We start from the raw sequence: 72,089 nt of genomic DNA on the forward strand, positions 1-72,089 counted from the left end.
GAAGCTAAAATCAGATGTATCAGTATTACAGTAGAGTAAGGGGAATTAGACATGAGAGAGGAGCTGCTCAAAGTTGATTTAAGGAGAGACTAGCAGGGATGAGGGCAGTAAAGTAGCGGTTGGAGTTTCTGGGAGCAGTTTGGAAGGTGCTCCTGGTGTGACCTAACGTAGATTAGGAGACTGTTTCGCCGAGCACCTATGATCTACCCGTCGGAAGAAGCAGAATCTCCCAGTGGTCACCCATATTAATTCCACTTCCCATTCCCACTCTGATAGTCAGTCTGATGGTCTTCTCTACTGTTGCGATGAGGCCACACTCAGGTTGGAGGAGCAACACCTTATATTCCATCTGGAAAGCTCTCAACCTGATGGCATGAACCAGTGCCCATCCCCTTTTCCCTCTCTCACCTCATCTCCTTGCCTGCCCATTGCCTCCGTCTGGTGCTCCTCCCCACTTTTCTTTCTTTCATGGCCTTCTGTCCCTACCTGGCAGACTCCCCCTTCAGCCTATATCTCTTTCTCTATTCAACTTCCCAGCTCTTTACTTCATCTCTCCCCCTGCTGGTTCCACCTATCACCCAGTATTTCTCTCTCCTCTCCCCCACCTTTGAAGTCTACTCCTCAGCATTTTTTCTCCAGTCCTGCCGAAGGGTTTTGGCCCAAAGTGTTGACTGTATTTTTTTCCATTGATGCTGCCTGGCCTGCTAAGTTCTTCCAGCATTTTGTATGTGTTGCTCGGATTTCCCACATCTGTAGATTTTCTCTTGTTTACAAAAGATGAAGAAGTATTCTAAAGGGAGGATGAGGCAACCGTGCTGACAGAGCAAGTCAAAGACAGCATTAAATGCTAAGGGAGGGCCATATGTCATGTAGCTTCTTCATCATTATGGTAGCACTTTCAGGGAAATATGGACATGAATTTCTCTTTGTTCATTAACATTCCTGTGCCCTTTCATTTAATGTCAACATTCTTCTGCTATTTGACTTCCTGCAGGTCAACCTTGGGCAAGATGCAGCACGTGCATAGTACCCCAGTCAGGGTCACGAGAAGCCGTGGGAGCAGCCGGTGCAGATCACAGGTCCTGGTTATGCCACCACGGACACCAGGCAGACAATCTCTGAAGAGTATTGATAATGACTAGGATCTCTTCACCTTGTAAAGATACTGCATGGAAAGAAGGAAATGGCAAACCACTTCTGTAGAAAAGAATTGCCAAGAACATGGTCATGGATAGAGAAAAGAATAAACAGATTAAGTACAGATGGAAGAACATACAACATGGCACATGATGATGATGAAGAGTTATCATTTTTCACTTGTTAACGATAAAATTCCATCTGCCAATGTTCCATCCAACTTTCCTCCTGGTCTATACCCTGCCATAGCCTTAGATAACCTTTCTCTCTACGTACTATGCCACCAACTTCTGTGTCATCTGCAAGCTTACTAATATCATCGGTGTTCATATCCAAGTAAACCACAAACACCAAGAGTCCCAGCATGTTTCATGTGGTACGCAACAGGGTACAGAGTCCAATCGATAAAGCCCTTCTCCATCATCACCCTCTTCCTCCAATCTTACATCATTGCTAACAGCAGTGCAAACATCTCCATCAGGCTCCCGCTATTTCCTCATTTCCCTTAGCAATTTGGGATAACCCTCACATGACCTGGGAATGAACTTAACACTTTCTCCTTCTTGACCTGATCCAGATTATCCTTGTGCTCCACCCTGGACTCATTACTTTCCATACCTTTCTCCTTGGTGAATATAGTTGAGAAATATCCATTTAACACCTTGCCCACATCAGCTAGCTCTACATGTTGATTATTCCCTTGATCCCTAAAAGGATGCACGCTTTCCCTGGCTACCCATTTGCTTCAGATACTGAATTGCCAAGAATGCTTCATGGCTCCTTTTTGCCCTTCAAATTTCTTTAAGTTTTCTTCTACATATGTCATATTCCTCAAGAGGCTCCAAAGATCCTGGCTGCCCCTAGTTTTCCCATCAAACACTCAATATTCTTTGTTGCTAATCTCACCATCTTTGCTCTTGGTTCTTACAGGAGCACTTTCTGATTTACAATAAAAACTGTTCTTTAAAGAATCCTCACGTCAGCTGTCACTTTACCCACAAACATCTGCTCCCAACCTATTTTCGCCAGTCTTCTCTTAGGCTGCTAAAATCAGCCTTCTCCCAATTCATGATCTTGACTTGAAGATCAAACTTCTTCCTTTCCTTATTTTTTTTGGTTGAGACTGATGTAAAATATTAGGAATTTCTCCTGCCACATGAATTTTCCTTTACAGATCCTGACTCCCATCACTCCTCTTACAGTCTATTTATGGTTTAGATGTAGAATATGGAAGTTAGATATCAGTCTTTTCTCATACTCTTCTTTGTCTATTATGTTCACTTAGAATTTCTAGTAATCAATCTGCTTTTCAGTTAAGTACAGCACAGAAACAGGCTCTTTGGCCCAGAATGTCTGTGTCAATTATAATGCTAATTGAAATTAATCTCATCATCTATATCCTTCCATCCACTGTCTGTTCATGTGCCTGTCTAAATGTCTCCTAAAAGGGGATTATCAATTTATTATTTGTCAGTTGTCCTTTCTTTGTTCTTCTCCACTGCCTTTTGTGATGAAGGAAGCTCTAAGTATAATTTCTGTGATCCTCTCTCTCATAGGAATGTACCTTAACAATGTCATCATCTAGAGCTCTCTCATTGTTAAATTGTCCTGTCTGTTTGTGAATCCAATTTATCCCTGACAGATCTATTTTCAACTTAATGACTCTTAAATCATATTTTTTTTACTTTGAAGAGTATTGTTTTTATTTTGGCTGGTCCTCACTTCATGTTCCCCCATTCAAATTCAAATATGTCCTCTTCCTGTCAATTTCCACCTGTTCTCACTTTCTCTTGGTTGGTTGCTGACTCTTCCCTTCCCTTTCTGGGTCACACTGCCTCCATCTTATCCTTCCACTGCCACACCAGGGATAGGGTTCCTCTTGTCCTCTCCTACCAGCCCACGAGCTTCCATGTCTCTGTAACTTCCACTATCTCTGACAGGATCCCACCACTAAGCACATCTTCCCCCTGTCTCACTTCCCTCAGGACTCCCTTGTCCATTCATCCCTCCCCACTGATCTCCCTCCCGGCACTTATCCTTGCAAGCGGAACAAGTGTCACACCTGCCCCGACACCTCCTCCCTCACCACCATTCAGGGCCCCAAACAGTCCTTCCAGGTGAGGCAACACTTCACCTGTGAGTCTGTTGGAGTCATTTACTGCAGTGATCCCCAACCACCGGGCCGCAAAGCATGTGCTACTGGGCCGTGAGGAAACAATATGATTTGTCGATATGAAACCATATGAGTCAGCTTGAACTTGAACACACGCGAGGTCATCAGTCGCCTAAATGCAGTAACACCCTCGCGCCAGGGATCACTGGTTGGCCTCGGGTAACTGGCCGGTGAGAAGTGCCGTTGCTACTGGCTTGGAGCGTGGACAGACGGGCGCCGCCTCTAAACCTGTGTAGCACACCGAATGTTCATGGGAAACCCGGTGCTAAAATATTCACAGACAACCTAATTCGGGCTCAGGGTTTCGTAAGTAGCAGAGCAGCTACCTCGCTGCGATCTACTGAATGTCATCTCTCAAGCCAAACTTTGTTGGCTGATAGATCCTACCGACCTACAAGGGGGGCGGGCGGCCTGTTGCATTCCTCACTCGGTCGGTCACTCTCTCTGGACTGCGACTGCCGTGGCCCCAGCACGGGGAACTCCGGCCCTGACCTTGTTCTCTCACCCCACCCACGACCAGCCGCACCTGGCCAAGGTGGCGGGTGGGCGGGAGGCTGGAGTTCGGGCTTGGAGGCTGTCTAATGAGGCAATGAAGCCCTCAAAACTGCTTTGGTACCCTGAGTCCAAGCACCCTACACTTAAAGACAAACCCGTGGAGTACTTTGAGTGGAAAAAACGTGAGCAAGCAGGACAGAAGCAAGTGCTGAGAGCCACAAAAACTAAATTGTGGAATAGACTGGACATAAGGAAACCCTTCGAGTATCGCTGTATTCCTGTCATGATTAATACCCCACCCCCCTGGCAGCTGGTCCGCGGTGACCCCTGATCTACTGTACCTGGTGCTCCCGGTGTGGCCTCCTGTATATCGGTTGGACCCAACGTAAATTGCGAGACAGCTTTGCTCAGCACCTTCACTCTGTCTACCACGAAAAAAGACGGGAGGGATTTCCTGGCCACCCATTTCAATTCTACTTCCCATTCCCATTCCGCCATACCAGTCAATGGCCTCCTCTACTGCCGCAATGAGGCCACACTCAGGATGGAGGAGCAACACCTCACATTCTTTCTGGGTAGCCTCCAACTTGATGGCATGAAAATCAATTTAGAAACATAGAAACATAGAAAACCTACAGCATAATAGATGCCTTTTGGCCTACAATACAGTGCTGAACTTGTCCTTACTTTAGATATTACCTAGGGTTACCCATAGCCCTCCATTTTTCTAAGCTACGTGTACCTGTCCATAAGTCTGTTAAAAGACCCTATCGTATCCGCCTCCACCACCATCGCTGGCAGCCCATTCCACACACTCACTACTCTCTGCGTAAAAAGCTTACCCCTGATATTTCCCCTGTACCTTCTTCCGAGCATCTTAAAACTGTACTTTCTCGTGTTAGTGATTTCAGCCCTGGGAAAAAGCCTCTGACTATCCACATGATCAATGCCTCTCATCATCTTATACACCTCTTTCAAGTCACCTCTCATCCTCTGCCACTCCAAGAAGAAAAGGCCAAGTTCACTCAACCTATTCTCATAAGGCATGCTCCCCAATCCAGGCAACATCCTTGTAAATGTTCTTTGCACCCTTTCTATGGCTTCCACATCCTTCCTGTAGTGAGGCGACCAGAACTGAGCATAGTACTCCAAATGGGGTCTGACCAGGGTCCTATATAGCTGTAACATTATCTCTCAGCTCTTAAACGCAATCCCATGGTTGATGAAGGCCAATCCACCCCAAGATCCCTCTGATCCTCCACACTGCCAAGAGTCTTACCATTAATACTATATTCTGCCATCATATTTGACCTACCAAAATGAACCACCTCACAATTATCTGGGTTGAACGCCATCTGCCACTTCTCAGCCCATTTTTGCATCCTATCAATGTCCCACTGTAACCTCTGACAGCCCTCCACACTATCCACAACACACCCAACCTTTGTGTGTCATCAGCAAATTTACTAACCCATCCCTCTACTTCCTCATCTAGGTCATTTATAAAAATCATGAAGAGAAGGGGTCCCAGAACAGATCCCTGCGGAATACCAACCTCCATGCAGAATATGACCCATCTACAACCACTCTTTGCCTTCTGTGGGCAAGCCTGTTCTGGATCCACAAAGAAATGTCCCCTTGGATCCCATGCCTCCTTACTTTCTCAATAAGCCTTGCATGGTGTACCTTATCAAATGCCTTGCTAAAATCCATATACACTACACCTACGGCTCTACCTTCATCACTGTATTTAGTTGCATCCTCAATAAATTCAATCAGGCTCGTAAGGCACAAACTGCCTTTGACAAAGCCGTGCTGACTATTCCTAATCATATTCTGCCTCTCCAAATGTTCATAAATCCTGCCTCTTCTCCATCAACTTACCAACCACTGAGGTAAGACTCACTGGTCTATAATTTCCTGGGCTATCTCTACTCCCTTTCTTGAATAAGGGAACAACATTTGCAACCCTCCAATCCTCTGGAATTTCTCCCATCCCCATTGATGATGTAAAGATCATTGCCAGAGGCTCAGCAATCTCCTCCCTCATCTCCCACAGTAGCCTGGGGTACATCCCATCTGGTCCCGGTGACTTATCCAACTTGATGTTTACCAAAAGCTCCAGCATATCCTCTTTCTTAATGTCTATATACTCAAGCTTTTCAGTCTGCTGTAAGTCATCACTACAATCACCAAGATCCTCTTCCATAGTGAATACTGAAGCAAAGTATTCATTAAGTATCTCTACTATCTCCTCTTGTTCCATACATACTTTTCCACTGTCACACTTGATTGGTCCTATTCTCTCACGTCTTATCCTCTTGCCCTTCACGTACTTGTAGAATGCCTTGGGGTTTTCCTTAATCCTGCTCAATCTCTATTATTACCTAGTTTTTTGAACCTTTCGTAAGCTTTTCTTTTCCTCTTGACTAGATTTTTAATTGCCTTTGTACACCATGGTTCCTGTACCCTACCATCCTTTTCCTGCCTCATTGGAACGTACCTGTGCAGAGCACCATGCAAATATCCCCTGAACATTTGCCACATTTCTTCTGTACATTTCCCTGAGAACATCTGTTCCCAATATATGCTTCCAAGTTCCTGCCTGATGGCTTCATATTTCCCATTACTCCAATTAAACACGTTCCTAACTTGTCTGTTCCTATCCCTCTCCAATGCCGTGGTAAAGGAGATAGAATTGTGATCACTATCTCCAAAATGCTCTCCCACTGAGAGACCTGACACCTGACCAGGTTTATTTCCCAAAACCAGATCAAGTACAGCCTCCCCTCTTGTAGGCTTATCTACATATTGTGTCAAGGAACCTTCCTGGACATACCCAACAAACTCCGCCCCATCTAATCCCTCGCTCTAGGGAGATGTCAATCAATATTGGGGAAATTAAAATCCCCCATCAGGACAAACCTGTTATTACTGCACTGTTCCAGAATCTGTCTCCTTATCTGCTCCTCAATGTCCCTGTTACTATTGGGTGGTCTATAAAAAACACCCAGAAGAGTTATTGACCCCTTCCTGTTTCTAACCTCCATCCACAGAGACAATCCCTCTATGACTTCCACCTTTTCTGCAGCCATGACACTATCTCTGATCAACAGTGCCATGCCTCCACCTCTTTTACCTCCCTCCCTGTCCTTACTGAAACATCTAAAGCCTGGCACTCGAAGTAGCCATTCCTGCCCCTGAGCCATCCAAGTCTCTGAAATGGCCACAACATCATAGCTCCATGTACTGACCCACGCTCAAAGCTCATCCACTTTGTTCATGATACTGCTTGTATTAAAACAGACACTTCTCAAAGCCTTCAGTCTGAGCGCATCCCTTCTCTGTCACCTGCCTATCCTCCCTCTCACACTGTCTCCAAGCTTTCTCTATTTGTGAACCAACTTCTTCCCCAGTCTCTTCAGTTCAGTTCCCATCCCCCAGCAGTTCTAGTTTAAACTCTCCCCAGTAGCCTTCGCAAACCTCCCTGCCAGGATATTGATCCCCCTGGGATTCAAGTACAACCTGTCCTTTTACAGGCCACACCTGCCCCAAAAGAGGTCCCAATGATCCAGAAATCTGAATCCCTGCCCCCTGCTCCAATCCCTCAGCCACGCATTTATCCTCCACCTCATCCTATTCCTATTCTCACTGTCGCGTGGCACAGGCAGTAATCCCGAGATTACTACCTTTGAGATCCTGCTCCTGAACTCCCTTCCTAACTCCCTGTAGTCTGCTTTCAGGACCTCCTCCCTTTTCCTGCCTGTGTCATTGGTACCAATATGTATCACGACCTCTGGCTGTTCACCTTCCCACTTCAGGATATCTTGGACATGATCTGAAACATCCCGGACCCCGGCACCTGGGAGGCAAACTACCATCCGAGTTTCTTTCTTGCGTCCACAGAATTGCCTGTCTGCACCCCCTAACTATAGACTCCCCTATCACTGCTGCCATCCTCTTCCTTTCCCTACTCTTCTGAGCCACAGGGTCAGACTCTATGCCAGAGGCACGACCACTGTTGATTCCCCCCAGATAGATTGTCACCTCCAGCAGTACTCAAACAGGAATACTTATTGTTAAGGGTTACTCTCTAGCATCTGCCTCTTGCCCTTCCCTCTCTTGACTGTGACAGACTTCTCTGTCTCCCCAGGCCCCAGAGTGACTACCTGCCTATAGCTCCTCTCTATCACCTCCTCACTCTCCCTGACTAGATGAAGGTCATTGAGCTGCATCTCCAGTTCCCTAACGTGGTCCCTAAGGATCTGCAGCTCGGCACACCTGGTGCAGATGTCGTCATCCGGGAGGCTGGGTGTCTGCAGAAAAAGTGAAGTGCAGATGGACATAAATTGCAAGTTTTTAACAAGATAGACTGTGAGGTCAAGAGTCCATCTTATCGCACTAGAGGGCCTTTTGATAGTCTTTAGAAGCTGTTCCTGAGCCTGACAGAATGTGCTTTCAGGCTTTTGTATCTTCTGCCCAATGGGAGGAGGTGGAAGAGGGTATGTCTGGTGTGGGTGGCATCTTTGGCTATTTTACTGAGGGAGAGGGTCCACAGAGGGGAGGTGGTTTCCCACGATGTATTGAGCCGAGTCTTCTTTCATCACAGGCAGAATAGTTGCCATGCCAAGCCATGGTTCATCCGGATAAGATGCTTTTTAAGGCTCATTGCTAAAATGTGACGAGGGTTAAAAGAGACATGCCAGATTTCTTTAGCCTTCTGAGCAGTCTGGACCACAGCACTCACATGGTTGGACCAGGACAGGCTCCTGGTGATGTTCGCTCTCAGCATCTCAAAGGGCTCAGCCCTCCTGAGCGCGATGGAACCAGGAGAGTGTGCTCCTGAAGTTAATGACCAGCTCTGCTGTTGACATTGAGGGAAAAGACTGTTGTTCTGACATCACATTAGTAGGTTCTCCATCTCCTTCCTGTACTCTGACTCGTTGTTATTTGAGATTCTGTCCTCTGTCACATTGTAGTTAATATCTTTCCTCAGAGCAGCACTGTGTACCAGATCCTCCAGCTGCAACTTTGGTTTGTACATAGGGAGAAGGAACACAGCCTGTTTTACCAAAGTACTTGGGGGAGGCTCAACAGTAGTCTTTGATGTTTATGTAGCAGTTGTCCAGGGTGTTTGGGACAGGAGATGTGCTGGTAATTCCTTTGGCAACAATCTCGAATTTGGCAATGATATCCTGTCGACCACCGAGGTCAGGCTTCATGAATACTCAGTGGAACGTAAGCCGCTGTCAAGATAACTAGATTGAAGTCTGATGGCAAGAGCACGGGTGGCAGTTCATTGTTAGATACCCCAAGCAAGGTGAACAGTAACTTGCTAGGAGCACTCACGTCTCAGTAACACGAGGAGGTTGTACGTGTGAGTGTGTATGAATGTGCACACGTGTGGCCGTTTCCAGAGGCCTCAGGAAGAAGGGGGACTGCCAATGAATGCATCAGCCACTTTTAAGGTAAGAGGGAAAGGCTTAAAGAGGATTTGAGAGGCAAGCTTATTTTTTTTTACAGAGAAGGTACAGTATATGGAATGAGCTGCCAGAAAAAACAGCAGAGGCAGGCACAATTACAACATCTAAAAGACATTTAGACAGGCCTCTACAGTCCTGTGCACATATACGTAGCTAGGGTACCTAACACTTTTGCACAGTACTAAAGGAACTTATGTATTACACTATACTGCTATCGCAAAAATAAAACAAATTTCATGACACGTGAGTGACAATAAACCTGGTACTGATCTGGGTCTCTGTTGTGGACTGAGAGTGGGAAAGGGGCAGGGAGAGGGGAATCCTGGTTGGGAAAAGGGGAAGAGAAAAGCGAAGGAGAGTGAAGTACCAGAGAGACATTCTGTAATGATCAATAAACCATTTGTTTGGAATCAAATGACCTTGCCTGGTGTCTCAGAGCTGGGTGCGTCTGTATCCATGTCGGCCCCCTCCCCCACCCCGGCACTCCTGTCCCACTCCCCTTCTGCAGCGCTCCATCCTTGCCACTCCCAACATCCTTTGTTTCCACCAGATTTGCAAACTCCTCCTCTGCTCCACATTGAAAAATACAATACTGTGCAAAAGTCTTAAACACTCTAGCTATATTTGTGTGCTTAAGACTTATGCACAGTACCGTAGATGGAGAAGGTAGGGGATATGGGCCAAGATCACAAAGACACTTTGGTTAGCATGGATGAGTTGGGCTGAAGGGCCTGTCTGCCCTGTATAACTTCATAATATTGAAGTTACAAGAGCACAGCACAAGCAGGATTTTATCCGCTGAATGAACATTGCATGAGCCCCTAAATCCTATTCACTAACTAAAAGACACACTTGGCTAGTTTGGAATATTCTTCCCTCACCACCATCCCAGGCCCCAACAGTCCTTTCAGGTGAGGCACCACTTCACCTGCGAGTCAACTGGGGTGATATACTGTATCCGGTGCTCCCGATGTGGCCATTTATACATTGGGGAGACCCACTGCAGACTGGGAGACCGTTTCGCCGAACACCGGCGCTCAGTCCTCCAGCAGTGGCGAGATCTCCCTGAGGCCACACACTTCAATTCTACAGACCACTCCCACTCCGACATGTCTGTCCATGGCCTCCTCTACCGTCAAGATGAGGCCACACGCAGGTCAATGGAGCAATACCTTATCTCCCGCCTAGGTAGCCTCCTACCTGCCGGCATGAACATTCAACTCACTGACCTCAGTTGATACCCCTGCCCCCCTCTTACCCCCATCCCTAGCTATTATTTCAGTCTGGTTCTCTTTCTCTCTCTTTCCCCCCCTCACTATAATCTCCCCCCAGCCCTACCTTTCTTCCTCTTTTATTTCCCATAATTCTCCACCTTCCCCCAGCCCATTTCCCTTCAGCCAATCACTTCCCAGCTCTCTACTCCATCCCTCCCCCCACTTCTTATCCCCCCCGACCATTCCATGTTACTTCACTCCTGTTGAAGGGTTTCGGCCTGAAACGTCGTCACTACCTCCTCCCATAGATGCTGTCTGGCCTGCTGAGTTCTGCCAGCATTTTGTGTTTTTATTGGAATATTCTCACTTGTGGGATAGTGAAACTGCACTTCATCAACAGACTTGCAAACTCTGCCTTCCAGAAAATCAAGGGAACCAGGTTCTTTTCATATTTATTCATGAGATATGGGCTTTGTTGGCAAGGCCAGAGCTTATTGGCCATGCCAAACAATGGTGGCATTACCACCACCATTTAGCACCTGAACAAGTCACACATAGATAGTACTTTCTATTGCACCCACTCATTTCCTGCAGACAGGAACAACACAAGCGTTGAGTATGCCCACACAGTGATTTTACACACAAATTATTACAGACAGAAGCCTTCTGCTCCTAGACACATTACTTGTGATGATTTGGCTGCTTCTTCCCGTTGCGATGACTGTTGACTGTGGGAGCGGAGCGGTGGGCATCCAATCTGCTATCATTACACTGGCAGCAACCGTTGTCCATCTTTTCACATCTGAACCTTCTGAAGATGTGATGCACCATCAATAACTCACTCTGAGACGTAAGGCGAGATATCGGCTTTTATTGACCGAAGAAGGAACCTGCAGTGAGTGACCATCATATTACATCCTGGAGAATGAGGCAGAGGATTAGACCTGAATCGCCTTTATACAGGGGCCTGTGGGAGGAGCCACAGGAGCAGTCAGCAGGGGGTGTGTCCAGACAGGCGCATGTAGTTCACCACATTCACCCCCCCTTTGTTTGAAAGAGTCCCCATGTGGCGAAGTTTCTTACAGGTCAAGTCTATCAGGTGGTCGAACCTGTCGCTGTGATCTACGTAGCACCGGCTGTGATTGCACAGACGCCGGCAACATTGGTGATTGCACAGGAGACGGAGGTTGTGCTGGTTCCAGCTCATGCATGTGCGAGGCACCTGGTATATGAGTGTCATGAGGAGTCTGTGTAGGGCCTGGTGTGCGCGGTGTCACCTCGGGTACAGGGTTCATAGTTACCGGAGAGTGTTCAGGGTAGTGGTCTGCTGCACCTGCGGGCGCCAGGTCGCGGATGGAGGCCGTGTCCTCCCGCCCATCAGGTAAGACCACGTAAGCATACTGGGGGTTCGCATGCAGAAGGTGAACCCTCTCAACCAGCGGGGAGTATTTATTGCTCCTCACATGTTTCCGGAGCAGCACTGGCCCCGGGGACATCAGCCAAACTGGTAGAGCGGCCCCAGTGACAGACTTCCTGGGAAAAGAGAATAGGAGTTCGTGAGGGGGTGGGGTGGGGCCACCATCCGACCACCTGGGCCCTCCAAGGGCTTGTGCTTGGCTCAATGATCCCCTCCCTGAGCAACCACTGCACCGGTTTACAGTTGGGGTCAGGTTGGCGAACAGCGGCGGGGGAGGGACCTTGAGAGTGGAGAGACTGCAAGTGGTGTCGGTAGCGCAGCTGTCGTGCTGGATGGGATGTGTGTGTCGCTGTGTGTGTGTGGTCAGTAGTGATGAAGTCCCACAGAACTGAGGATTCTGGACAGTGAGTGGTGGGAGGGGCCCATCATATACCATAGTCACAGTTTCGAGATGGCTCTGGAAGTCCAGCCCCAATAGTACAGGTGCGCACAGATTAGGCATGACCAGTAGCGCAAAGTTCCGAGATTCTGTGCCTTGCACCACCAATGTCGCTACACAACCCGCCCAGATGTCTGTGGAATGTGACCCAGAAACCAAATGGATCTTCTGACTTACTGGCCGTGTTGCGAGTCCGCAGCGTTGCACTGTGTCCGGGTGAATAAAACTCCCAGTGCTGCCCGTGTCAAACAGGCATCTGGTCCTGTGCCCCTCCACCCGGATGTCCATCATGGACCTTGCAAGCTGGTGTGGGGCGCTTTGGTCGAGGGTTACAGTGGCCAGAATTGAGCCGTCGGGGTACCCGGTAAGCATCGGAGGGCCGGGTGTGGGGCATGCTGACGTCGACAAAGATGGCCGCTCACATCCGGGGTGCCCGGTCAGCATCGGAGGGTCGGGTGCGGGGCGTGCTGACGTCGACAAAGATGGCCGCTCACATCCGGGATACCCGGTAAGCATCGGAGGGCCGGGTGTGGGGCGTGCTGACGTCGACAAAGATGGCCGCTCACATCCAGGGTACCCGGTAAGCATCGGAGGGTCGGGTGCGGGGCGTGCTGACGTCGACAAAGATGGCCGCTCACATCCGGGGTGCCCGGTCAGCATCGGAGGGTCGGGTGCGGGGCGTGCTGACGTCGACAAAGATGGCCGCTCACATCCGGGATACCCGGTAAGCATCGGAGGGCCGGGTGCGGGGCGTGCTGACGTCGACAAAGATGGCCGCTCACATCCGGGATACCCGGTAAGCATCGGAGGGTCGGGTGTGGGGCGTGCTGACGTCGACAAAGATGGCCGCTCACATCCAGGGTACCCGGTAAGCATCGGAGGGTCGGGTGCGGGGCGTGCTGACGTCGACAAAGATGGCCGCTCACATCCGGGGTGCCCGGTAAGCATCGGAGGATCGGGGGCGGGGCGTGCTGACGTCGACAAAGATGGCCGCTCACATCCGGGGTACCCGGTAAGCATCAGAGGGTTGGGGGCAGGGCGTGCTGACGTCGACAAAGATGGCCGCTCACATCCGGGGTGCTCGGTCAGCATCGGAGGGTCGGGTGTGGGGCGTGCTGACGTCGACAAAGATGGCCGCTCACATCCGGGGTGCCCGGTCAGCATCGGAGGGTCGGGTGCGGGGCATGCTGACGTCGACAAAGATGGCCGCTCACATCCGGGGTGCCCGGTCAGCATCGGAGGGCCGGGTGTGGGGCATGTTGACGTCGACAAAGATGGCCGCTCACATCCGGGGTGCCCGGTAAGCATCGGAGGGTCGGGGGCGGGGCGTGCTGACGCCAACAAAGATGGCTGCCCACATCCGGGGTACCCGGTAAGCATCGGAGGGTCGGGGGCGGGGCATGCTGACGTCGACAAAGATGGCCGCCCACATCCGGGGTGCCCGGTAAGCATCGGAGGGTCGGGGGCGGGGCGTGCTGACGCCGACAAAGATGGCTGCCCACATCCGGGCATGCAAGATGGCGGCCCCCACGTTTCACCCACAGCGCTGCACTCTGCTCGCAGTTTAGACTTACAGACCTCGGCAAAATGGCCCCGCTTTCCGCAGCTGGAGCAGGTCACTTCTCATGCTGGACAGCGTTTTCGAGAGTGTTTTTTATGGCCACAGAAATAACAAAGCACAGGCTTCTGACGGGCTGCCGCTGTGGTCGGGTTCGGGGAGCTCGTGGAATCGCGACTGGCAGTGGCGTTGGCGAATTCGCTCCCGGGAGCCGGCGGTGGTGGGGTCTGAGGCATCCATGGAACTGGCGGGGAATCGCGTGACTGGACAGCGTCAGCGTAGTGCAGCGCAGCTTCCAGAGCGTTGGCCGTCTCGATCGCCGAGCGTAAGGTAAGATCTGAGTGTTCCAGCAGTCGCTGGCGCATGTACACTGACCTCAGTCCCGTCACAAAGGCGTCTCGCACCAGCAGCTCCGCATGCTGTTCTGCCGTGAGCGTCTTGCAGTCACAAGTTCGGACGAGTGTCTGTAGTGCTCGGAGAAACTCAGCGCACGATTCTCCAGGCCACTGTTGCCGGGTAGCTAAACGATGTCTTGCGTAGACGGTGTTCACCGGCCGCAGGTACTGTCTTTTGAGGGCGTCCAGTGCCCCTTCGTAGGTCGGCAGGTCCCGGATAATGGAATAAACTTTTGGGGTGACCCTCGAGAGGAGAATTCTGTACATAACGGCAGGGTCAGTCGCACGAAGCTCCGCCAAGTATGATTGGAAGCATGCAAGCCAGTGTTCAAAAGCAAGAGCTGCTTCAGGGTCTTGAGGGTCCAAATCCAACCGGTCCGGACGTAAAACGGTTTCCATGTTTTAAAACTTTCAGTCAATAAAATTGATGCACCATCAATAACTCACTCTGAGACGTAAGGCGAGATATCGGCTTTTATTGACTGAAGAAGGAACCAGCAGTGAGTGACCATCATATTACATCCTGGAGAATGAGGCAGAGGATTAGACCTGAATCGCCTTTATACAGGGGCCTGTGGGAGGAGCCACAGGAGCAGTCAGCAGGGGGTGTGTCCAGACAGGCACACGTAGTTCACCACAAGATGTCAATGCCCTGTCAATGCCTTTGCACTTATTAAGAACCTTCTTGATATTTGCAATCTGGGATTCTGTGGAAACTCATCAAAATGATAGACTTTGGTTGTGAACTATTCTGTGGACAGCGAAGGGAACTTGCCGTTTCTTTCCTTTGACACTGACCAGCATAGTCACAAGTACAAATTCAGACAGCTGATCTCATGTAAAGCTTTGCCTTAGTACAGGTGAGGTCATATGTGGCTCATATTAAGCACAGAGCATATGCAACCATTCTGTTCATGGAAACATTTCTCATTCTCAGGTTTATGTTTGTTTTGATTATTTGCCTCCAAGCCACATCTTTAGCTACATGGTCTCATTGCTGGGTGAGATCTTAATCAGAACACCCAGGCCACTTAGGCTCCGATAAGTTCACATATCTGCAATTGATAGGAAATCAGAGGACTCTGATCCCAGAAAGACTGACAGCGCTCGGAGAGAGAGTAGGCAGGTTAAACTGTCGGTTGGCACCTTTGACAGAATCACTGTAGAGAGCTGGACAATAATTGGGATCGCTGAAATGGAACAGTTTCCCTTTTCCTAGTTGCTTGTCCCAACAAATGTAAATTGGAGGGAGGTATCAAAGAAGGAAAACTTGATTCTTACCCCTCTTCATTTCCTTTCATCCCAATTTTAAATTAAATAACTTTTTAAAGTAAATCCAGAAATACAGGCATGACTTGCCGCAAAAGGCAACATATTCACATTGGGCTGCAAACAGATATCAGGTGCGGTAACTTGCTTTAATGACTATTGTCCAGTAGTACTTACATCCACAGTGATGTATCAACTCCTGCATGAGAAGTGGCTTGGATTCACTCCAATTTCCCTAGCGGTGCAAAAGGCCCACAGCAGCTGCCATCTCATTGGCTCTTTACTCAACCCTGGAACATTTGGACAGCAAAGATGCACATCATTGACCACAGCTCAGCATTCAATACCATCATCCCCTCAAATCTAATCAATAAGCTTCAAGACCTTGACCTCAATACCTCCTTGCGCAATTAGATCCTGAATTTCCACACTTGCAGACCCCAGTCACTTCAGACTGGCAACAACATCTCCATCAGCACAGATGCACCACGGGCTGTGTGCTTAGCCCCCTGCTCGATTCACTTTACACTTTGGCTGTGAGGCTAAGCCCAGCTCCAATGCCATGTACAAGTTTGCTGATGACACCACTGTCGTAGGACAAATCAAAGATGGTGACAAATCAACATACAGGAGGGAGATTGAAAATCTGGCTGATTGGTGCCACAACAACAACCTCTTACTCAATGTCAGCAAGACCAAGGAGCTGATTATTGCTTTCAGAAGGAGGAAACCAGAGGTTCATGAGTTCCACATCAGAGGATCAGAGGTGGAGAGGGTCAGCAACCTTAAATTCTTCAGTGTTATCATTTCAGAGGACCTGTCCTCGGCCCAGCACGTAAGTGTAATTATGAAGAAAGCAAGGCAGTACCTCTACTTCCTTAAGTGTTTGCGAAGATTTGGCATGACATCTAGCTTTGACAGATGTCTACAGATGTGTGGTGGAGAGTTTACTGACTGGCACATCAGAATCAGAATCATAATCGGGTTTAATATAATCATGAAGTTTGCTGTCTTTGCGGCAGCAGTACAATGCAATACGTGATAATAGTACATAATTCATAATTCAATTCAATAATAGAAACATCATGAATTACAGTAAGTAGGTGTATATTAAATAGTTAAACTAAATAAGTAGTGCAAAAACAGAAATAAAAAGGTAGTGAGGTAGTGTCCATGGGTTCAATGTCCATTTGGAACTCGTATGGCGGAGGGGAAGAAGTTGTTGCTTGAATCATTGAGGTATGCCTTGAGGCTTCTGTACCTCTTTCCTGATGGTAGCAATGAGAACAAAGCATGTCCTGGGTCCTTAGTGATGGATGCCACTTTTTGAGTCATTGATCCTTGAAGATGTCCTGGAACTCCGGAGGCTGGTGCCCATGATGGAGCTGACTGTGTGTACACCTGTCTGCAGCTTGTTCTGATCCTGTGCAGTAGCCCCTCCCCACCCCAACCTCTCATACCAGACAGTAATGCAGCCAGTTAGAATGCTCTCCATAGAACATCTGCAGAAATAGGCGAGTGTTTTTGGTGACATAACAAATTTCCTCAAACTGCAATGAAATAGAACCACGGTTGTGGCTTCTTTGTAACTATTGATATGCTGGGTCCAAGGTAGATCCACAGAGGTATTGACAGCAGGAACTTAAAATTGCTCACTCTTTCCACTTCTGATCCCTTTATGAGGACTCGTGTGTGTTCCCTCATCTTACCCTTTCTGAGGACTCGTGTGTGTTCCCTCATCTTACCCTTTATGAGGACTGGTGTGTGTTCCCTCATCTTACCCTTTCTGAGGACTCATGTGTGTCCCCTCATCTTACCCTTCCTGAAGTCCACACTCAGTTCTTTGGTCTTACTGACATTGATTGCAAGGTTGTTGCTGCGACACCACTCAACTAGCTGGTATATCTCACTTCTGTACACTCCCTCATCTCCATCTGAGACTCTGCCGACAATGGTTGCATTGTCAGCAAATTTATAGATGGCATTTGAGCTGAGCCTAGCCACACAGTCATGGGTGTGGAGAGAGTAGAGCAGTGGACGGAGCACACGTCCCTGAGGTGCGCCAGTGTTGACTGTCAGTGAGGTGGAGATGTTATTTCCAGTCTGCACAGACTGTGGTCTTCTGGTGAGGAAGTTGAGGATCCGGTTGCAGAGGGAGGTACAGAGGCCCAGGTTCAGGAGCTTTTCAATCAGAACTGTAGGGATCATTGTGTTAAACTCTCAGATGCAGTCAATAAACAGCATCCTGATCATAGGGATTTGTATCACAGCCTGGTATAGAAAAAACCAACGCGATTGAAAGGAAAATCCTTCAAAAAGTAATGGATTTGGCCCAGTCCATTATGGGTAAAGCCTTCCCAACCACTGAGCACATCTACATGAAGCTTTGTCACAGGAAGGAAGCATCCATCATCAGGGACCCTCACCACCCAGGACATGCTCTCTTCTCACTGCTGCCATACAGGAGCCTCAGGACTCACACCACCAGGTTCAGGAATGGTTATTACCCCTCAACCATTAGGCTCTTGAACCAGAGGGGATAACTTCACTTGCCCCATCATTGAAATGTTTCCACAACCTATAGACTCACTTTCAAGGACTCTTCATCTCAGGTTCTCGATACTTATTGCTTATTTATTTATTATTTCTTTCTTTTTGTATTTGCATACGCTGTCTTTTGTACACTGATTGAACACCCAAGTTAGTGCGGTCTTTCATTGATTCTATTATGGATTTACTGAGTATGCCCACAAGAAAATGAATCTCAGGGCTGTATATGGTGACAGAAATGTATTTTGATAATAAATTTACTTTGAACTTTGAGATAACAGGCTCAATAAAGTGAAATAACAAAGACTTACAACGCATCATTTCTTTATACCTTGTCTTTGAAATGACTGAGGTAACAAACACAGCATATCTGGTCTTATTCCATGTTATGCAGAAATTAACTCTCACACAAAATTCAAGGGGGTAATATTTGTATATACTTAGAAACAGCTGACAGCAGTAACTTTATGTTAGTAGTAGTAGAAGACTGGTCATAAGATTTGCTTTCATCTGCAGACACTGGCCACAGCAAAAGCAATGTTGGATTATGCCCTATCAAGCTTGGTCAGTTTCTAGAGTCAGGATACACAGACGGGAAATACAAATATCTTTAAAGAGAAACAAGACAAAGTATGCAACAAACAATATAAAGGTAAATCTAAGTAAATCTTACTGATTCTGTGCATCGCTGACACAATACCTGTTTTGGTATGAACAGAGCTTAGGCATTTATGTAAACCCCAATAGATGAAAGACACATCGCTTGTTAAAACCTCACCCGTTTACATCAGGCAGTTTCCAAGATATCACCATTGGTACATTGGCCAAGTTCCTAGGAAAGTTGAAATCCATTTGGAGATCTGGAGCAAATTTCCACTGAGAAAATCTGTGTTTATCTTCTATGCTATATTATCATGCTATTTTAGTGAAGGCCACGTTCATGAGGTGAGGGAATTATCATGCTGGGTTATCGACTGTAGGAGTGCTGCTTCCTACTCTCGTCCAGAACTCAGAGATTTCACTACTTCTGCTGCCAATTTCCACCCAGCTTTCACTTTCACAAGGCCCATCTCTTGCTCTTCTCTCTCCTTTCTAGAATTTTCCACCTCCATCGCAGGGAACAGGATAGGGATCATATCCATTAGAAGCATATGGGCTCCCACAGCTCCCTCCATCACAATCATTGCCATTCTGCATTCCAGTCTATCTCTGCTCCAGTGACTAGACCTTCCAGACTGGTTCCCTTATCTCTCTTTCTCTCTCGGAATAAAAAAGGTTGGAAATTCCTGCTCTATGGACACGGCCTGATGTGCTGAGTACTTCCAACATTACCCTCTTAGCTTCAGGCTTCAATAGCAGCCCTGACCTGCAACCACGTCTTTACCCTTCCCTTTGTTTGTTTTCCCTCTTAATCTACTGTCCAGATGACTGAGTAAACTGGGCAATCTGTGCCCTGACTGGGTGGGCTTACTGTATTTCATTCATCTGTTGAGGTTTTCAAGCATTTTCTGTCCATATTAGCAGAGAAATTCCAGAAATGAACTTAATTGTAACTCCCCACCATAGATCACATATCTAGGGGCATTTCAGTCTGAGGTAAGCTTCAGTAAGGGGATTCCTACAAACGGGGCTTCTGTTATTGAAGGCACTTATAAAGAGGCAAAGGACCAAGCCAGTTTAGAGTCAGAATCATTTGACAGAGCTGTGGGGCTTGTGATGCACGGTCTACTTATTAAAATAAAATGAAAGCCTAGTTCCCTGATTAGTTGTGTGGAACTCCATATGGTGACTGACTGGCTGACTGGAGCAGTGGAGGAGCTTGTGTTACTGGTGACAGTAAGCATTTTTATTCTCTAAATAAGCTGCAATCTGTTCAATTGTTTCTTACAAGATAATTTTACACCTCTTTTTGCCTCTTACAACTGGATGAATAATCTGTAAACCCAACTCCATTTTAAATTGCTCTATCCTGACTGCTATGTTTGACCTAAATTGTCAATATGTAGTTGATACAAAATATCAGCTTTATATCATGGATTTAATTTCCCCAAGGAAATTGAGAATAACATGTATTGGGACATGAAAACGGGGAGCAGAAACCTTTAAAACACTACTGAAATTTGACTATTTAAAATTAACTCAATTGTCATTTCTTGCTGGAGATGATATTAAGTCATTAAAAACTCTGCAATTTACAAGAATTTACTAAGCATGAACAAGGAGTTAATGCAACATAATATTTTATAAACACATCTGAAATGGCTTGTAACTAAGCTCCTGACTCCAGTCAGGGTGGCAAGTAGAGGTATGGACTGAGAAGATGACCTTTTCCATGTGGGAGGGGCAGAAAGGAAAAAGGATACAGAGACCGAGATAGAAATGATGTATGACAATTGGCATCTGTTTTTCTCTTCGCAGAAGCCACCCAACCTGCTAAGTATTATGATACATTTCCCTTTGTAATCAGGGAAATTCTACTGTGAAGATTTTAAGATGATAAAATATAGGAGCAGAATTTGGCCTTTTGGTCCATCGAGTTTGCTCCATGGTTGATCCAGTTCACCTCTCACCCCCAAACTCCGGCCTTCTCCCCATATCCCTTCATGCCCTGACCTATTAACCTCAGCACCCTATTCACCACCTTCCGGTTAAAGAAGTCCCTCCCAATCTCTGTTTCAAATGGAAGTCCCTCTATTCTGAGGCTAGACCCTCTGGTCTAGACTCCCCCACTATAGGAAACGTCCCCTGCACATCCAGTCTATTGAGGCCTTTCAACATATGATAGGTTTCAATGAGATTCCACCTCATTGTGCTGAATCCCAGTGTCTATGTTTCTAAATGATAACAGAAAACAGCCCAATTCTGAAAAGTAATAAGGCTGACAGAGTGAGATAAACTGATTGTAAGGGGCTGACCTGTAAAACAGGAAGATAATTGGGAGCAACATTAGGACATGAAGATGTTGAATAACATGAAAAACATTTAAAATACTGTTCAGCAGAGTGCAAGAAAAATACATTCTGTTAATGAGAATGAACAAATTAAACACACGTGGGTCTCCATGGATGAATAAAGACACAAGAGCACATCTGATTGTAAGGAAAGAGGCAAACATTTAATACACGCTCAGCATAACAGATTACAAAGGGATAAGGGTCATAAAACTATTTGGAAGACAAAAGAAAAAAATGTAACTACATCACCGAGAAAGATAAAACAAAATAGTAAATTATTCTACAGATACATTGAAGAAGGAAGATTGGAATGGAGAAAGGGCCATTAAGAGACAATGATACAGACATCCATAGTAAATATTGTGACAGAAACGTTAAATCACTATCTTGCTTCTGCAAGTATTCATCATCATAGTTATGTGTTGTGTCATATGAGGTAGGTAATCATGATTTTGACCATGATTGAACACCTGTGCTGATCAGCTGGCCCCCCTCTACACACCGATCTTTAATAGATCACTGGAGCTGTGTGAAGTCCCTCACTGCTTCAAGCGCACCATCATCATTCTAGTCCCTAAGAAACCCACTGTCAAGGGACTAAATGACTACAGGCCTGTTGCTTTGACATCTATGGTCATGAAGTCCTTTGAGAGACTAGTGTTGGCTCACCTGAAGGACATGATTGGCCCCCTGCTGAACCCCCTGCAGTTTGCTTATCAGGCAAATAGGTCAGTGGATGATGCAGTCAACATGGGACTGCATTACATTCTACAACACCTCGACAACCCAGGAACTTCTGTGAGGGTCCTGTTTGTTGACTTCAGCTTGGCGCTTAACACCATCGTCCCAGAAATCCTCCACTCCAAACTCACCCAGCTTACTGTCTCCCCCGCCATCTGTCAGTGGATCACAAGCTTCCTGACTGACAGGGTGCAGCAAGTGAGGCTGGGGAGCATCATCTCTAGCACCCGGACAATCAGTACCGGTGCCCCCCAGGGATGTGTGCTCTCCCCACTGCTCTTCTCCCTTTACACTAATGACTGCACCTCACAGGATCCATCTGTTAACTCCTGAAGTTTGCAGACGACACAACTGTCATTGGCCTTATCCGAGACGGTGATGAATCTGCATACAGATGGGAGGTGGAACGGCTGGCCCTCTGGTGTGGTCAGAACAATCTGGAGCTAAATATGCTCAAGACTGTGGAGATGACAGTGGACTTCAGGAGGAGCCCCCCAATACTCCCCCCACTCACTATTCTCAACAGTATTGTGTCTGCTGTGGAGACCTTCAGATTTCTGGGTGTCACAATCTCCCAGGACCTGAAGTGGACACCCAACGTGGACACTCTTATCAAAAAGGCTCAGCAGAGGTTGTATTTCCTACGTCAACTCAGGAAGTACAACCTGCCTCAGGAGCTGCTGATTCAATTCCATTCAGGAATCATCCAGTCTGTTCTCTGTTCGTCCATCACTGTCTGGTTCGGATCAGCTACCAAACAAGACAAGAATATACTCCAAAGAACCGTCAGGGCTGCGGAAAGGATTATTGGTGTGAAGCTGCCCTCAATCCAGGACTTATATGCATCTAGAGTCAGGAAGCGAGCGAGCAACATTATTGCAGACCCATCACACCCTGGACATCACCTGTTCCAACTCCTTCCTTCTGGTAGGCGCTTTAGATCACTGTATGCCAGGACAAATAGGTACAAGAACAGTTTCTCTCCGTGTGCCATCAGTCTTATGAACACTTGAATTTTAGTCTATTATAAATCAAATCCACCTGTACATTCAGTGAGGTGGACCTCATTGTATGTAGTTTATGATTATTTGCACTTTTGTTTGTTTGCTTTTAATTCTGTACAGAGAGAGCTCAGGGAAACCAACATCAAATTCCCTGTATGTGTGTGTCCTCATACTTGGCGATAATAAAGGATTCTGATTCTGATTGCTCTCGACAAATTTTTCTACAGAAGTGATTTACCATTGCTTTCTTCTGGGCAGTGTCTTTACAAGATGGGTGACCACAGCCATTATCAATACTCTTCAGAGATGTCCACTTGTTTTAGTGGTCATGTAACCAGGACTTGTGATATACACCTACTGCTCACAAGACCATCCTCCACCTGCTCCCATGACTTCAGGCGACCCTGATCAGGGGCTAAGCAGGTGCTACCCCTTGCCCAAGAGTGACCTGCAGGCTAGCAGAGGGAAGGAGCACCTTACACCTCCTTTGGTAGAGATGTATCTCCACCCTGCCACCTTCTATATATATTAGGCTGTGAGGAAAGTTAGGCCTGATGTTGAATGATAAGATAAGTGCATTTGATATAATAAAATGGGATATAATATGAACTAAATCAAACTCAATGTTGAGAACACCACTGACCCAGATGATTGGCATCATGTACTTATAAAGAATATTGGGAAGAGGTCATAGTAGTGTTATTACATGTAATTAATAATTCATTAGGAAAAGTGCAAAGCCCCAATGGATCTCTGTTTATCTTCTGATCTTTAAGATTCTTCCAAGAATTAGGAATGACAAGTAGTCTTTCAGTTTATTCTAGAGTACAAATGAACTTACAGATATTAACCAAACTAAATAAAGAGCTAAGAGAAGAATGGATGCCAAGACAAAAGGAATAAAGAAAAATCCATCACTTTTATAGAGAAGAAATTCCTGAGATATGTAGCTAAACTAGCTAATAGACTACATCATTAAAACAATCACATCACGTGGATAATGTGCTGTTGCTTAGCCAATGAAATACAACGAATGTGATAAACTGTGAGTTTAGCTGCTATACTGCTTTCTGCCAGAGGGTGGGGACCACCTCATACAGTGAAAAATACATGAGTTTGTTAAAAAGTACAAATCTTATAAAAAATATTACTAGAAAGCAGTGGTTTCCAACAGTCAGAATCAGCAATCTGTCAATTACAGAATAATAGTGCACGCAAACTGGTCCTTCAGCCCAACTTATTCTCTAAGGCTCAGCCAAGATGTCCAGCTAAGTTCGTTCCATTTCCTCTCTAAACCTTTCCTATCCATGTACCTACCAAAGCATCTTTCAAACGTTGTTATCGTACCTCCCTCAACCACTCCATCTGGAGTACACACCACTCTCTGCATGAAGAGTTTGCCCCTCAGCTTCATTTTAAATACTCCCCCTCTCACCTTAAATTCATGCTTGATAAAAGACTGTGTGCATTCACCCTATTTACATCCCTCGTGATTTTAAACACTACTCGAAGGTCACCCCTCAGTCTTCTATGCTCAGTGAATAAATCTCTCTCTCTCTTTCTCTCTCAATCTCTCTCTCTTTTTTCATCCTTCAAGTGCTAGCAACGTTCCCGTACACACAGAATGCTGGAGAAATGAGGAACTCAGCAGGTCAGGCAACACCTACGGAAATGAATAAACAGCTGACGTTCAGGCCAAGACCTTTCTTCAGGACTCCTATTAAGTTTCTTCACACTCTATTCAGTTTATTATTGTCTTTCCAATGACAGGTTAAACAAAACTGTGCAATACATCAACTATAGCATTACAAGTGCCTTGGTCAACTGCAATGTAACGTCTCAGCTCGTTTGCTCGGTGTCCTTACTGATGACGGCCAAATTACCAAAAGCCTTCTTCATCACCCTGTCAACCTCCAATACCACTTCCAACAAAAGACGTACTTGTACCCTTAAATCCCTCTGGTGCACAGCACTTTCCAGGGTTCTGTTGTTCACCCTGCACTTATCTGGACTGAAAGCCTTTTGCCATTCCTTGGCCCACTTATCTTGTCAAAGGCTATAAAGGCAACATTCACTGCTTTGCTTTTATCAATCCTCTTGGTTAGCTTTTCGCAAAAAAAAACTAGCAGATTTGTCAGACAAGATTTCCCATTCACAAGCCATGCTGATTATCCTTGATCAGTCCTTTGTTATCCAAGTGCTTGTAGATCTGGTCCTACTAGTTATCTACTAGTGATGTCAGTTTCACTGACTCGTCTTCACTGCCCATCTTAAACAATGGCTCATTAGCTACCCTTCAATGTTCTGTAACTCCATCTGTGGCTAAGATGATGTCGCAAATATTTCTACAATGGTCTCTGTAATCTCTTTCCTAGTTTTCCAGAAGGTTCGAGGATGTATTTGGTCAGGAGCTGAGTATTTTCCACTGTAATGTGCTTTGAAATTGCCAAGTGCCCCTCTTTGTAAATTTGTGTGTGGTCCAGTACATCACAGCACATCACAGTCTGGATTATTTAGCTTCCATGATCTTCTTTAGAGTGAAAACTGATGATAAATATTCACCTTTCACATTTGTCTCCGCACATACCTAGCCAGACTGATGTTAGATGGGAACCTACCTATTCTTTCTGTAGCTCCCCTCCTAAAATACCTGTAGAATTACATCCCTCTTTCTGCCTTCCTGATTTCCATCTTATGTGTACACTCCTCCACTTATATTTCAAAGTACGTGTATAGAAACATAGAAAACTTTTAGCACAATATAGGCTCTTCAGCCCACAAAGCTGTGCTGAACATGTCTGAACATTATGACACAAAGCTGGGTGGCAGTGTGAAATGTCAGGAGGATGTTATGACAATGCAGGGTGACTTGGACAGGTTGGGTGAGTGGGCAAATGTATGGCAGATGCAGTTTAATGTGGATAAATGTGAGGTTATCCACTTCGGTGGCAGGAACAGGAAGGCAGATTACTATCTAAATGGAGTCAAGTTAGGAAAAGGGGAAGTAAATGGATGCATATTTGTTGAGGATTCCCCTGATCATGACTGCCTACATTGATGTGCACTTTCTTCCTTTTCTTGACCAAAGCCTCAATATCTCTTTTCAACCTGGCATGAAACCTGGCAGCTTTGCCCTTCGCTCTACCAGGAATATGCAGACTTAGAACTCTTGGCATTGTACTTTTAAAAGCTTTCCAGTTACAGGAATCCCTTTAAGGAAATTCAACAAAATCCCTTTGACCCTCACCAGTTTTTATCGATGTGCCATATAGGGCATCCTATCTGGAAGCATCGCGGCCTGGTACAGCAACAGCTCTGCCGGCGACCGCAAAAACCGCAGAGATCAGTGGGTGTAGTTCAATACATCATGAAAACCCGCCTCCCTTCCAGTCTACATTTTTCGCTGCCTCAGTAAAGCAGCCAGCATAGTCAAAGATCCACCCCAACCCCAGACATTCACATTCTCACTTTTTTTCTGCTCCCATCGATTGAATATGCAAAAAAACCTGAAAGTCCTAAAAACCCCAGGCTAAAGGACAGCTTCTATCTCACTATTATGATTATTGTATGTGTATTGTATGTACAATGTCCTGTGTATGTTACTCAAAATGGGTTTTTTGGTTTGTTAAGAGTAGGAATGCTTCTTTGATAAGTGTTTCTCTCGCAGTTGTTTTGCTTTATACTTGTTGATATGGTAATTGTATTCATTTGTTAACCAATGGGGAATGTTATTTTGTCTTGTGAGGCTGTGAACTTGGGGGAGGGGTTTTTTGCGGGCTTTTGGGAGAGAGCCGGGAGGAAGACGTCGAGGAAGGTGGACGTGCGCTGCATTGCTTGGTTGACCACCGGGTGTGGTCCTAGGTGGAGGTCGGAGGCAAGCGACGAGGGGTCGAGTGGTTCGATGTTTGAGCTCCAACGATGTGCTCTAAACCGACTGAACTTTGATAAGTTGGCGCCTTTTTGTTTTTTTCCCTTGCATATATATTGTATTGCCTAATACTCTTTTAATTTTAGTAAACTCTTTAAAGTGTATTTCATAACGGTATTTGCTATGGGTTTGATACTGTGGGCGGGCGTGAGGCATAAACTCGATTCTCGTGTACAGGAGGTGGGTTGGAGAGTGGCTGGATCTCCTTTTCCCCCGAGACATATACCAGCCTGTTGAGCAAGTGTTACATTTGTGGGGTGCTCGTCCCAGATTGGATTGTCAGGGGCTGTGGAGTCGTGCAGGCAGCAGAGGAAGATGGACAGAGATAAGATTGTTAGCTGGTGCGAATTTGAAGGTGTACCAGTGCAGTATGCCTGTGCAGTGAGCGGATTGAATTTTCGAGTTTCGGGAGATGCGATAGGGTTTTGGGCAGGTAGAATTGGTAGCTAGACGGTGGTAAAGAGGTGGAGTCTAGCTGGGTGTTGGTTCGTATGAGTGCTGACGTCAGGACGTTGGAACTGCCGGCGACGGTCAGTGTTCCTGGGGAGGCTGAGGAGCCAGAGCTAGAGCTAGAGGTGGACCCTGTCGTGGTTACTTGAAATGACCTGGAGACACAGACAATTCTTCAAGAAAATTAAACCTTTATTTGCAAACAAAGGCTGAGGCAATCAATGAACTTGTCACCGAAAGCCCACCGAGCTCCGGTGTACAGCATTCTTTATAGTAATTTCTTATCTCAGTTACATTTTGGTTTCATCGCCATACCCAATCGAGTTTTAATTGCATATCATTTATATATGAATTAATTAATCGCTCTTGCCTAGCCCACGGTGCGCCACCATTATGTTTCACCCGTTCGCATTGGGGCCTTATTCCTGGCCAAGGTTATGTTTTCCAGACAACCTCCCTCACATTACATTCCTGCTCGCAGCATCCTGTCCGCCACCGTTATCTCGTACTAAACAAAGGCTGAGTGTAATACATGGAATACATCTCAGCTAATAGTGCTGCAAAACAAACAGGTGTTCTGTAAGTGCCATAATATGCAGCTAAGAGAGTACAAAGTATCTAGTGAAAACAACACATAACAAAATGTGTCTAGAAAATAATACATATTAATATTCGGTACCTAGAAGTGATTGGTGTGTGGCTGGATCTCCTTTTCCCCTACATGTAAAATGTTATGTGTTTGCTGAAAGTCTTCACCAGCACCACCATTGTGGCCTTGAACGCAGCAGAAGCAGCTGCAGAACCTTTAATTTCAACTGTGGGAGTACAAAGCAGTGACTGTGAGAATACAGCCATGGGAACATGAACACTGGGAGGGGACTTGTGACAGGTTCTGGTTCAGTGGTTTGAGCTGGTAGTTCACTGACTGCAGCATTTCATATCAGTGGAAAAGGAGAGTGGTTGGCGCTTTCAAAGTCTCGCAGACGGGCTGTCGTAAATGGTACCACGTATTGAGTAGAGTGGCTGGTGTGCTGCAGGAGAGGGGCCATGCATGCCTAGATATTTACTTTAATGTTTGCTATTCTGTCCTAGTAAACAAAGCTTTGTGGTTTTTACTAAATAATGAGAGTCTGTCTCTTTCTGCCTTACCAAGCCAAAGTGTGAACCTTTGGTTGTAATGAAACAGTACGGTCCCCTGTTATGATCAGATAGACTCCTTATCTGCATGCACTGCACTTTGTAAGTGTGACACTTTATTCTGCATTCTGTTGTTCTGTTAATGATCCTACTATCTGGCCAAGCCATCTGTTCACAGCTACTGTGGGTATAGAAGTCTGAAGACCTGCACCATTCGGGTTCAAGAAGGGCTGCTTCCCTTCAACACACACAAAATGGAGGAGGAACTATGGCATGTCAGGCAGCATCTACGGAAATGAATAAACAGTCAATGCTTTTGATCAAGACCATTCATCTGGACTGAAAAGGGAGGGAAATATGTCAAAAAATTATCGGAAGGAGAAATCAATGTTTATGCCATCAGTTTGGAGGCTCCATAGATGGAATATGAGGTGTTGCTCCTCCACTCTGGCAAAAGATGAATGGGAATGTGGACAAGAATTTAAAAATGGTTGGCCATTGGGAAATTCCGCTTTTTGCAGAAGTGCTCAGCAAAGCCGTCTCCCAATTTATGTTGGGGCATTGGATACATTAGATTACCCCAGCAGATTCATGGGTGAAGTGTTTCCTCACCTGCAAGGACCTTCGGCCATGAATCTATCACTGTTAAGGCGGCAGGAAGATGGAGTGGGCGCAGAGGTCCAGGAAATGGAGGAGATCAGCATCAATGATGGAGGAAGGGAAAACCTGTTCTGTGAAGAGGAAAGCATTCTTGAGGTTGCAGAGTTGGGGAGCATTACAAGGGAAAGCTTTGAACATGGATTGTTCAACATAGACAACAAAAGGACAGGCATCGCTGGGGTCCATATGGGCACCCGTGGCTACCCCTTGAGTTTGGAGAAAGTGGGAGGAGCTGAAGGAGAAATTGATGAGGGTGAGGACAGTTCTACCAGAGGGAGGAGAGTGCTGGTGGAGGGGAACTGGTTGAGTCTGTTGTTGAGAAAGAGCTTTAAGGCCTTTGTGATGGGGGATTGAAGTGTAAAGGGACTGGGCATCTATGGTGAAAATGAGGTAGTAAGGGACAAGAAATTGAAAGTTGTTGAGAAGATTGACAGCATGTGAAGTGTCACAGATGTAAGTGGGGAGGGACTGAAACAAGAGTTCAGACTATTCAAGTTTACTTTTCCCTTTTTTAAATCCACACTGACTTCTTACCAGGATATGCATTTTAAAAAAATTCCTAAATAGAGATCTGGATTTCCAGCATTTGCAGATTTTCTTGTGTTTGTTGCCTTCAGGACTGAGTGGAAGTAGAAGGAGCAGTTCTGTTGGGCTTCCTTGGCTCGGGGCTGCCTGTGAGGAGATGAATCTCAAGGCTGTATGTCGTATACAAACTCTGATAGTGAATGTGCCCTGAACTTCATTCCTTGGAAGAAGATGGGTGGTGGTGTTCTACAAGGGTTACAGCTGTTCACAATTCACAGTAAGGATGGAGATTCTGGAATCAAGTAAGAAGTTCTAAAAATGCTGATTAATTAAAATTAAATCATAAACCATATTTATCATTAGAAACAAAAGCAATTGTTTACACAGTTATTATAACAATTTAGAGATCTATATCAAATTCGATCTAGTGTTTAAGATTTTGTACTTTTAAGGCAATCATTACAATCATAGCGCAAATAACCTCTTCCTCATCATCAACGAGACAAAGGAGATGGTTATCAACTTCAGGAGAGCTCTCACCACTCACATCCCTCTCTACATCAGTGGCACCAGCAGTTTCAGACTCCTGAGAGTGCACATCTTATACAACCTCACATGGTCCCAGACCACATCCTACACAGTCAGGAAAGTCCCTCCCCCCCCCCCCCCCCCCCGATCCTCTACTTTCTGCGGAGTCTGAAGAGAGTGGAACTGTGCACATCTGTACTGTACAGGTGTGTAGTAGAGAGCATTCTGCAAGGTACAGAAACTACACTGCGGCAGACAATGGGTTGTCAATACTGCCTAATGCATCTCTGGCACCAGCCTACCCACCATCAAGGGATTATATACAGAAAGGTGCCAGTGACATCATGAAGGATCTCACCCACCCTGCTCATGGACTGTTTGTCCCACTCCCATCAGTGAGGAGGCTACATAGCATCCACATCGGAACCACCAGGCTCGAAAACAGTTACTTTCCCCATGCAGTAAGGCTGATCAACACCTCCACCCATCAACCCACCCCATCACACCCCCAACCACCAGTACTTCGTCATTTCCTGTCAGTCATCTTATGTGCAGGCACTTCTGTGCCCAGAGTCACTTTATGGACATACAATCAATCTATACATATCAGTTTTCTTTGTTGTGTTTTTAAAATGATTCTGTTCTTTGTGTGTTTTTTTGTGCTGCATCGGATCTGCAGTAACATTTATTTTGTTCTCCTTTACACTTCTGCAGTGGAAAAGACACTGAGCAACCTTAAAATCACACCACGTTGGACCATAAACAATAAATATTTGATAACATTTGCAAAGGAATGTTTTCTTTTGGTAGATCAGATTACTCAGTTCTGCCTTTTCAGACATCCCTGTTGAATCCGTTAATGCCTTGGTGCAATCAAGGGCCGGCTGGCTGCCTGCAGACCAAGGAAGGTCACTTCACGTGCACATTCACCCACTTCCAGCAGGGGGCACTGGCTAGCAATCAAAGTCGATGCTTTCACCTGATTTTCCTGTCACAGGAGTAGCGGGCACAGAATCATACCATTCTGCCTCAACAACTGCCACAGCAAAGTCCCAATGAAACTGAAAACCTTGGAACATTTCCAGTCTGGATGTTTAAACAACTGACGAATAAGCTTCGGCTCTGCATATTTGCTGCATGAGCATCTCCAGCATTTTCTGCCTTTATTCCTGAATAAATTCATTTAGCTTCAGACGAATGGGACAAATAATTTTGCATGCATACACACGTGATCATTTGTAGCAACAAACACTTTTTGTTTATTTCCTCTAACAGCAGCATATATGTTTGGTAACATCCAAGGCAGCTTTCTCACCACATATCTGCATTCAGTCTCGAAACCCATTTTTATTATATATTGTGCTACAAACGCTCATTTCTTCTGAAGGTCAAAGTTGTCAAGACTTGAGCCAGTTGTCAGTTGTCACAGAGAAGCTATCAGCAATTTCAAAACTAGGTCTCAAAGCAGTATCGTTCTCAGGCTATGGGCTGATCTTGTTGATGGTGTGAATCCATCTTGAGACACCAGCTTGCTGAGAAAAACAGGAAATTGTCCAAAAGGAAAGGGAAACTAGGATACAGGATGTATCCACATACCTGCCATTCTCTGGACTCAATTCTCCACCTTTTGGCAATTCATGCTTTCATTTTGCATGTCATCATTTTGTATTTTTCTTACTCTGTTTAGTTAGACATGCTGGGTATGTTCCACTGCTTTATTTATAACATGTTACAAGACAAAAAAGTAACTGCGCTTAAAGTTAGATTCAACTTCTCAGAGTTATCCCTATCCACTAACTTGTTTTTTTTTCCTCTCCTTTTTCTAGTTGTGTGAAAGGTTCCAGACTGGAGCCACTAACTATTTTCTATTTTTATACCAGGTATCCCCGTATTTCTAGATAGCAGAAGTCAGAAAGTTGGCGTTTTCTCCAAATAAGCTCTGTACAAGATGCTCAATGTATTGTGCCCACTGCTCACTGAGCAGCCAGTGCAGACATTTCTGACAGTGGTGAACCGCTCTTGCTTTGAACTTAGTGATATTGAGCTTCTCATGTTGTTGGAATTGCACACGTCCTGACAAGTGCAGATTATTACCACCCCTTGCTTGTTCTTTTCATCTTTTGCTGATTGGCATCTGCTGTGTGATGGTGTGGCTTATTTGCCATTGAAAGCTGCTTCCCTTGTGTTGATTGTGATTAGTCAGTTAAAAAATTGCAGATGCTCTTCCCATTGGTTGGCTTGAGTGCCTAGTGTCCAGTTCCATACATCTTGGGGGGTATGATCTGCACACTTTTAACTAAGTACCTGTTCAGAAACATAGAAAACCTACAGAATAATACAGGCCCTTTGGCCCACAAAGCTGTGCCAATGTCCTTACCCTAGAAGTTACCTAGGGTCACCCATTGCCCTCTATTTTTCTGCGCTCCATGTACCTGTCCAGGAGTCTCTTAAAAGACCCTATCATATTCGCCTCCACCACCGTCACCGGCAGCCCATTCTTTGAGTAAAAAAAAAATTGCCTCTGACATTCCCTCTCAGCCATTTCAGCCCTGGAAGAGCCTCTGACTATCCACATAATCAATGCCTCTCAGCATCTTATACACCTCTATCACGTCACCTCTCATCCTCCACCACACCAAGGAGAAAAGGCTGAGTTCACTCAACCTATTCTCACAAGGCATACTCCCCAATCCAGGCAACGTCCTTGTAAATCTCCTCTGCACCCTTTCTATAGTTTCCAATTCCTTCCAGTAGTGAGGTGACCACAACTTAGCACAGTACTCCAAGTGGGGTCTGACCAGGGTCCTGTATAACTGTAACATTACCTCTTGGCTCAATCCTACAGTTGATGAAGGTCAATGTACCGTATGCCTTCTTAACTACAGAGTCAACATGCACAGCAGCTTTGAGTGTCCTAAAGACTTGGACCCCAAGATCCCTCTGATCCTCCACATTGCCAAGGGTCTTACCATTAATACTATATTCTGCCATCATATTTGACGTACCAAAATGAACCACTTCACACTTATCTGGGTTGAACTCCAACTGCCACTTCTCAGCCCAATTTTGCATCCTATCAATGTCCCGCTGTAACCTCTGACAGCTCTCCACACTATCCACAACACCTCCAACCTTTGTGTCATCAGCAAACTTACTAACCCATCCCTCCACTTCCTCATCCAGGTCATTTATAAAAATCACTAAGAGAAAGGGTCCCAGAACAGATCCCTGAGACACCCCACTGGTCACTGACCTCCATGCAGAATGGTGATCTATGCTTGGAGCTGAAAGAGATGGGAGAGATCTTAAATAGACGTTTTGCATTGGTATTCACTCAGGACACAGACAGAGTCTATAGATGAGAGGCAAAGCAGCAGTGAGGTCATGGACCCTATACTGATTACAGAGGAGATATTTGCTGTCTTGAGGCAAATTAGAGTGAATAAATTCCCAGGCTCTGACAAGGTTCCCTCAGACCCTGTGGGAGGCAAGTGCAGAAATTGCAGGGGCCCTAACAGAGATATTTAAATCATCCTTAGCTCTGGGTGAGTGCTGGAGAATTAGAGTTTAACTAGTATTGCTATATTAAGAAAGGCTCTAGGAGGGATTATATCTGAGGAAGAATGGACAATATGGAGATATCAATGGAAGTGCACCAGTTCACAGAAATGGAGGGAGTTTGGATGGAAAATCTTGATAAGATATTTTATTACACCCTCTCAGAAATCCCATTATTGGACATTTACGTAATGGAGAAGATAACAGCATCTGTTAATCATAAGCTGGAACAATTTGATTCATACTGGGAAAAATGGTTTAACTACATAATGCCTCAAAGGCCTGATTTTATTCTCACAGATCAATGAATACGTTGTAAAAAAAAAAGATCACTCCCTACTTGTACATAGTTCTTTCCTTTTGCTTGTTTTTTCTTTCCACTCTTTTCTATATGTGTATACCCCAGATAAATACTTTGTGGAGATTTGTGACATAAATGATTATATGATATATATGTACAATGTCTGAAATACATCTTATGGAAATGTTTGTTTGATGATGAACTTCAAAAAAAAAGGCTCTAAGAATAAGTGAGCCTGATACCAGTTATTAGGAGGGATAGGATATTTAAGTATTTGGATAGACAGGGACTGATTAGAGGTAGTCAAAATGACTTTGTGCATGATAGGTCGTGTCTAATCGATCTTACAGAGTTTTCAGAGGAAGTTACCAGGAAAGTTAATCAAGGCAAGGCAGTGGATGTTGTTTCCATGAACTTCAGCGAAGCCTTTGAAAAGGTCCCACATGGGAGGTTGGCCAGGAAGGTTCATTAACTTGACATTCAAGATGAGGCAGTAAATTGGATTAGACATTGAGAGGTAGTAGATGGCTGGCTCTGGCGGGAGGCCTGTGCCTAGTGATGTACTGCAGGGATCAGTGCTGGGCCCATTGTTGTTTGTCATCTATATCAGCAATCTGGATAACATGGTAAACTGGATCAGCAAATTTGCAGACGACATAAACATAGAGGGTACAGTGGACAGCAAGGTAGACTATGAAAATTTGTGGTGGGATCTGGAGCAGCTGGTGGAATTTAACGCAGACCAGTGTGAGGTGTTGCTCTTTGGGAGGACAAACCAGAGTAGGACTTGTATGGTGAGTGGTAGGTCACTGAGGAGTGCAATAGAACAGAGGGATCAGGGAACACAGATCCGTAATTGCTTAAAAGTGGCATCACAGGTAGATAGGGTTGTTAAGAAATCTTTTGGAACATTGGCCTTCATAGATCAAAGTAATAAGTGGAGGAGTTGGGATATTATGTTGAAGGTGTATTAGAAGAATGAGGGGAGATTTGATAGACATACAAAATTATTAGGGGTATAGATAGGGTAAATGCAATCAGGCTTTTTCTTCCAAGATTGGGTGAGACTAGAACTAGTGGTCATGGGTTAAGGGTGAAAGGTGAAATGTTTAAGGGGAACGTCTTCACTAAGAAGGTGGTGAGAGCATGGAATGAGCTGCCAGTGGAAATGAAGGATGAGGTTTTGATTACAACATTTAAGAGAATTCTGGATAGGTACATGGATGGGAGTGTTATGCAGGGCTACGTCCAGGTGCTGGTCAATGGGACTCAGCAGATTCACGGACTAGACGGGCCTGTTTCTGTGTCGTAGTGTTCTATGACTCCATGATTAATGTAGGAATCATTAAATACAGAGCAGGAAGAAAACCCAGTAGATTGGGCTGGGCATGTCCTCCACTCCTGAAAAGAGACTAAGATGAGCTCCTGTAATATTACAGATGGACAACTGATACAGTCCAAGTTACTTGAAATTGTACAATTGAGTTTGGAAGGTGCAACGTGCCCAGATGAAAAATAAGGTGCCTTTGTGATGGTACAGGAGGTCCCATTCTGACAAGGTTGGCACTGGGAGTGGGATGGAGAATTAAAATGGCAAGGAACAGGAAACTCAGGGCCACCCAATCTGTATTTGGGTTCTCCAGTGCAGACGAGGTCACATCATGAAGACCGAATTCACTAAATGCTAGACTGGAAGAATTGCAAGTGAATAGTTGCTTCAGCTGTGAAGACCACGTGGGTCCTTGGGTGGTGGGAAGGGAAGAAGTGATACGACGGGTGTCACATCACCTGCGATTGTTGTTTTACCAGGTAGTTTTGGTCTCTGGCATACCTGTCCATTTATTATTCAGTAAGTTACAAATGGGCAGATGGGGCTTCTCAGCCATGGTTGACAGCTCATCTAAAAGAAAAACTCTGATCTCAAACCTCCGCTGCCTTGCGGCTGTACCCACGCACGGGGAAGGCTTCAGGAGCAAACCCTGAGGAAAAATATGGTGCTGGAGTCCCTAAGGCAGTCAACAGCGATTCAGGAACAGCTTCTTCCCCTCTGCCATCTGATTCCTAAATGAAGCTTTGGACACTACCTCACTTTTTTAAAAAATACGCAGTAATTTTGTTTTTGTACATTTAAAAAAATCTATTCAATATATATAATTGATTTATTTGTTTATTTATTGTTTAATTTATTATTTTTTCCCTCTCTGCTAGATCATGTAGCTGCTGCTAAGTTAACAAGTTTCACGTCACATGTTGGTGATAAAAAACCTGATTCTGATCTCTGTCGTTCCTTTGGTTCATCAGCTGCTTGGAGAGGGGGAGCCTGTTACATGGGCAACAGCTTGCTCCCCCTATCACACTGTCCTGGCGCGCATATCGACTGACAATATAAACAACTAGGAAGCAACAACCATGGTTGATCCCAAACAATGGAGGGCCTATCTGAGTAACATTCAATACAAACACACAAAACAATATACATCTTGGACAGTTGTTTAAAAAATACAATAAGAAAATTTATTTGGGCATTTATAAACAGTAGGCCTTGGCCAAGCAAATTAAAGTTTCCGAAGCTTCTAAATGAGATGTACGAGAGTTTCCATTACTCAAAGCCTAGACTCTTAGGCAGCTATTTGAGAAATGTAAAAGACAAGCAATGCCTCCCCACCCCCCTCCCCATCTGACCAGCGCCATCTCTTCCCTTCACAGCATTCTCTCAGTATTTTGTATAACAGCAGATGTGGACGATATAAGATATCCGGAACTCAGTGACTATCCTTTTAGCCACAATTTTACACTTGCATTAACGGAAGGAAGAAACACGGAAGAGAAGTAGCAGGATTCACTAATGTGTTGCCAGAGCATCAGCTGGGGTGAAAGTCCAACTTTGTTTCTGTAAATACTAAATGATTTACCAGCAGTGGGGTGCTGTAAATAATCTGCTTATTACTGTACTAGGCACTGAGGAAACACGGCACTAGGTCTGTTGATGTTTTGCTGTAAACACATTTTCTACCTTCTCTTCTGAAGGTGCTGACCCATATCCGATAACACATCGACAGCATTAATTCTTCAGTGCCTTATGCAGGTCTTCTGTAGGCCTGGAATCATGAGAATTAAGAGACTATTTTATTATGTGAACCAACACAGCCAAATATATGTACTCTTAAAGGACAGAGAGAGAGACACACAGAATCTCTATCATCTCTACCAGTAATTCTCTTCTGGAGTTGGAATATTGAGGCATTGATCAACTTTGATTGTGATTAGGTAACCATGGCACTGGTTCAAGATGCTATTCAAGAGGGGGAAAGAGTAAGAGAAACGTAGTTGTAATTGGGGAGAGTATAGTCAGATGAATATTCAATTTTCTGTGGCTAGGAGTAAGAGTCCAAAAGGCTGAGTGTGTGTCTGGTGCCTGGGTTTGGGGTATCTTATCTGACATACAGTGGAATTTGAAACGGGAGGAGAAAGATCCAGTTGTTGTGATCCTTGTAGGTACCAATGACATAAGAAGACCAAGGAGAGAGATTCTTGTTGAGGGAATTTGAGCAGAAGGAACTAAATTAAAATGCAGAACCAAAATGGTAATAATCTATTGATTGCTAACTGAGCCACGTGCAAACTGACAAAGGATCTTAAGAGAGAGTTAAATGTGTGGTGAAATGTTGGTGAGAGAGAAGTGGGTTTGAATTTATGGGATATTGGCACCAGTATTGCAGGAGGAGGGAGCTGTTCCGATGGGTTGGGCTCCACCCTGTCCATAGCCCCAGTTAGACAATTTGCCAAGATCCTGTATTTACTAGAGTCTAAATGGTAGCCAAGACGTTGGGTACAAATTACAATAGCATCTAGAAAAGGCATGCAAGAAAGTCAATGTTACAGCAGTCATGGGGATTAAAATATGTAGGCAGACTAGGAAAGTCAGGTTGGTGCTGGATCCCAAGGGTAGAAATTTGCAGAATGCCTACGAGATGGCTGTTTCGAGCAGCTTATATTTGAACCCAATAGGAGAACAGTAAATCTGGATTGGATGTTACATAATGACCTAGCTTTGATTAGGGAGCTTGAGGTAAAGGAGACATTGATGATAACATAAATTCACCTTGCAGTTTGAGAAGGAAAAGCTAAAACTGGATGCATCAGTATTACAGTGGAGTAAAGGAAATTACAGAGCATGAGAGAGGAGCTGGCCAAAGATGATTGGAAGGGGACTTTAGTAGAGGTGATGGCAGAACAGTAGTGACTGCTTTTTTTCTGGGGGAAATTTGGAAGGTGCATGAAAGATACATCCCGAAGATGAAGTAGTATTTTAAAGGAAGGACAAGGTAGCTGTGGCTGTTTGACTTCCTTCACGGTATAAAAGCAAAAGAAAGGGCACACAATATAGCAAGATATAGTGGGAAGTTAGAGGATTGGCAAGCTTTTAAAAACCACCAGAAGGCAACTTAAAAAGCCATAAGAGAAAAGATGAAATATGAAAGTAACTTAGCCAATAATATAAAAGAAGATACCAAAAGTTTTTTCAGATGCATGAACAGTAAAAGAGAGGCAAAAGAGGATATTGGACTGCTGGAAAATGATGCCGGAGAGGTTGTAATGGGGAACAAAGAAATGGCAGATGAACTGAATAATTATTTTGCATTAAGTCTTCACTGTTGAAGACATGAGCCACAAATGAGCAATTCAAGAATGTCAGAGGGCATTAGTGGGAGTAGTCACTGTTACTCAGGAGAAGACGTTTGGGAAGCTGACAAGTCTGAAGGTAGATGAGTCATCTGGAACAGATGGACTGCATCCCAGGAGCGGGAAAGAGATAGCTGAAGAGATTGTTAAGTCATTAGTAGTGATCTTTTAAGAATCACTAGAGTCTGGATGGTTACAGGGGACTGGAAAATCACAGGCCAATTAACCTTACTTCAGTGGTTGGCAAGATGTTAGAGTCCGTTAATAAGGATGAGGTTTCAGGGTATTTGGAGGCACACGATAAAATAGACCGAAATCAGCATGGTTTCCTTAAAGGGAAAACTTGTCTCACAAATCTGTTGGAATTCTTTAAGGAAGTAACAGGCAGGATAAAGAAGGAGAATCAGTAGATGTTGTTCACTTGAATTTTGAGAAGGCTTTTCCACATTCCTGAGCCCATGGTATTACAGAAAAGCAACTAGCATTGACAGAAGTTTGGTTGACTAGGAGGAGGCGAAGAGTGGAAATAAAAGGGGTCTTTTCTGGTTGGCTTTCAGTGACTAGTGGTGTTCTGTAGGGCTTGGCGATGGGTCCACTACTATTATATGTTAATGATATGATGACAGAATTGATGGCTTTATGGCCAAGTTTGCAGAAGATACACAGATAGGTGGGAGGACACTTAGTGTTGAGAAAGCAGCAAGTCTGCAGAAGGACTTCAATAGATTAGGAAAACGGGCAAAGAAACGGCAAATGGAATGCATTTTAGAAGTGTATTGTCATGCAGAAAGAATAAATGTGCAAACTAGTTTCTGAATGGGGAGTGGATTAAGAAATTGCAAGTGTACAAGGATTTGATAGCCTGGTGCAGGATTTCTAAAGGTTAACTTGCAGGTTGAGATGGTGGCAAGGAATGCAAATGCAATGTTAGCATTCAATTTGAGAGGACAAGAATATAACAGCAAGGAAGCAGTAAGACATTGGTCAGACCACGCTTGCAGTATCGTGCCTCATATACTGTTTAATGAAGGATGTGCTGACATTCTGAGAATGTCTGAGGTTTCTGAGAATGATCCCACGAATGGAAGTGTTAACGTAACAGGAGTATTTCATGGCTTTGAGCCTGTACGCACTGGTGTTTAGAAAAATGAAGGGGATCTCATTGAATCCTATGGAATATTGAAAGGCCTAGATTAAAAATGCCGAGGATGTTTCTAATAGTGAGGGAGTCTATGATATAAGGATACAATCACAAAAGAGATGAGATAGAAGAGGCTGGCGAATCTGTGGAATTCATTGCCACAGACGGCTGTGGAGGCCAAGTCATTGTGTGTATTTAAAGTGGAGGTTGATAGGCTCTTAGGAAGAGTGTCAAAAGTTAGGGGAGAAGGTAGAATGGAGTTGAGAGGGACAATAAATCAGTCATGATGAAATGCAAGAGCAGACTGAATGGGCCAGATGATTTAATTCTGCTCGTATGCTCTGTGATAATGGAATAAAATTTGCTGCTTCTTTGGAAAATGAGACTAATCATTGTTGCCGTTCATGATTTCAATCACACTCAAGTCGTAAGTTTGAAGGTCCGAGGAGATGCTTAATGTCTTGTTTTTTAATTGGCTTATTGCAATGCACTAAATGGTGCAGATATTCTTTTTTGACAGAGAACCAATTGGAAATAAAGAGTAGACAGTGATGGATTTGACAACCTCAAGGTTCTCATTTTGTTGGTGTATTATGGAACAAATCTGTAGTTTAAAGAGATACAGTTCAGATCATTTACTCCCAGAAAGAGATTGCATGGAACAAGGAGGCACTGGATTCTACTGTCAACATTGGAGAAGATGTCATGAGCAAATGGATATCAAGGTTTCCTTTAGTCAGAGGTGCCACGGTAGCATAAGGGTTAGCTGGACACTATTACAGCTTGGGGTATTCGGGGGTTCAACTCTGGTGCTGTTCTGTAAGGAGTCTCCGTTTGTCCTCCCCATGAAACGTGTGCGTTTTCCCGAGGTGCTCCAGTCTCCTCCCACATACTGGGTAGGTTGATTGGTCATTGTAAATTGTCCTGTGTTACAGTTAATTGGGTTTGTTGGGTGTTACTGAGGTGGCGTGTCTTGAAGGGCCAGAAGTATTTACTCTGTGCTTTACCATTAAAATAAAACAAATTCTACCAGAAATTCTTAATAAAATTTAACAAAATAGTTTCTAGTTGAAACTTCAAACTCCGTTCTAGTCTTAGTAACACTGGTGGCAACAGAGCAGGTTATGAGTTGGAAGCACTGTTCAAGTGATTGTAGGTCAGTTTAGCTACCTATTTCAGGGACGATCCAGCACCGTAGTTACTTTCCACAGTGAAGAGGTTGAACATCATCCTCCCGAAGAGATATTTCCTTACTGAATGACACAAGCTCCCGCAATTCTTTATTTTCAAGCTGGAAAACAAAATTAAAGAACATGAGACACTGTTTTTTATGTCATTTTCAAATCACTGAAGTCCCTCCACGTCCCCCATTTTCTTTTGTGCGTTTCTGAAGGTGCGGCTCCTGCAAAACAGGCTCTTAGAGGTCGACAATATGGTAACCTGTCTGCCTCAGCAGTGAAATGTTATATATTCAACAATCGTGCAATCTCAGTCAGGATGTACCACCCACAACTCCTGCAAGAACTAGATGTGAAAGGAATAGACTTGGCTATAACTGTCTTGTTGTTGAATGCCTATCAATTCACTGTGTGAGGTCACATCAACACTAGCTGCGGAGACTGGTGAGTATGTGAAAAGGTAGAATACCATTATTAAATGTAGACAACAACTTCTGCAGCCTGGAGGGTGAATGAGGTGAAGATGGGGCCTAAGAGGGAGTGGAAAAGGAACTAGAGTGTTTCAGTTACAATTTTTTATTTAAGAACAGAACCAAATAGAGGCACAGCTGGACACTGGAGGAGAGACTCAGAAGAGGGTGGTCTGTCTGACTGTATGCAAGCTCACAAAGCAGCTAGAGATGAGTAACACTTCACAGGAAGTAAAGGTCAAACAAGTTTAGTTCTGATCCTTTGCCACATATATCTGAAGAAAGCCAAACTAGAGATCACAGAGAAAAGACAATTAGTTTAGGAACAGGAGATGGGGGTCACACAAATATGATCAGCTTAAAGATGGTAGTTGAATAGATAAAGAATATAACTTCAGTGCTAGAACCAGAGCAGGTGCAACCAACAGCTTGGGAATAAAGAAATGCATGGTGGCTAAACCATAACTTGGATGATATTACAGTCATTATTCTAATATGACCATAAGAAAGTGAGTCTGTGAATGCCTGCAAGAGAGTGAATCTCATATGTGGTGACATATACTCTATGTACTTTGATAATAAGAACAAAGAAACCTCATTCTTGTTGAAAGATGTGTATTTGTTATTTCAATAATATTTGAATAATCTTATATTATACATTTCTATATATATTGTTTGATTAAGTATTCTTGTTCACTTAAACAATTAATTTCGGGTTACATGTACAAATACATGAACCGCGTACAAAATCACACTACCAAGTGATACGTGCACACCTCACTTAAAGCGAATTCGAACTATACCCATATTTTGGACTCCTGCATCTTCCTTTCAATTGATTTAATGCTCTGAAGTTATAAAACATAACATTGGTAATGAGGTATTTAAAAAATAAACCCAACACAGCTATTGCTCTGTTAAAGCGGTATAAGAAGTTTGAACTAAAAGAAAACACCAAGAGGAGGGTCAAATTTAAAAGAAACAGCCCAGCATGTGTGGAGTCGGTCTTCAGAAGGGAAGAGATGATCATGTTAAAAAGATGTAAAAAAAGAAGTGAAAAAAATGGAAGAATTGCCGGGTTAATAAAGAGTGAGAATGAGGTGATAATAATTATTTTTTTAAAAATTCAGAAATAGCTAGCTACATCAGAAAGATTGATGAGTTTGATTGCACAACAGGTAATTGGCTCATGTATACTGAACTATTGGAACAGTATTTTGAAGCAAATCAAATTGCAGATGAGAAACGAGTACCAATTTTGCTAAGTGCACTGTGTTTAAAGGCATATAGTTTGCGTTGAAGTTTCACTGCTCCAACCAAACCATCAGAAGTGAGCTTTGCTGCTATTGTCAAAGTGATGCAGGAACACTTTGAAGCAAAGCCATTGTTGATTGCAGAACACTTTAGGTTTCATAAGTGGAATCAAAAAGAGTCCATTTCAGCATACCTGGCTGGATTGCAGAGATTTCGGTTATCTGAGCATTGACAGTTCAGTAATTGGCTTAATGATACACTAAAACATTTTTTAGGTTGTGGAATCTTAAAAGAAAACATTCAAAATTAGCTCCTAACTGAGGCACAACTTGCATTCAAACGAGCCATGGAAATCACTGTTTCAATGGAAAATGCAGACAGACGTAATTGTGTTGCAGTCAGTAATGAAAGTGAATGCGAATAAAACTACAGCATCTGAACAGAAATCGGCCTGGCCAAACAAATTGTGTCACCTTTGTGGCAAGAGCTCACATAAACCAAACAAGTGCAGATTTAAATGTGAAACTGGCAGAAAATGCAACAAAGTAGATCACGTACAAAGTGCATGTCGGGCAGCCAAAATAAATGGTCTACACAGGGAAGAGAGAAAGCTAAGAAGTAGCAGTTGGCAGAAGATCTGATAATGATGAGAGACACAGGGCTAGCTAGCCTTGACATTAACAATATGAAAACTAATAATAGACAAGCAATGTGGCTTATGCTAGAAATGAAGAGCAAATTGATTAAAATGGAATTGGATACCAGATCAGCTGTTTCAGTCATTCCACAACATGAGTTTGAACAGCATTTCGAGAATACCAAACTGAAGCCTGCAGATATCCAACTAAGAACTTATACTGGGGAAAAGATAACTCCGGTGGGAATGACATTCGTAACAGTGAAATACAACAACCAACAAGCCACGTTAAGCTTTTACGTGGTAAAAGCAGAAGGATTTCTCATCACTGTGGGGGTGAATTGGCTAAAACAACTACAACCTGATCGGAGATCCATCACCATTTGCCTGCCACATTCCCTGCAATGCAGCCAGCTGAAAGTGAATTGGGAAAGGTGCTGGATAATGCCACAATGAACCACTGCCCAACAGAGGACAAACAGGTGTTGGTGCCAACCTCTGTGCCTCTGGTTGGAAAGGGTATTGGGCCAAGGAAAGACCAAGGTGCTCAGAGGAAGTGTGGAAGTGACAAAAGCAGTAGTCTGACTACAACAGGTTTTGTAGGCAATATATCTGAGGAAGCTTCTCATATGTTCACCGGACAGTTACTTGCAAAATGTGGCTTGGTTTTAAGCTGGAAGTGAGTTCATGGAGCATCAGGAAAAATGCAAGTGTTCAGCATTTGTAAGTATAAAGAGCCAGAATCTACTCTGCGTGCATTAAGATTATTGCAAGAGCTTCAAGTGGGAGACAGAAAGCTGCTTGTAAAAGACCAAAGCCCAGCTGGATGACTGGAAAGTGAAATAGAAAGGAATCAATGGAGAAACAACTGTTGTGGACAAGGAAACCACGAGGAGAGATCAGATTGTAAAGGGAGCAATAGAAGGATTAGTAAGAGAATACTCCAGTGAACTGAATCTACCTTCCCAAGATCAAGATGCACAAACTAGAAGAAAAAATAGGGAGGAGATAGAAAGAAAGAATGTAAACAAGAAAGAGAATGGTGTGAAAGAGAAGTAATGTGAGAAAAAAGGAAGGGACCAACGTAGATCCAGAGAGAGAAAAGGAGAAGAAAGGTGTCCAGAGCTGTCGGAACCACTTCCTGAGTCAACTCCTACAACCACCACGAAGGTCCCAGAATCTGAGATTGTGTCACGGCCACGAATATCATCTGCCAAGCAGAGTGCTGCCTTTGCCAGGAAAAATGCAATCCCACAAGAAGAAATCCTCCACAGCAACTAAGTCTTTATGCCTGAATGGGACAAGTTAACATTTACTATACTGTGTAGATAGTAGTTGTGTTACATAGTATATTGTGTATATATATAGTTGAGATGCATCCTTTATTGAGTTGAATTTTATAGCTACGCATATATATAGTTTGATTAAGTTCTCTTTATTTAAATAATTATATATTTTACATATATTAATATATGTAAAATATGTTAATTGTACATGTCATCACGCATGGTATGTGCATGTTTTGCATACAGTAAAGACAAAGTTACAACCATATTTCCAGATTTCATGTGCCTTCATTTGAATTAATATAACATTTTGAAGTTACAAAACATAACAAAAGACCAAGTAGATGTTGAAGGGAAGAGGAATCTGAGCGGTGGAAGAATCTGGGCATTATCTGTCTTCTGGAATTGGTCACAATTTTGGCAATGGTTCCTGATATGACTTCCATTCCATGTAACTGTGTCTTTTGAACCTTTAACCTTCAACTCCAACCAACCAAGACTGAACTGCAATATTTCCACAAGGGCAACCAGAGTGCCTTGCTAAAGTATCAGTGTGAAGCATAATGAGAGGAAGCTGGCCCTGCTGACACAGAGTAGGCTCTGTGGCTATCTGAAATCCTACAGAGTGCGCACTCAAAACCCTTACCTCCAGCTGGGCTATCTTCTCTTGAATTTGGCCGCATTCGGGATCATCCACTTGAACAGCTTTCCTCATCACTGTGGCCATGGCACAGATCTGTTCTACACGAGTTTGCAGCTCCTGAAAGTGTAAGAAGCAAAACGTATCACCTGGAAAATCTGAAGCCAGCAAAGTAGAGAATCTGGAGGTTAGTCAATAGACACTAGGTGCAGAAGTAGACCATTCGGCCCCTCGAGTCTGCACCGCCATTCTGAGATCATGGCTGATCATTCACTATCAATACCCAGTACCTGCCTTGTCCCCATATCCCTTGATTCCCCTATCCATCAGATACCTATCTAGCTCCTTCTTGAAACCATCCAGAGAATTGGCCTCCACCATCTTCCGAAGCAGTGCATTCCACACCTCCACAACTCTCTGGGAGAAGAAGCTCTTCCTCAGCTCTGTTTTAAATAACTGACCTCTTATTCTCAATCCATGCCCTCTGGTACTGGACTCTCCCAACATCTGGAACATATTTCCTGCCTCAATCCTATCAAATCCTTTAATTATCTTAAACATTTCAATCAGATCCCCTCTCAATCTCCTCAATTCCAGTGTATACAAGCCCAATCTCTCCAATCTCTCTGCGTAAGACAGCCCTGCCATCCCAGGAATCAACCTAGTGAATCTACGCTGCACTTCCTCAATTGCCAGAATGTCCTTCCTTAAACCTGGAGACCAAAACTGTACACAATATTCCAGGTGTGGTCTCACCAGGGCCCTGTACAAACGCAAAAGGACATCCTTGCTCTTGTACTTAATTCCCCTTGTAATAAAGGCCAACATTCCATTTGCCCTCTTCACTGCCTGTTACACTTGCTCATTCACCTTCATTGACTGATGAACTAGGACTCCTAGGTCTCTTTGCATTTCTCCCTTACCTAACTCTACACCGTTCAGACAATACTCTGCCCTCTTGTTCCTGCTTCCAAAGTGGATAACTTCACATTTATTCACATTGAATGACATCTGCCAAGTATCTGCCCACTCACGCAGCCTATCCAAGTCTCCCTGTATTCTCCTAACGTCCTCTTCGCATGTCACACTGCCACCCAGTTTAGTATTGTCAGCAAACTTGCTGATATAGTTTTCAATGCCCTCATCTAAATCGTTGACATAAATCGTAAAGAGCTGTGGTCCCAATACAGAGCCCTGTGGTACCCCACTAGTCACCTCCAGCCAGTCTGAGAAACACCCATTCACTGCTACCCTTTGCTTTCTATCTGCCAACCAGTTTTCTATCCATGTTGAAACCCTGCCCCCAATGCCATGAGCTCTGATTTTACTCACCAATCTCCTATGTGGCACCTTATCGAATGCCTTCTGAAAATCTAGGTACACAACATCCACTGGCTTACCCTCGTCTAACATCCTTGTTACACCCTCAAAAAACTCCAACAAATTAGTCAAGCATGATTTGCCCTTGGTAAATCCATGCTGGCTCGGCCTAATCCTATTACTGCCATCAAGATGTGCCACTATTTCGTCCTTAATAATGGACTCAAGCATCTTCCCCACGACTGACGTTAGGCTAAATAGTTTAGATAGTTTTTAGATAGTTCTCCGTTTTCTCCTTCCCTCCCTTCCTGAAAAGTGGGATAACATTAGCCACTCTCCAATCTTCAGGAACTGATCCTGAATCTAAGGAACATTGGAAAATGATTACCAATGCATCCGCAATTTCCTGAGCCACCTCTTTTAGAACCCTCGGATGCAGACCATCTGGACCCGGGGATTTATTAGCCTTCAGTCTTACCAGTCTACTCATCACAGTTTCTTTCCTAATGTCAATCTGTCTCAATTCCTCTGATATCTTATGACCCTGGCCCATCCATACATCTGGGAGATTGCTTGTGTCCTCCCTGGTGAAGACAGATCTAAAGTACGCATTAAATTCTGTTGCCATTTCCCTGTTTCCCATAACACTCCTGTAAATGTTTTAACCCAATATGATATACTGCAGATATTTGAAAGAAATATCTGAAATACTGCAAACCTCAATGAGATCAGTGACGGATGTGACACCCTCCAGTTCAGACACATCGAAAATTCAGCCTGTACTTTCAAACATGTCGCATTGTCTGAACACATGGACACTGGGCAGGAAATGTTCAAGCTCTTATTTGTAACTCCATACAGTCAAACAAAATTTGCCAAGTTTGATGTCGTAATTTAGGAATAGCTTCTTTCTCAGGGTCACTGCATTTTTCAATGATCCCTGAACCCATGAACACCACCTCATTAATCCTTTCTTGCACTATAACTTATTTTGTTATTTATTGTAATTTTTTGGTCTTCACATCATATAAGTGATAATAAACCTGATTCTGAGGCCTTCAAGTAAATCCCTCTGCAGTGATCATACTGAGACAACTCTATAACAGGCCAAGTATCAGTTTGACCAGCAGGGGAAACCCAATTCTTATATCATTGCCATACATTGACACCTGCACCCAAGCAATAGAAAGTGTTGTGGAACACCAAATGTTCTGTAATGGGAAGGAAAAGAGGGCCAGGGGTGGTTAAAGGTCTTTGACAATCACTATTCACCTTAACTAACACCATTATTAAAACCTGCTTCTTCAAAGGAAATTTTTCTTGGTTTGTTGCAGTTTGTTACCTGGGAATGCTTCTGATACAAGTTGGTAATTGGTGTACTATCTGGCTTCTTCGCTGCGAGAAGTTGTAACATCTGCTTCCTGTATTTACTCATAATGAGCTCCAAAGCATAGCGATGCTCTTCCAGGGAAAGCCATAGTTCTGACAGAAACAAGGCAATCACCAGCGAGTTAAAATATAAACACAAGTAAAGCCATAGAGTCATAGAAAACTACAGCACAGGAACAGGCCCTTTGGCCCATGTTGAACCAATTAAATTGCCTAGATCTATCCACCTGCACCGGGACCATAGCCCTCTAAACTCCTCCCATCCAAACATCCAAACTCCTCTCCAAACTTCTCTTCAATGTTAAAACTGAAATCATATTCACCACTTGCGCTGGCACTCCGAGGGAAGATATTTCCCCTTTCAACTTTAACCCATGACCTCTAGTTGTAGACTTACCCAACCTCAATGGAAATATTTTACCTCAGACCACTCAGTAATAAGAATGCTCAGGATAATACTCAATGAAACTGCAGCTGCATGTCTTCAAAACACACACCACCAGATGATCCTGCTATCTTCATAGGCATTTCTGGAGAAAAAAGCGCAAGATACTCTTGTTTCCTGCAGCATTGCAGTAGTCAGGTACCACCCCAATGACCGAGTTGTTAAATAACCATGGGAATCAAGCTCATTAATTTATAATGGCACAAACATATGACAAGGACACCGTAGATTCAGTGCCTTCTATTGCTCCTCCTAGTCTGATGCTTCCTGAGTAAACTACATCACCACACTGTATGTCTCAGGCTACACACATGGTACCTCAATACTACTTTCAGACAGAAAGGAATTAATCTGCATCTGCAAATGCAACTGCACTTCTGTCAAGATGACCCCAGTTTACAACTCTCTCTTGGTTGACATCTTCCAGATAGCTCACAAAATCATCTTTTTTACTCGTTTTATGTCGTTTTTCACCTTAAATGTGTTTCTGGGACTGTTAGAGCCTGTGATTTACAGTTTGGAGACCATTTGAGTAATCCAGTGCCTTGCTGTCTCCAAGAAGATACTGAGAACTGAGTGCGTACTTGGACAGTCTTGATGTGAAGAAGCTTCGAGACAGGGTGCAAGCCGATGTTTGACTCCATTTCACTACTTAAGGCATCTATTTATCACCGATCAAAGTGTTGAGGAAGACTGAGACATGGAGAAGGTGAGTGAGAATTCAGTGGGGACTGCCTGCCTTTGATCACTGTCGGAGAAGGGGACTGAGTGGCCCATCACTGTGTGGCTCATGTGGCAGGGTGGTAGGCCTCTGTGCTCGTGCGGTGTCTCTCTCTGTCGATGAACGTCAGTGATACCGCGGGATGCTATCCTGGTTCTGCGTAATGGACTGGACTATTGTGTTTATGGACTGTGGACTTCTTCAGACCTGTTTTTTATATTCTGCATTTTTTTAAAAATCGCCTGTTCCTTTCCCTCGTTGTTGCACAGGGGGTGGGGGCAGGGTGTTCGGGGGTCAATGTTCTGTTGCGTTCTACCAGTTTTTTTTGTGCAGGAGAGGGGTTTTTTTTTTGGGCGGGGGGGATCAATGTTCCTGTTCCATTTTGTGCGGCAGGATGGGGGTTCAGGAGGGTCGATACTTAGGATGCCATTCCTTTTTTGTCCGGGGGGAGGGGTCTATGCTTCTGTCTGAACAACATACCTTTTCTTTGTTTTTTGGCTGTCTGGAGAAGACAAATTTCAGAATTGTACTTGGATACATACTTAGATAATAAATGAACCTTTGAATGAACAGCTTCATTCTCATTTCATGTCTGTGAGGTTACCCAGGTGAATACCCTGTTCACCTCACTGCTCCCATGGCAAATCCATTTCACCCTTCTGCACAGAGCCAAATTTCCTGCACTTTTTACTATTCACTTTTTACTTTTAATCTACTAGTATTCTAATTTTTAATAGGTGGTTTTGCAGGTTTTCTTTTAAGTTTCTCTGTGCTTGAGGTTGAAAGAAAATTGACAGCCTGAGCCTTCCCTCCCCCCACCTCCGTTTTCATCATGCGTCACATACTGGATAGTAGTTAGCTGTTTGCTATTCTGTAGAGAAGCAAACTGGATCAGCTCTTCTGCAGCACCAGCTGAGATCAGCCGGCATTTTTGTGCCTGTGATGACGGTTTAGCAGGCTACTTTACCACGAGGCATCTGAGCCTCATGCCACTATATGCCAACACCTTCACGCTGGAGCATTGTCTAATGGGCACTCACCAACTATTTAACTTTAGAGGCAGTGAGGAGCTTTACTCAGCCATGATAAGGATCAGCAAACACTATGCCTGTCTGAAGCAGTTTGAATCTGGGTTCATAACACTCATGATTACACTGCACAATGCATCTGTACACATGGAAAATCACCATCTTGCAATCACATTGTTTTCAACTAGCTCTGGAGATGAGTGCAAAACAGGATAGCTACAGTAACTATATAATAGGGCAAAGCCAGCATGGATTCCTTAAAGAGAAGTCTTGTTTGACAAATCTGTTGGAATTCTTGAAGGAAATAACATGTAAGATATACAAAGGAGTGTCAGTGGATGTTGAATACTGAGCCCATGGTACTACAGGAAAGATACTAGTGTGGATAGAAGATTGGCTGTCTGGCAGAAGGCAAAGAGTGGGAATAAAGGTGCCTTTTCTAGTTGGCTGCCAGTGACTAGTGGTGTTCCACAGGGGTTGGGTTGGGACCACTTCCTTTCACGTTATAGATCAATGACTTGGATGATGGAATTGATGGTTTGGAGGCCAAGTTTGCGGGCAATATGAAGATAGGTGGCGGGGCAGGTAATGTTGCGGAAGCATTTGGACTTGGATAGATTCGGAGAATGGATAAAGAAATGACAGATGGAATACAGTGTAGGGAAGTGCATGCTCATGCACTTTGGTAGAAGGACTAAAGGCACAGACTATCTTCAAAACAGGGAGAAAATTAAAAAATCAGAGGAGAAAAGGAACTTGGGAGTCCTCATGCAGAATTTCCTTAAGGTTAACTTGAAAGTTGAGTCAGTGATGAGGAAGGCAAATGCAATGTTAGTATTCATTTTGAGAGGAGTAGAATATAAAAGCAAGGATGTAATGCTGAGGCTTTATAAGGCACTGGTCAGACTGCACTCAAGAATACTGAGGGCAGTTTTGGGCCCCTTATCTAAGAAAAGATGTGTTAGCGATGGAAAGAAAGGGTCCACAGGACGTTCATGAGAATTATTCCAGGAAGGAAAAGGTAACATACAAGGTGCATTTTAGTGGCTCCAAGCCTGCACTCACTAGGGTTTAGAAGAATGAGGGGGATCTCATTGCAACCTTTTGTATACTGAAAGGTCTACATCTGGGCTCCCTTTTTTATGCCTTAGTCCAATACCATTAAGCATGTGGACCCCAGGTTGGAAACCCCTGGGAGTGGATGTAGAGAAGATGTTTCTTATAGGGGAGTCTAGGACCATTGAACACAGCCTCAGAATAGAAGGACATCTATTTAGAACAGAGGTGAGGAGGAGTTTCTTTACCAAGAGGGTGGTGAATCTGCAGAATTCATTGCCACAGACGGTTGTGGATGCCAAGTCGCTCAGTAGATTTAAAGTGGAGATAAACAGGTCTTTGATTAGTCAGGGTGTTAAAGGTTACAAGAAGGTACGAGAATGGGCTTGAGAGAGAAAATAGATCAGCCATGATGGGCTGAATTTTGCTCCTATGTCTCATGGTCTAACAGAAAAACACCTGAAGTGAAAACACGCAGTATAAAGTAACAAGATTATTCTCATGTATCCTTCCTGAGAAAAGTATTCCAAAACAACTGGTGGTAACTGCATAAAAGAAGCATGCTTGCTTTTTGTGGGGGTGATGGGCAGATGGAGTTGGTGGAAGACAGAAAAGGAACTAGATGGCAGACGAGAAGTTTGCACCAAAAATTGTACAATTTTTCGATTAACTCTCATCAACGGACAATCCCACTTAGACCATTAAAAAAATTGACACAATGTACATTAATTATCCCAAAATGTTTAACATTCCACAGAAAGAAGCTGCTCTTCCATAAACATTATTCATTTAATTTTCGGAGAGGTTGGAATTACCACAGGAAAATCTTACAAGATGAAACCCTTGGGTAAGCATACAATGTGGAATGCACCTTTAAGTTTCATCTTGTGAGGATACTGTGGAGTGAGCTCTGATCCAGACATGACCTTCACTTAATCTGCAGAGAGCTGATGTAATCATGAGGGATAAGGAAACTGAACATCCAGTTTAGCAAGGAGGAAATCCCGCACCTTTTTAAGTATGAAACAAGCTACAACACAGTGACTGGTATTGGACTCTGACATTTTGCTGAAGCAGAATAACCTGTCAGTGGTTCCCTGGGTGAAGAGTCTGAATTGGTAAAGAAAGAGAAACCTTTATTTTCTTGCTGCAGATCCCGTATCTGTGTGTTCTCCTGACAGAGGGCATATGGTTTGTAAGTGCTCAACTTCTTCACCTTCGCAAAATCCTCCTGGTTCTGAAAATAAGGAAGGATAAGAAATTAGGGAACAATTCAAGGTTCTAACTGTCACTATTCCACCCTTGTTCTTTTTGGAGCTGCAGGTCCACTGCCGTTGTTATTCACTAAACAAAGAGAAAAAAAATCGCATCCAGGTTGACAAGAAACCACTTGTGCATCTGTTGGCACACATTCATGTGATTAAAGATAAATTTTGCCTGCTTGCCTCAGCTCCTCGTGACACTTGCTCTTTAGCACTCTTGACCTTGTGTAGAAAGTGTGCTACCATGTGACCTGCATCACACTACTGGAAAACCCCACACATTGGCCGAACCCTGAATCGGTGAGTTGGACAGAGCTACGTGGCTTCTACGAGGGCGGCTTCTTTCAGCTCAGTCTGCAGAAGCAACAATTTCTACCTCTAATGTCTTTTTTTTCCCTTCTGTCGAAGTTACTGACTGACAACTGCACTCAAACACAGGTTCCTGCTCCCTGGGCTCACTGACTTTTCGATATCCCAAGGACACAACCTAGAAGGTGAACACGCGCTCAGGGTGATGAAGCTCTGCAGCCCCAGGGACGAGCCGATTTTCTTCAGGTGTTGCATGAGAATACGGATCAGCTGTCTCTATACTCAGCGAATTGCTACCGCTCTCTCGTTAGTGGGGGAGAGTTTGTTGCTGATTCTTGAGTCAGAGAACTCAGGAAATAAAAGGTGACCAGGCAGAATTTAACACCATATATCAGCGAGTGTTTTTTTTTTGTCCTGTTAGTCTTCCTCTCGCGGTGTGACACATCTCTGCCCTTTTATCAGGAAGGGAGAGAGAGCCTGTGCTATGTCGAATTGTCGGGTAAATGATTAGTTTTTCTTGTACTACAGATTATGGTCTTTCTTGGGGCTTTACTATTGCTTGCTTGGTGGGTGGAGGATGAAGTAAGTGGGGAGGGGGATAGCTGAGGCTTTGTGCATGGGGGGCTTTGGCTTCTTACGCTTTTACTGTTGGGGTATCCAACTGTGTCTGTGAAGAGCAAGAATTTCAGGTTCTACATTGTGTATATTCTCTGATACTAAATGGAACTATTGACCTATATTAGACCATAAGACAGAGGAGCAGAATTAGATTGTTCAGCCCATCAAGTCTACTGCACCATTTCATCATGCCTGATCCATTTCCCTCTCAACCCCAATCTCCTGCCTTCTCCCCATAACCTTTCACGTCCTGACTAATCTAGAACCTTAATGTGCCCAGTGACCTGGTCTCTACGAACACCTGTGGCAATGAATTCCACAGATTCACCAACCCCTGGCTAAAGAAATTCAACATTGTCTGTTCTAAATGGACATCCCTCTATTTGGCTGTATCCTCTGGTTGTAGGCTCCCTGACTAAAGAAAACATCCTCTTCACACCAACTCTATCTAGACTTTTCAACGTTCAATAGGTTTCAATGAGATCCTCCCTCATTCTTCTAAATTCCAGTGAGTATAGGCTCAGAGCCTTCAATCACTGTTCATATGATAAGCCTTTCATTCCCATAATCATTCTCGTGAACCTCCTCTTAACAGTCTACAATGATAGCACGTCCTTTCTTAAATAAGGGTCCAATACTCTAAGTGTGGTCTGACCAATGCCTTATAAAGCCTCAGCATTATATTCTTGTTTTTATATTCTAGTCTCCTCAAAATGAATGCTAACATTGCATTTGCCTTCCTCACTACAGATTCAAGCTGCATAGTAACCTCGAGGGAATCCTGCACAAGGACTCCCAAGTTCCCTTGCACCACAGACTTTGAATTTTTACCATTTAGAAAATAGTCTATGCTCTTCTTCCCTCTACAAAATTGCATGACCATACACTGCCCAACATTGTATTCTACCTGCCACTCCTTTGCCCATTCTTCTCATCTTACAAAGTCCTTCTGCAGCCTCTCCATTTCCTCAACACTACCTGCCTCTCTACCTATCTTCCCATCGTCGCAAACTTGGCCACAAAACCATCAATTTCATCAAATAGTTGACATACAATGTAAAAAGAAATGGTCCCAAAACAGATCCTGTGGAACATCACTAGTCACTAACAGCCAATCCGAAAATCCAAGTACACAACATACACTGATTCTCCTTTGTCTATCCTGCTTGGTATTTCTTCAAAGAGTTCCAACAGATGCATCGGGTAAGATTTTCCTTCAAGGATACCACGGCGTGTTTTGTCACGTCTGTCCAAGTACCCCAAAACCACATCATCAACAATCGACTCCAACATCTTCCCAACTACAGAGGTCAGGCTAACTGGCCTATAATTTCCTTTTTGAAGAGTGAAGTGACATTTGCAATTTTTCAGTCCTCCAGAACCACGCCAGAATCTATTGATTCATAAATGATCGTTTTTAATGATCTCTTCAGCTACCCCTTTCAGAACCCTGGGGTGTAGTCCATCAGGTTCAGGTGACTTATCTACCTTCAGACCTTTCAGTTTCCCAAGCACCTTCTCCCTAATAGCAACTGCACTCACTTCTGCCTCTTCACATTCTTGAACTTGTGGCAAACTACTAGTGTCTTCTACAGTGAAGGTTGATGCATCATTTCCTTGTCCCCCCATTACTATCGCTCCAGTGTCATTTTCCAGTGGTCCAAAAGCTACTCCCACCTCTCTTGTACTCTTTATATATCTGAAAAAAATTCTGGTATTATTTCTGGATATTATTGATTAGCTTACCTTCATATTTTCCCTCATACTTTTTTAGTTGTTTTCTACTTTTAAATAAGTTCCCAATCCTCTAACCTCCCACTAATTTTGCTCTATTATATGACCATTCTTTTGTTTTTATGTTGGCTTTGGTATCGTTGTCAGCCACGGTTGTGTCATCCTGTCTTCAGAATACTTCCTCTTCTTTGGTATGTATCTAGCCGGCACCATTCGAATTGCTCCCAGAAATGCTAGCTGTTGCTGCTCTGCTCTCATCCCTGTTTGTGTCGCCTTCCAATCAATTTTGGCCAACTCCCATCTCGTGCCTCTGTAATTCCCTTTATTCCACTGTAATACAGATTTTAGCTGCTCCTTCTCAAACTGCAGGGTGTATTCTATCATATTATGATCATTGTTTCCTAAGGGTTCCTTTAACTTAAGCTCCCTAATCAAATCTGGTTCTCTACACAACACCTAATCCAGAATCACCGTTCCCCTAGTGGGCTCATCTACAAGTTGCTCCAAAAAGCCATCTTGGGGGCAATCAACAAATTCTCTCCTGGGATCCAGAATTAATTAGATTTTCCCCATGACTAACATAACATTGCCTTTTTAACATGCTATTTCTATCTCCCACTGTAATTTGCAGACCACATCCGGACTCCTGTTTGGAGGACTGTAAATAACTCCCATCAGGGTCTTCTTACCTCTGCATTTGGGGGAAACTGTCACAAAGGCCACAGGTGAGAAATAACTGCAGGTGCACTAGGTAACTAATCTACCACTGCTAACATTTATATCGGCATAAAGAAGAGCAACTCACAATTTTAAGAAAGAATAATGAATTAAGAAAAGAGATGAAAATCAAAGGACTAGAAGCTTAGTCAAAGAGGGTTGTTCTTGCAAGAAATGTGAGATAGAGCATTGAAGGATGGAGACAAAAGAGACTGCAGGCACTGTAATCTGGAGGGAGTGGATGAGGCAGGGGAATGGCTGATGATTTGGGTTAAGGCGCTGAATCAGCAATGAAGGCATGCTGCGAACACTGGGGCAAAGGAGGAATTGCAATGAAATGCACTGTGGAATCATCTTCACTGCACACAACATAATGGCTCAAATAGGCAGTCCACCAGCACCTCGTCCAGCAGTGGGTCGAGGGTTATAAATGTGGGCCCAACCAGATAGCTGGATGTTCTAAGAATTAATTCTTAATGCCAAGAGACTGTCCTCAATCAGGATTATGGACAGTTGGGGACGTGTGTTTTGAAGCCTAAAAGAAGGGTAAAGTACAGAGGGAAAATGTTATCAATGGGTAAAAAGGAAGCAGAAAGTTACAAGAAGCACCAGTATATCAGGAAGCACAAAATCACAGACCTAGGGATTTATTCCTTGGGATGTTGTTGAATCATTCAACATTTTCAACTTATCCTTGTCTTACCCGATCTGAGATTCCTGTCCCAACTTCCTTCATATTCTCCACCCGTTTGTTGAGTGTAGTGGTCTGTTCGATGAGGGACTCTGCTGCACTATGATGGTCCTTTAGTCGCTCAACCAAGACCTTTGCATCAGCTAGCACCTTCTCGATTGTGCATGCCATCACTAAGGACAGAGATAAACTGCTGGATTTGTGATTGAAGGAACGCTGGGTCTGATTACCGCTTGTTCTTCCAGTTCTAAAGCAGTCAACTGCTTAACGGGATTTGTTCTCGATAAAATTGTCAGGGTTTTGCAATTATCCCCAAGCATTAATCTTTATAAACAAGCAGATTATTCCTTCGGGGTTAGTATCACGGGCAAACCCAGTAAATATGTTTACAGCTCCTTTGGAGAGCACAAGCCATTCAACAATGATCAGAGTCCTGGGAGGACTAACTCCCAAATCTATCCTCAGGTCTAGGGCAATAATGGTTGAGGCCCTGTCGGTCGGGGTCAACCATGGATGTTGCTTCCCAGCTGTCTGATACACAAGCCAGGGTAGCACCATATGGAGAGCAAGCTGTTGTTCATGCAGCAAGCACCCCCTCTGCATGCAGCTACTGAACCTAAAGGAACAGCAGAGGCTGATACAGTTTGGCTCTAATGGTTTCTCATCACAGACACTGAACCTGGAATGCGTGTAGTTTTTCACTGAAATTACTGCAAGGAAATCCAAGGTAAATATAACCTCTAGCATAGCTTAGTGGAGATTTCATGACACAAAAGCAGGCCATTTCACTCATTACATTTCAGCTGGTTGAAAGACAATTATCCAGATGAATCCCAGTGCTTCTAATCGGTACTGTGCCTCACCAGAGCCTAGCCACACTGACCTTCAGTGCTGTCTGTGTGGAGTTTGCATGCTCTCCCTGTGTGTGACTGCATAGGTTTCCTCTCTATCTCAGCAACATGCGAGGACAATCAGTTCTCACAAATTGCAACTTATTTTGTAGGGGAGGGGTTGATGGTGAGAGTATAACAGGATTGGTGCAGATGGATAGTTGATGGTCAGAGTGAAGTCTCTGTGCTGGTCCTGCTTCCCTGTTGTATGATTGTCCCTACTTAACTGTCAACTAGCCTCTGACAACCAATTCCAGCTCCTGGCCTTCACGTGTAGTGTAGCTAAGCCCAGCCAAACTGCTCCTACTGACAGTAGAAGGAGTAAAGGCAGGTATCCGGTAACACTGCTGGTGCCAAATTGTATCAGTCTCTGCCGTTCCTTTGGGTTCATCAGATGTGAGAGGGGGGAGCTTGCTCTCCCCATCGTACTGCCCAGGCTTGTGTATCAGGTACACAGCTCAGACACAACAACCATGGTCGACCCCGACCTACAAAGGCCTCCGAATTTAACAGTGAACCAACAGCACATAGACTACAGATGCTGTGATCAGGAGCAATATACAAAGCACTGGAGGAATTCAGTCAGTAAGATAGCAGCAGCTGTGGAGGGAAACTTGTTCTACACCCAAAAAAAAGATCAACAGTCCATTTCCTTCATGGATGGTCCCTTAGCCATCGACCCCCTCCAGTGCTTTGTCTGGTAAAACTGGGGCTTTATGAATCAAAATAGCACATGTACTCGGTAGCCAATAGTTTTAAAAAAGGAAATCAATTTAGCAAGGTGGAACACCGTTTCCTTTACTGAACTACACAGGTACCAATGTTTCTTCTCCTAGTAATCCATGGAATTTTTCACAACTCAGTTAAGACTGTACGAAATAAAAACTCAGTAAGTGAAACATCTCTACATCTCGTGAAAAGGAGCAAAATGAATTAAACGTGGGGAGAGTGGCCCCACACAGCAATGTAGGGAGCAGATTCCGCCGCCTAGGGAGTGGGGAAGGGGACCTACACAGTGATTAAGGCGACAGGGACTCTCACAGTGAATAAGGTGTCTGTGTGGGGAGAGGGAAACCCACAGTGATCGAGGTGTGGGGGGTGGTCCCAGCACCGAGCCCCATTGACAGTGACATTTCACCGCTCAGCTCTGGCAGGCTCCCATCCTCGTAATCCCCTCCCCCAGAGCCGAGAGCCGAGAGCCGGCAGACCCACCCGGGCCCACCTCACCTCACCTCCCTGCCGCTGCTCCTGCCCCGCTCCTGCCCCGCTCCCCGCTCTTCCGGCTCCTGTGCAAACTGCGTCACTTCCTCTTCAGTTCTCCGCCCTCCCCGCGGGTCCTAGTGCCCGTCGGATTTGTTGGTGCGCTCCTGGTACTCAACACGCAGTAGTTGGAAAAGATGCCCCGCAGATCCCCATCCCTCGGAAAATTTCCTGCAGTCTACTCCACCCATATCCCTCCGTCATGACCCTCTCAGCCTCACCCCTCCAAGGAGGAAAGATCTAGCTTCTCCGACTTTATAACGGAGACATTCCACCTCGGGCACCACCCTGGGGATTTTTCCCCAGCGCAGTCACATCCGAGACCAGAACTGCGCAGAGTGCTCCAAATGAGGTCTGATCAGTTTCGGAAAGCCAGGGTCACAATGTCTCCTTATTCAGTTGTCTCAACACGTTCAAAAGTCTTTGGGCTTGCACTCCAAGGTCCATTTGCTTATCAAAACCTTTTCATCCTTCTTGGAGTAAGTCCTAGCCTTACTCACGTTCATCTGGTTTAAATTCCATTTGCTATTTCTCAATCCCAATCTTTCAGTTACAAACAGCAAATATCCGCACATTTATCGCTGTATTTTGGAAACAGCTAAGATGACGACACGCTTGGTCACAACAGTCTCTTTGGGTTCCAAAAACGGTGCAAATCTTTATCCTAAACAGTTTTCTTGTGACCACAAGACCTGATGGACATTGGTAATACAAAACACTGCAAATCTACTTAAGCAGTTTATTGGCGCGACTGACGGTGGGGAAGATACGTGGCCTCAGATGTTGCACAGACAAGGCCCTCAGGCCATGCCGTCACTTGTTACAGTCACCAGAGGAAGCGTCGAAGGTGGTATGGGAGAGAACATAGGTGTGCCAGGCATGCTGGAATCCTTGTTGGGTTGGGGGCTGGCCCCTGTACGCCAGCTCTTTAGTGTTCACTCTCTGGAAGACTTGTTCTGTGGCTGACCCAGTGTGGGATGAGAAACTCCTGTGTGCTTATTCTTGCAGAAATGTGGCTCCAACACAACATATCATGTGCTGTCGACCTTCAGGCTATACCACTCAGGGACTTGTGCTAATGTTATTGTGTGACTGTATGTGATGTTGTAACTAGATGTCAAACACGAGGAAGTCTGCAGATGCTGGAAATTCAAGCAACACACACAAAATGCTGGTGGAATGCAGCAGGCCAGGCAGCATCTATAGGGAGAAGTGCTGTCGACGTTTCGGGCCGAGACCCTTCGTCAGTCCTGGCCTGCTGCGTTCCACCAGCATTTTGTATGTGTTGCTTGTAACTAGATGTGCTGTGTGCTCTGTGTGACTGTATGGGCTATCGTAACTAGATGTGCTGTTTGTGACTGTATGTGACATTGTAACTAGACGTACAGTATGCTCTATTTGATTGTATGTAATATTGTAACAATGTGCTGTTTGTGACTGTATGCGATATTGTAACTAGATGTACAGTATGCTCTATTAAATTGTATGTGATATTGTAACAATGTGCTGTTTGTGACTATGCGATATTGGAACTAGATGTACAGTATGCTCTATTAGATTGTATGTAATATTGTAACGATGTGCTGTTTGTGACTGTATGCGATATTGTAACTAGATGTGCTGTTTCAAGTCAAATCAAGTCACTTTTTATTGTCATTTCGACCACAACTGCTGGTACAGTACACAGTAAAAACAAGATGTTTTTCAGGACCATGGTGCTACATGAAACAATACAAAAACTACACTGAACTACATAAATCAACACAAAAAACTACACTAGACTACAGACCTACCCAGGACAGCATAAAATGCACAAAACAGTGCAGGCATTACAATAAATAATAAACAAGACAATTGGCACAGTAGAGGGCAGTGAGTTGGTGTCAGTCCAGGGTCTGGGTATTGAGGAGTCTGATAGCCTGGGGGAAGAAACTGTTATGCAATCTGATTGTGAGAGTCCAAATGCTTCGGTGCCTTTTCCCAGATGGCAGGAGGGAGAAGAGTTTGTATGAGGGGTGTGTGGGGTCCTTCATAATGCCGTTTGCTTTACAGATGCAGCATGTAGTGTAAATGTCTGTAATGGCGGGAAGAGAGACCCCGATGATCTTCTCAGCTGACCTCACTATCCTCTGCAGGACCTTGCGATCCAAGATGGTGCAACTTCCGAACCAGGCAGTGATGCAGCTGCTCAGGATGCTCTCGATACAACCTCTGTAGAACGTGATGAGGATGGGGGGTGGGAGATGGACTTCCCCCTGCCTTTGCAGAAAGTAGAGATGCTGCTGGGCTTTCTTTGCTATGGAGCTGGTGTTGAGGGACCAGGTGAGATTCTCTGTCAGGTGAACACCAAGAAATTTGGTGCTCTTAACAACCTCTACCGAGGAGCGGTCGATGTTCAGCAGGGAGTGGTCGCTCTGTGCCCTCCTGAAGTCAACAACCATCTCTTTTGTTTTGTTCACATTTAGAGACAGGTTGTTGGCTCTGCACCAGTCTGTTAGCCACTGCACCTCCTCTCTGTAAGCTGACTCATCGTTCTTGCTGATGAGACCCACCACAGTCGTGTCATCGGTGAACTTGATGATATGGTTCGAGCTGTGTGTTGCAGCACAGTCGTGGGTCAGCAGAGTGAACAGCAGTGGACTGAGCACACAGCCCTGGAGGGCCCCCCCATGCTCAGTGTGATGGTGTTGGAGATGCTGCTCCCGATCCGGACTGACTGAGGTCTCCCAGTCAGGAAGTCTAGGATCCATTTGCAGAGGGATGTGTCCAGGTCCAGTAGGCTCAGCTTTCCAATCAGTTTCTGAGGAATGATTGTGTTGAATGCTGAACTGAAGTCTATGAACAGCATCCGAACGTACGTGTCTTTTTTGTCCAGGTGGAGGGTGGTGGCAATGGCGTCATCTGTTGAGCGGTTGGGACGGTACGCAAACTGCAGGGGGTCCAGTGAGGGGGGCAGCAGGGTCTTGATATGCCTCATGACAACCCTCCCAAAATACTCATGATGATGGATGTAAGTGCAATGGGACGGTAGTCATTTAGGCAGGACACTGAAGACTTCTTTGGCACAGGGACGATGGTGGCGGCCTTGAAGCACGTTGGAACGGTGGCGCTGCTCAGGGAGATGTTGAAGATGTCAGTGAGAACATCTGCTAGCTGGTCTGCACATCCTCTGAGCACTCTACCAGGGATGCTGTCTGGTCCAGCAGCCTTCCGTGGGTTTACCCTGCAGAGAATTTTCCTCACATTGGCCATGGTAAGACACAGCACCTGGCCATTTGGACCTGGTGTTTGTGACTGTATGTGATATTGTTACTAGATGTACAGTATGCTCTGTTTGTATGTGATATTGTAATGATGTGCTGTTTGTGACTGTATGTGATATTGTTACTAGATGTACAGTATGCTCTATCTGTATGTGATACTGTAACTAGATGTGCTGTTTGTGATATTGCAATGATGTGCTGTTTGTTGCTGTATGTGATATTGTAACTAGATGTACAGTATGCTGTTTGTCTGTATGTGATATTGTAACGATGTGCTGTTTGTGACTGTATGTGATATTGTAACTAGATGTACAGTATGCTCTGTCTGTATGTGATATTGTAACTATGTGCTGTATGTGATAATAGACAATAGGTGCAGAAGTAGACCATTCGGCCCTTCGAGCCTGCACCACCATTTTGAGATCATGGCTGATCATCTACTATCAATACTCGGTTCCTGCCTTGTCCCCATATCCCTTGATTCCCCTATCCATAAGATACCTATCTAGCTCCTTCTTGAAAGCATCCAGAGAATTGGCATCCACTGCCTTCCGAGGCAGTGCATTCCAGACCCCCACAACTCTCTGGGAGAAGAAGTTTTTCCTTAAATCTGTCCTAAATGACCTACCCCTTATTCTCAAACCATGCCCTCTGGTACTGGACTCTCCCAGCATCTGGAACATATTTCCTGCCTCTATCTTGTCCAATCCCTTAATAATCTTATATGTTGCAATCAGATCCCCTCTCAATCTCCTTAATTCCAGCGTGTACAAGCCCAGTCTCTCTAACCTCTCTGCGTAAGACAGTCCGGACATCCCAGGAATTAACCTCGTGAATCTACGTTGCACTTCCTCTATAGCCAGGATGTCCTTCCTTAACCCTGGAGACCAAAACTGTACACAATACTCCAGGTGTGGTCTCACCAGGGCCCTGTACAAATGCAAAAGGATGTATTGTGTACAGTTTTGGTACCACTCACCCAGCCTATCCAAGTCACCCTGAATTCTCCTAACATCCTCATCACATGTCACACTGCCACCCAGCTTAGTATCATCAACAAATTTGCTGATGTTATTCTCAATGCCTTCATCTAAATCGTTGATGTAAATCGTAAACCGCTGTGGTCCCAATACCGAGCCCTGTGGCACCCCACTAGTCACCACCTGCCATTCTGAGAAACACCCATTCACTGCTACCCTTTGCTTTCTATCTGCCAACCAGTTTTCTATCCATGTCAATATCTTCCCCCCAATGCCATGAGCTCTGATTTTACCCACCAATCTCCTATGTGGGATCTTATCAAATGCCTTCTGAAAATCAAGGTACACTACATCCATTGGATCTCCCTTGTCTAACTTCCTGGTTACATCCTTGAAAAACTCCAATAGATTAGTCAAGCATGATTTGCCCTTGGTAAATCCATGCTGGCTCGGCCCAATCCTATCACTGCTATCTAGATAAGCCACTATTTCATCTTTAATAATGGACTCTAGCATCTTCCCCACCACAGATGTCAGGCTGACAGGTCGATAGTTCTCTGTTTTCTCCCTCCTTCCTTTCCTAAAAAGTGGGATAACATTAGCCATTCTCCAATCCTCAGGAACTGATCCTGAATCTAAGGAACATTGAAAAATGATTACCAATGCATCCGCAATTTCCAGAGCCACCTCTTTTAGCACCCTAGAATGCAGACCATCTGGACCTGGGGATTTGTCAGCCTTCAGTCCCATCAGTCTACTCATCACCGTTTCCTTCCTAATGTCAATCTGTTTCATTTCCTCTGTTACCCTATGTCCTTGGCCCATCCATACATCTGGGAGATTGCTTGTGTCTTCCCTAGTGAAGACAGATCTAAAGTACTTACTAAATTCTTCTGCCATTTCTCTGTTTCCCATAACAATTTCACCCAATTCATTCTTCAAGGGCCCAACATTGTTCTTAACTATCTTCTTTCTCTTCACATACCTAAAAAAGCTTTTGCTATCCTCCTTTATATTCTTGCTAGCTTGTGTTCGTACCTCATTTTTTCTCCCCGTATTGCCTTTTTAGTTAGGTTCTGTTGTTCCTTAAAAATTTCCCAATCATCTGTCTTCCCACTCACCTTAGCTCTGTCATACTTTTTTTTAATGCTATGCAATCTCTGACTTCCTTTGTCAACCACTGTGGCCCCTTTCCCCCCTTTGAATCCTTCCTTCTCTGGGGCATGAACTGATTTTGCACCTTGTGCATTATTCCCAAGAATACCTGCCATTGCTGTTCCACTGTCTTTTCTGCTAGGATATCCATCCAGTTAACTTTGGCCAGCTCCTCCCTCATGGCTCCATAGTTCCCCCTGTTCAACTGCAACACCGACACCTCCGAGCTGCCCTTATCCTTCTCAAATTGCAGATAAAAACTTATCATATTGTGGTCACTACCTCCTAATGGCTCCTTTACTGCAAGATCGCTTATCAAATCCTGTTCATTACTTAACACTAAATCCAGAATAGCCTTGTCCCTGGTCGGCTCTCATACAAGCTGTTCCAAGAATGCATCCTGTAGGCACTCTACAAACTCTCTATCCTGGGGTCAAGCACCAACCTGATTCTCCCAGTTCACCTGCATGTTGAAATCCCCCATAACTACTGCGACATTACCTTTGCCACATGCCAATGTTAACTCCCTATTCAATTTGCACCCAATATCCATGCTACTGTTTGGTGGCCTGTAGACAACACCCATTAGGGTCTTTTTGCCCTTACTGTTCCTTAGTTCTATCCACACAGACTCAACTTCTCCTGATCCTATGTCCCCCCCTTGCAAAGGACTGAATCTCATTCCTCACCAACAGGGTCACCCCACCCCCTCTGCCCACATTTCTGTCCCTATGATAGCATGTATACCCTTGTACATTCATTTCCCAGGTCTGATCTCCCTGCAGCCATGTCTCCGTTATCCCAACAACATCATAGTTACCCATTCGCACCTGAGCTTCAAGCTCATCTGCCTTATTTCTGACACTTTGTGCATTCAGATATAGAATTTTTAGCCAATTTCTCCTCTCTCTGTTTGAATCACTGCCTATTGTGCTTAACCCAGCTCCCCGAACTCCCATCGGGCTATACGCCCCTTGAATTTTGTTGTCCTTCCTAAATTTACTTATTCTTTCTGCACATTTAACTTCATGTTCCGTTAGACCATCCCTCTGTACATGTGTCCTCCTTATCACTTGTTCCACCTCACCTTTCTCTACTACACACTTAATATTCCAGAACCGTGTAGTCCCCACCTGTCCTTTATTCTTCATCTCGCTATCCTCGTTCACATTCTGGATATTGTAACTAGATGTACAGTATGCTGTTTGATTGTATGTGATATTGTAACGATGTGCTGTTTGTGACTGTATGTAATATTGTAAGTAGATGTGCTGGGTGCTTTGTATCACTTTATCCACTGTGTCTTGCACCTTGATCCTGAAATACACAGTTGAGTTTAACTGTATATATGGGTATGGCTAAATAGCAATTAAACTTGAACAAATCTAGACGGCACGAGTTTAAGAGCCTCAGAGATAGGCACATGAAGAAGCAGAGAATGGATGGATATGGACTGTGTACAGGCAGAAGAGATTGGGTGTCATTAACATAATTAGTTTGGCACAATATCACAGGCCAAAGGACCCGTTCCCACTGTCCACTGTTCCATGTTCTGTGATCGATTGATGATATGGGCCAAATGCAGGAAAACAGCACTAACTCAGACAGATGACATGGTTGGATGGACGAGTTGGAAAATGAACTTGGTTCCATGTTGTATAAGTCTATGTCTCTCTGATTCTCTGCTGTCTATGTGCTGTTGACTCTGTAATTACAGTGGGAACCTTGTCTCTATGTAACAATGGTAGCACAAATATTGGGAATATTATTTTCTGCCTTTCTATTAGATCATCAGATGTAGCCCAATGTCTGGAATCTCATTTAGAGTCCAATCTGTCACTGAGAATTCACATAGTTTGTTCACACTCTGTATCATGAAATCCTAATTCTTCAACAAGGATTCACTCCTCTGTTGAGGTTGTGAATACTTACCAGCAATTATCACACTGACTACAGGAATTAACATGTCACCCAACCAGGAAAGTATTCCCTCAATGGACAACTGGTAACTTTGGACATAAAAGCCAGTTAGATATACAATCCCATGATACAGGGTACATGCCCAAATCCAGCGAGGATTCAGACCCGGTTACCCAGTTGCTTTCAGATATTTCTTTGGAGGATTCATTTTGATTGCTGCTTTCTGCTCCTTTCCAAGAAATGTCACAGGGTCTGGCAATAAAGAAAATCGTACCACATGTGAAAAAAAGGATTTAAAAATGATTACACAGAGTAACATTTCATCGATTCAGGTGAAGCCAAGTGTTTCCAATGCAGCATATTGTAATAATGATCAGTTAATGGCTTTTCTGATATTTTTTGAGGGATAAATACTGGCCAGGCCACTGAGAATAACTCCTCCACTCATTAAAATAGTGTTGGCAAATCAGTTGAGAGAGCAGGCAGGGTGATGGTTCAATATTTCATATCGAAGACTGTAATGAGTTGCTGCACATTGATGCTTTGCTGTACGTTGAGTGCTCGGTGCAGGGTGCCGATGCTTTTTGCTGGTGGGGGCGGAGGAGATCGTTAACTTACTGCTGCCTGCGTCGGGGGGGGGGGGTTGTGGGGTTCAAATGTTTAACTGTCATTCATCCGTCGGTGCAATTCTCTGTTTTTGAGGATGTTTGCGAAGAAAAAGAATTACAGTATGTATATTGTATACATTTCTCTGACATCAAATGCACCAATTGAAACCTATTGTACACTTGGCAATCAAACCAATACTCTGTAATGCCAAGTTACATTTCCTAGGGGCAGAAGACATCTCCCATGCGACCGCAGTTTTCCACCTCAATCCATATTACATGAGAAAATCAATGTTATATACTGTACACCTGTATTCATTTATATAAAATTTTAAATCCAGTTGTAACAATCAATTTGTATCAATGTTTGGGAATTTCCCACAATAAAATTCACCCCACTAGTATCATATACTTCATAATCCTCAAAGAGTTATAGGGGCATAAAATTACTGGAGACAGATTATTCACCCCACTGAGTTCACACTGACCACAGAGAGATACTGAATGGAGACAGGCTGTTCACCCAACTGAGTTCATACTGACCACAGAGAGATATTAAATGGATACAGTCTGTTCACCCCATTGAGTTCACACTGACCATAGAGATATACTGAATGGGGACAGGCTGTTCACCCCACTGAGTTCATACTGACCATAGAAAGATACTAAATGGAGATGGGCTGTTCACCCCACTGAGTTCACACTGACCACAGAGAGATACTGAATGGGGACAGGCTGTTCACCCCACTGAGTTCATACTGACCATAGAAAGATACTAAATGGAGATGGGCTGTTCACCCCACTGAGTTCACACTGACCATAGAGAGATACTGAATGGAGACAGGCAGTTCACCCCACTGAGTTCACACTGACGACAGAGAGATACTGAATGGAGACAGGCTGTTCACCCCATTGAGTTCACACTGACCATAGAGAGATACTGAATGGAGACAGGCTGTTCACCCCACTGAGTTCACACTGACCACAGAGAGATACTAAATGGGGACAGGCTGTTCACCCCACTGAGTTCACACTGACCACAGAGAGATACTGAATGGAGACTGGCTGTTCACCCCACTGAGTTTACACTGACGACAGAGAGATACTGAATGGAGACAGGCTGTTCACCCCACTGAGTTGACACTGACCACAGAGAGATACTGAATGGAGACAGGCTGTTCACCCCACTGAGTTGACACTGACCATAGAGAGATACTGAATGGAGACTGGCTGTTCACCCCACTGAGTTCACACTGACCATAGAGAGATACTGAATGGAGACAGGCTGTTCACCCCACTGTATTCATACTGACCATAGAGAGTTACTGAATGGAGACAGGCTGTTCACCCCATTGAGTTGACACTGACCACAGAGAGATACTGAATGGAAACAAACTGTTCACCCCACTGTATTCATACTGACCATAGAGAGTTACTGAATGGAGACAGGCTGTTCACCCCATTGAGTTGACACTGACCACAGAGAGATACTGAATGGAAACAAACTGTTCACCCCACTGTATTCATACTGACCATAGAGAGTTACTGAATGGAGACTGGCTGTTCACCCCATTGAGTTGACACTGACCACAGAGAGATACTGAATGGAGACAGGCTGTTCACCCCATTGAGTTGACACTGACCATAGAGAGATACTGAATGGAGACAGGCTGTTCACCCCACTGTATTCATACTGACCATAGAGAGTTACTGAATGGAGACAGGCTGTTCACCCCATTGAGTTGACACTGACCATAGAGAGATACTGAATGGAGACAGGCTGTTCACCCCATTGAGTTCACACTGACCACAGAGAGATACTGAATGGAGACAGGCTGTTCACCCCACTGAGTTCACACTGACCACAGAGAGTTACTGAAAGGGGACAGGCTGTTCACCCCACTGAGTTCACACTGACCATAGAGAGATACTGAATGGGGACAGGCTGTTCACCCCACTGAGTTCACACTGACCACAGAGAGTTACTGAAAGGGGACAGGCTGTTCACCCCACTGAGTTCACACTGACCACAGAGAGATACTGAATGGAGACTGGCTGTTCACCCCACTGAGTTTACACTGACGACAGAGAGATACTGAATGGAGACAGGCTGTTCACCCCACTGAGTTTACACTGACCATAGAGAGATACTGAATGGAGACAGGCTGTTCACCCCATTGAGTTGACACTGACCATAGAGAGATACTGAATGGAGACAGGCTGTTCACCCCACTGAGTTCACACTGACCATAGAGAGATACTGAATGGAGACAGGCTGTTCACCCCACTGTATTCATACTGACCATAGAGAGATACTGAATGGAGACAGGCTGTTCACCCCATTGAGTTGACACTGACCACAGAGAGATACTGAATGGAAACAAACTGTTCACCCCACTGTATTCATACTGACCAGAGAGATACTGAATGGAGACAGGCTGTTCACCCCATTGAGTTGACACAGACCATAGAGAGATACTGAATGGAGACAGGCTGTTCACCCCACTGAGTTCACACTGACCACAGAGAGATACTGAATGGAGATAGGCTGTTCACCCCACTGAGTTCACACTGACCACAGAGAGATACTGAATGGAGACTGGCTGTTCACCCCACTGAGTTTACACTGACCACAGAGAGATACTGAATGGAGATAGGCTGTTCACCCCACTGAGTTCACACTGACCACAGAGAGATACTGAATGGAGACTGGCTGTTCACCCCACTGAGTTCACACTGACCACAGAGAGATACTGAATGGAGACTGGCTGTTCACCCCACTGAGTTCACACTGACCATAGAGAGATACTGAATGGAGACAGGCTGTTCACCCCACTGAGTTCACACTGACCACAGAGGGATACTGAATGGAGACAGGCTGTTCACCCCATTGAGTTCACACTGACCATAGAGATATACTGAATGGGGACAGGCTGTTCATACTGACCACAGAGAGATACTGAATGGAGACTGGCTGTTCACCCCACTGAGTTCACACAGACCATCAATCACCCACTATTTTTGATCATACGTTTATTTTGTAACATACATTACAAAAATACACATCGACTGTACAATTTAAGTTAATAACACATTAACAACCGCAAAGGTACAAAGTACGGTTAAGTACATTTCTATAGTTATCGCGGAGCAATAACGATAACGGTGTAGTTGAATAAAGTTTTTGCTTTTACTGAGGTATTTTTAACCACAATAAAACAATAGGTAACCCAGAGCCCCATTGTGGGGACCAACCTCCCACCATCGAGGACATCTTCAAAAGGCGATGCTTCAGCATACACCATGGAAGACCCTCACCATCCGGGACACGTCCTCCTCTCATTACTGGCATCAGGGTGTAGGTACAGGAGCACCAAGACGCGTACAGGATAGTTTCTTCCCCTCTATTATAAGATTTTGAAATGGCCCATTAACTGTTTACTATCCCCAACTTAAACTCACGCTTTACGCATGCGTACTGAACGCACAATCGATCTCCAAGTTATCGATTAACAGGCGTGCAGGTCGCGCGCATGCGTACTGATCGCTTCATCGATATGCGCGCGATCGATTGATAGGTGTGCAGTTGGCGCGCAGGTTAAACGGTCGGGCCTCTTGATCTGCTTTAACAATTATATTATTTAATGTCTTCTAAAGAAAATATTTATTCAGGAAAACGCAAGGAACACTATCATAAAACTTAAAACAGCTGCCGCAAGAAAGGAAATTAATATTCCACAAAACGCATTAAAATCTGTATAGTACCATTCAAGGCAAGTCCCAGAGAAATGTGAGGCAAAACCATTGACTTTAGTAATGTCCAGAAATAATTCCACCCGTTTAATGGCTAACTATTACTAAAGAGACCAGTTCGCTTCTATGAAAAATAAGTCTTTGATTACAAAATATTTACAAAAGTGGCTGGAAATGCCAGCTTCTGTTCCTTTTTAGTGGGAAGGAGAACAGTCACAAGTTGTAGTATATACTGGTACCAATGACATAGGTCGGAAAAGGGAGGAGGTCCTGATAACAGACCACAGGGAGTTAGGAATGAAGTTGAGAAGCAGGACCACAAAGGTAGTAATCTCCAGATTATTGCCTGTGCCACGTGACAGTGAATATAGGAATAGAATGAGGTGGAGAATAAATGCATGGCTGAGGGATTGGAGCAGGGATTCCGTATCATTGGGACCTCTTTTGGGGCAGGTGTGACCTGTACAAAAAGTATGAGTTGCACTTGAATCCCAGGGGGACCAATATTCTGGTGGGGATGTTTGCTGAGGCTATTGGGGAGAGTTTAAGCTAGGCTTGCTGGGGGGGGGGGGGGGGGGCGGGGTGGGAACCAAACGAAGAGACAGAGGAAGAGGCGGTTGGTTCACAAATAGAGAAAGCTTGGAGACAGTGTGAGAGGGAGGATAGGCAGGTGATAGAGAAGGGACGCGCTCAGACTGATGGTTTAAGATGTGTCTATTTTCATGCAAAGAGTATTCTGTACAAAGCGGATGAGCTTAGAGCGAGGATCAGTACTTGGAGCTATGATGTTGTGGCCATTACAGAGACCTGGATGGCTCAGGGGCAGGAATGGCTACTTCAAGTGCTGGGTATTAGATGTTTCAGAAAGGACGAGGAGGGAGGCAAAAGAGGTGGGGGCGTGGCACTGTTGATGAGAGATAGTGTCACATCTGCAGAAAAGGAGGCAGACATGAAGGGATTGTCTCCGGAGTCTCTGTGGGTGGAAGTTAGGAACAGGGAGGGGCACATAAATCTACTGGGTGTTTTTTATAGACCACCCAATAGTAACAGGAACATTGAGGAGCAGATAGGGAGACAGATTCTGGAAAGGTGTAATAAAAACAGGGTTGTCATGTTGGGAGATTTTAATTTCCCAAAAATCAATTGGCATCTCCCAAGAGCAAGGAGTTTAGATGGGGTGGAGTTTGTTAGATGTGTCCAGGAAGGTTTCTTGACACAATATGTAGATAAGCCTACAAGAGGAGAGGCTGTACTTGATCTGGTCATGAACCTGGTCATGTGTCAGATCTCTCAGTGGGAGAGCATTTTGGAGATAGTGATCACAATTCTACGTCCTTTTCCATAGCATTGGAGAGGGATAGGAACAGACAAGCTGGGAAAGCATTTAATTGGTGTAAGGGGAAATATGAGGCAATCAGGAAGGAACTTGGAAGCATAAATTGGTATCAGATGTTCTCAGGGAAATGTACAGAAGAAATGTGGCAAATGTTCAGGGGATATTTGCGTGGAGTTCTGCATAGGTCATTCTAATGAGGCAGGGAGAGGATGGTAGGGTACAGGATCCATGCTTTACAAAGGCTGTTGTAAATCTAGTCGAGGAAAAGAAGAGCTTACGAAAGGTTCAAAAAACTAGGTAATGATATGAATCTAGAAGATTATAAGGCTAGCAGGAAGGAGCTTAAGAATGAAATTAGGAGAGCCAGAAGGGGCCCTGAGAAGGCCTTGGCAGATAGGATTAAGGAAACCCCAAGTCATTCTACAAGAA

General features: G+C 44.5%; 1 protein-coding gene across 3 annotated transcripts; it reads right to left on the minus strand.

Annotated features, from left to right (window-relative positions):
- Nucleotides 1-36,133: 36,133 nt before the first annotated feature.
- sike1 (suppressor of IKBKE 1) lies at nt 36,134-58,702 on the minus strand. Of its 3 annotated transcripts, none has more exons than XM_059972785.1 (7): nt 58,618-58,702; nt 56,508-56,668; nt 52,299-52,401; nt 47,868-48,007; nt 45,212-45,325; nt 40,911-41,031; nt 36,134-37,014 (listed from the first exon to the last, which is right to left on the minus strand). In XM_059972785.1, exons 2-6 carry the CDS (start codon nt 56,664-56,666, stop codon nt 40,939-40,941), a joined length of 609 nt encoding a protein of 202 aa, XP_059828768.1. In that variant the 5' UTR covers nt 56,667-56,668; nt 58,618-58,702; the 3' UTR covers nt 36,134-37,014; nt 40,911-40,938. The 3 variants fall into 3 exon arrangements, with proteins under 3 accessions (XP_059828768.1, XP_059828769.1, XP_059828770.1); XM_059972786.1 differs by having other exon boundaries at nt 58,613-58,680; XM_059972787.1 differs by lacking the exon at nt 58,618-58,702 and having other exon boundaries at nt 56,508-58,606.
- Between the last annotated feature and the right edge of the window lie 13,387 nt (nt 58,703-72,089).

This window comes from Hypanus sabinus, chromosome 6, assembly GCF_030144855.1.
Source record: "Hypanus sabinus isolate sHypSab1 chromosome 6, sHypSab1.hap1, whole genome shotgun sequence".
Lineage (NCBI taxonomy): Eukaryota > Metazoa > Chordata > Chondrichthyes > Myliobatiformes > Dasyatidae > Hypanus > Hypanus sabinus.

Excerpts from the sequence above, each read along its gene's own strand:
- sike1 (XM_059972785.1), bottom strand. The coding sequence starts at position 56,666 with ATGGCATGCACAATCGAGAAGGTGCTAGCTGATGCAAAGGTCTTGGTT. Across the intron at positions 52,402-56,507 it reads GGACAGGAATCTCAGATCGG|AACCAGGAGGATTTTGCGAA; the intron begins GTAAGACAAGGA and ends CCTTATTTTCAG. Across the intron at positions 45,326-47,867 it reads TGTATCAGAAGCATTCCCAG|GAGCTGCAAACTCGTGTAGA; the intron begins GTAACAAACTGC and ends TTACACTTTCAG.